Below are 70,138 nucleotides of genomic sequence, written 5' to 3' on the forward strand. Positions count from 1 at the left end.
CTTGCCTCTCTGGTTCATTCTTGCAGCAATACACTCACCAGATGTGATGGCAAACCTTAAAAATCTAAAAAAAAAAAAAAAAAATTGCTGAATCTCTCTGCTGGAGGCCACACTCTTTAGAATTACGTGTGCTTATATTAGCAGACCTTTTCCACTAAAGGTGGATGTCCTCTGAAATCGGAGATGTAGATGTCACAAACCAGTTCCCATGTACCTACTGGTGTAAAGCAGGAGAAGCCCCTGCTCCCCGCAGCACACTCAGCTGGAGCTGAAACTGAGGACCTGAACGAAGGTCTTTCTGAGAATGAGAAAGGAAATGCATTTGTATTGGGGGGGGCAGGGGGAATTTCTTTGAAAAATGGGAAATTTTTCTGGGAGAAGTCTGTCCTAACCTGCCCCCTGTCTTTTCCTCCTTGGACAGTCCACCTGTGCCCAGTGGGAGTGAATGCCCAACAGCAGCTCCCTCAACGAGTTCCTCCTCCTCGCATTTGCGGACACACGGGAGCTGCAGCTCTTGCACTTCTCGCTCTTCCTGGGCATCTACCTGGCTGCCCTCCTGGGCAACGGCCTCATCATCACAGCTGTAGCCTGTGACCACCGCCTCCACACCCCCATGTACTTCTTCCTCCTCAACCTCTCCCTCCTTGACTTTGCCTTCATCTCCACCACTGTTCCCAAATCCATGGCCAATTCTCTGAGGGACACCAGGGCCATTTCCTACTCGGGTTGTGCTGCACAGGTCTTCCTGGTTGTCTTCTTGTTAGGAGGAGAATATTCTCTTCTGACAGTCATGGCCTATGACCGCTATGTTGCCATCTGCAGACCCCTTCACTACGGAACGCTCATGGGCAGCAGAGCTTGTGTCATAATGGCAGCAGCTGCCTGGGCCAGTGGTTTTCTCAATGGTCTTGTGCACACTGCTAACACCTTTTCAATACCAGTCTGCCAAGGCAACACAGTGGACCAGTTCTTCTGTGAAATTCCACAGATCCTCAAGCTCTCCTGCGCAGACTCCTACCTCAGGGAAGTTGGTCTTCTTGTGGTTAGTGCCTCTTTAGCCTTCGGGTGTTTTGTTTTCATTGTGCTGTCCTACGTGCAGATCTTCACTGCTGTGCTGAGGATCCCCTCTGAGCAGGGCAGGCACAAAGCCTTTTCCATGTGCCTGCCTCACTTGGCTGTGGTCTTCCTGTTTCTCAGCACCTCATTTTTTGCCTACCTGAAGCCCCCCTCCCTCTCTTCGCCAGCTCTGGATCTGGTGGTGGCTGTTCTGTACACAGTGGTGCCTCCAACAGTGAATCCCCTCATCTACAGCATGAGGAACAAGGAGCTCAAAGACTCCCTGAGGAAAGTGATTTCGTGGACGTTTTTCAGCAGTGGTAACATTGCCTTTGCTCTGCACAAATGACTCCCCCTCTATCCCGTACCAGGACTGAGCTTTTTTTGTTCACTTTATTTTTATTATGAGTATTATTACTATTATTATTATTATTTGTTATCATGTTGTTACACAAATGCTTGGATTCATTCCGCCTTTCCTGGGGCTGCTCTGTCTCACCTGGTACCCAAATAAAATTGTGTCCAACACTGGGTCAGAGCTTGTCGGAGTTGGAGGAACGGGCCCAGAGTAACGATGAGTCTCAATATGAGTATGGTCGTTCTCCCTTTATTAGAGCTTACACAAAGTATATATATCGACAAGCAATACGCATGCGCTAGCAATAGTTACATGATTGGTTACAGTTTCTGTCCATACGTATAAAGCGGATACATGATTGGTGCAAGGTTGCTATCCACGTTCCGTCGACATTTATGGAACCTAGTTCCGTCCAGACTTGTTTACCAGTTTTGTGAATACCCTCTTTTGTAGTGCTCAAGGCCGCTATACGGCCACTTTCAGCAGGCTTCAGCAGGCTCTCTTGCCTTGGCCTAGATAAGGCCGCTTTCAACAGGCTCGCTTGCCTTGGCCTACATTCCTTCCCTTACCCTGAGAAGGGGATTGCTCATCCCAGTCAGATCATGCCCTCTCTCGCTTAGCCATTCCTCCACAAGAGCTGACTCCCTCACAGTATCTCTGTAATAGAGTAGGTTCTTCTGGTGCAGTGCCTGAAGGCTGAGCTTCCTCCAAAGCTGCTGTCAAGAATAGGCCCAGGGATTTTCAATCCAGGAGGGCCTGTTGCACAGGGTTGTCCATTGGTTCAGGAGCTAAAAGCTCATAACCATTTTATGATCCTTTAGAGACCAAGGGCTGGATTTAGGACTCACCCATCAGTCTCCAGTGACAGTGGAGGGGATGAATGGTCACAGATTTACACGCCCACAGCTGTCCAACATGTTAAGGCCCCGTGTCAGATGTCTGTCCTCATGTCTGTCCTCCTGGAGGGGAATCTGGAGATGCCAGGAGAGCACAGGGGATCTCCTGGGACAGTGTGTGCCAGGCATGGGCAGTGAGTGGAACCTCACAAAGTGAGAAATGCTCCAAGGTGGAGGCACTTAAACTTAAAGCACTTAACCTAGGGATCTGCAGGCAAAAGAGGACTCTGGAATCCCAGGAGAGGCACTGGGGACACAGCTAACATGGGGAAGGGGGACTGGAGAGTGATTCATGTCATTGTCAATGAAATACCATGTGCTGGACCGAGAGATGCCCCTGGACACAACTAGTACCCTTGGAAATGCTCCATAGTCCCTCCAAGTACCTGCCACATCCGCAGTCCCTGGAGGGATTAGAGGCCGTGATCCCCATTTGGTTGGATCTGCTTCCCACCCTGACCAGCATGGCCAGTGCAGAGTGACCCTGTGGCCCTGTGGCCCCACAGCCCGCTCACTCTGCAGAGCAGCTCCATCAGCTCAGGGCCCTGCGGCAGAAGAGGGGAAGGGGTGTGGGAATGGCCAATGAGATCAGAGGAGGGATTGGGAGAGATGAGAAGGAAGTGGAACTGGGCTTGAAATTGCCAACCTTTAATGCAAGGCAATGTTCCGAGTGTGGGCACACTGAAGTGAGCTCCCAGTGCAGAGCCAGAAGTCCTTGCTCTGCTGGCTCTCCACATGGCCTGGGAAGTGCCTGAAGAAGGATCAATGCTCCCCACCCTCCCAGCTCCTTGTGCCATCATCCATCCTGATGGGTGGCACCAAAAAGAAGGCTGGGAGCCCTTGTGGGAGCTTGTGTTAAAGGAAGCAGCACCCCGGAGCCATATCAGTTTGCTGCTGTCCCTCAGGGCCTGTCCCCAGCACATCTCCTTCAGACAATCTGTGTGTCTTCAGACAGCCTGTGTGCTGGTCCCTACCCCAAATGTCTCCCCCAGACAAGGCTTTGTGCCCAGCTGGAGGACTGGGCATCCAGCTGTGAGCCCTGGGAGGATGAGCCCTCTCCTGGTTCCTCTGCAGGGCTGGCAGGGAGCATGCAGAGGAGGTCCTGAGGTCATCTGCTGGGACTGTAGACCATCCTCTTCCCATGGGAGGCCTCATACAGGGTCTGTCAGAACAAAGATGCAGCCCAGCTTGTTGTTGCATGAGCAGAGAGGAGAAACTGCCCCAGGAAACTCCTCCCAGACCCAGCCCCTCACACCAGCCATTTCCAGCACTGGCCATTCCCCATGGTGCTGGTGAGGGGTGATCTTGGAATGTGACCAGGTCCGTCTGCCTGTTGGGCTCAGCACCTCTATGGGGGGAAAATCCAGCCCTGCCTGGCCTCTTTCCCTGGGCCCAGGCCCCAGCAGGCCCCAGAGCATGGCCTTCTGCTAACCTCAGGGGGACAGGACCAGGGCTGGGCAGGGGCTGGGGACTGGTGGGAGGCTGCTGGGCAGGAGCGCCTTGTGAGACAGGGCACTGAGGTCTGTCATGGGGACCATGCTGGGGGGATGTTTCCCCACCGCAGAACAAACCCTGTCCTGTGCAGTGTCTGTACAGTGGGGCAGTGGGGCCGTGGGGCCACATGCAGGGCAGCAGGGCTGGGCCAGTGCAGAGATGGGGCACAGATGGGAGTCATGACACTCCAGGAAGCTCCCAGCTGTCGTGGAGGGGCCTCACTGTTCCTAGCAGGGTCGGGGGTCTCTCAGGGGCTGCAGCCATTGGCACTGCTTGCCAGAACTGCACACCCAGGACAGTTGGTTAGTGCCCAGCATTACAGCTCATGGTGCCACCTCTCCTGTGTTACCATCATCTCTCAGGAGCACTGCTGGGTGCATCACTCCCTGCCTGGGTGTGGAAAGGAGCAGCTGGAGGTCTTCTCTTCTCACACCTGCTAATGCTTACTCTGCCCTGGCATTGGCCCACAGGCTCTGCCCTGGGTCATGCTGTGTCTCCATACGCTCTCCTCTGACACCATGTAGGGACCTGCAGCATGTATGTCTGCTTAGAGCTGGCCACCATGGCCCACCTGCATGGTCCCAGGAGATCCCAGCAAGGCTGTGCTTGGCGGTGAGGCTGTGATTGTCCTTGGTCAAAGTAGATGGGATGGTGTGGCTGGGGGCCAAGGGGAGGAAAGGACAAGAGACAACAAGGAGAAGTGGCAGTAAGGGAAAATTCAAATGAGTTTAAGAAAAAAAAATAGTAACCATGATAGTTGAGCAGCACTGGGTCTGGGGCCAGGAGATTTTTAAAAACTCTCCTGGAGAAGGCACTTACCAACCTGATCTGACTGTAAAGTTAGCCCAGCTCAGAGCAGATCATCATCCTGGAGATCTCTGGTGGTCCCTCCCAACCCAAATCCTCTAGGAGGACGGGGCTGGAAAGTGGAGTCCTGGGCAGGGGAAACTGTTGTGGGGTTGAGGCCTTGCTGGCATTTGTACTGCTTGGTCAACCCCGTCAACCCTGTCCTCCAGAGTTACACAGTGAGTGAGTTCATCCTCAAAAGCAGTCTCTGCTCCATGGGCAACAGGAGTCAAAACAGTGCAGGGAGACTGCAGAAAAGTTCTCAGGAACACGCCAGGCATTCAGGCCCTTCGGCTGCTGAGGTGTCCCCAGACAGGTGCTTTGCCTCCTGGGTCTTACGGGCTGAGAAATCTTTGGAGCCAGAGCAGACTGGAGTCCCATCTCCTGGGCTCATGTGTTACAGGGCATCAGCAGGGCTGTACTGGCTGCAGGGAGGGAATCAGTGCCCGGGGCATGAGCAGATCCCCCTCCGCCCTCCCCTCTCTCTTCACAGCCCAGAACAGAGATCGTGTTCCCTGTGTTGGCCCTCCCTGCTGGGCTCTATTCCCAGCCAGAGGGGACACAGGCTTCACCCTGGGGAAATGCAGGAGAGCCCAGTCTCATCTAGAGGAGCAGGGTCCCACCACACCTGCTGGGTGGCCAGGGCTGCAGGCTGCAGACCCCACTCTCTTCCCCACAGACCTCCTGCGTGGGGCTGCAGGGTGCCCAGCAACAAGGCAGGGATGCCTGGGGGTCTGGTGCCATTGGGGTGGTGGCCTTTGGACCAGCCTCTGTGTGTAACAGACTCAGGAGCTTCTCCACCTCCATGTTAGTGGCAAAGTTAGTGTCCCAGGTTCTTCTCTCTGGACAGCTGAGGATTTAATTCTCTGGAGAAGGGGAAAAAGGAAAGCCTTTCGTCCATGGGACTTATACCACCCTGTGAACCCTCTGCTGTCTTCTCCTGCTCTGTCACCCCAGAAATCCTTTGGCAGGGGCATTTTTTGGTTTCTGACCCTACTCTGAGCAACAGGTTGCTCTACAGGCCTCCTGTGGTCCCTTCAACCTGAATTTTCCCCAAAGCCTATGACCTCAGGCCCCATTTCAAGCACAGAGCAAATGTCCCTGGGACAGGAGTCATTTGTGCTTTATGTAACCATCTAAAAGAAGGCAGCTGAACACTTCCTACTCTTTTCTAGTTGACTGTAAGAGCAACCTGGGAAGCACTGCCTCAGGCATAGCTACATTACCCTGAAAATTCTTTGCATCCACCTTTAACCACATTCAAGTCCATTGCCTGGATCCCCTCAGTGGTGGGGGGAGAAATGCAGGCTTTTCTGCAGGGTGAGTTCTCTACCTCTGTAGTTTGCGCCTCTCAGCAGATGGTGGCATCCTGCCCTTTCTTTCTTGCCTGAAGCTCAGCCTGGATGGGGATGTGAATGTGGAGGTTGGCTGTCACTGCAGTGACCTTGAGACAGTGGAGAGGTAGGAAGAATAACAGAATCAATGCCCTGGACTGCAGCAGAGAGGATTTCATCTTGTTCAGGATCTGCTTGTCAGGACCCCACAGGTGACTGCTGTGGAAGGCACAGGAGCCATGGAGCCCTCTTGGATCATCAGGGACAATGTCCTTAAAGCACAGGAACAGTCTAGTCTGCAGGAAAGTCCATCAGGGCCTGGCCTGAGGCTGGCAGAGATGAGCAGGGACTTTGTGAATTAGGACTTGAAAAGGCAGAAGGAAGTGCACAGAGGGCTGGAAGGGGAATGGGCTACCCAGGAAGAAGACACAGCCATTGTGTGTGGTGGAAGGGATGGAGTTAGGCAAGCCAAAGCTTAGCTGGAGCTGGAGCTGGGCCTTCAACTGGGAAGGGATGGGGAGGGCAATCAGAAGGGCTTCTGTAAGTACATGGGCAGGACAAGGAAGGCAGCCAAGGACAATGTGGTCTCCCTGCTCAGTGGAGCAGGGGACGTAGTGACAAGGACCGGGGAAAGGCTGAGGAGCTCATTGCCTCTTTTACCTTGTCTTTTACTGGTATTGTCTACTGCCAGGCCTCCCTGGCCCACAAGTCTATTTGCAGTATCTGTGTTAGCAAAGCCTCACCCATGGTAGAGGAAGATGCAGCTGGAGAGGACTTTTGCCCAGTGGGCACACACAAGTCCATGGGACCAGACATGAAGTACCCCAGGGTGCAGGGAGAGGTGGCTGAAGTCATTGCAGTGCTGCTGTTGATTGTCTTTTAAAGGTCAGGGTAATCAGGGAAGTTCCTGAAGACTGGGAAAAGGTAGACACCGCACCCATTTTCCAGAAGGGCAAGAGGGAGGATCTGGGCAAACACAGGCTGGTCCTCTTCATCTCAGTCCCTGGGAAGGTGATGCAGCAAATCCTCCTGGAAACCATCTCCAAGCCTATGAAGGACAAGGCCTGGAAGAGGCAGCATGCGTTGACCAAGGGGAAATGGAAACCATGCCTGACCAACCCGATTGCCTTCTGCCATCAGATGAATGTCTTTGTGCACAAGGGGAAAGCAGGGGATTTTGTGAACATTCACTTTAGCAAGGCCTTTGGCACAGTACCCCAGAGTCTCCTTAGAGGCAAATTGTTGAGATCTGCCCGGGATCAATGGACCGTAAGGGAAGTGGAAGATTGGCTGGACCATCAGGCTGAAACACTGTGATCAGTGGTACAAGTTCCAAGTGGCAGTCAGTTCCTAGTGGCATCCCTCAGTGATCACCATGTGGGGCAGGACTGTTTAACATCTTGATGAATGGCCTGCACAGTGGATGGAGCGCACTCTCAGCACCTTTGTAGCCAGTGCATAACTGGGGGTGCCCCGGGGCAACCTCATCTAGTTGCCTCTGCATTGACCAGGGAGGCTGGGACTAGATGACGTCCAGAGGTCTCCACCACCCTAAGTGCTGTGATTCAGTGAACCATTTCCTGGAGAGCTCTGTAAAGAGAGAAGAGGCCGAGGAAGCAGAAAGGAGAGAGAGGCAGAAGAAGAGATCTGAAACATGTCCATTTAAATGAAGTAGAGCCTCAGAACAAAATTTCTCCATGCAGAGGATTGCCAGCAAATATATTCTGATGAGTAATGTATCTATATATATTTGTATGCTCGCATAGACAGACTAATTCCTGTAGTGCATGAACACGGTGCTGCCAATGAATGAGAAAAAAAATATATTTGGCAATGGTAAAAACTGTGTGAAGTTTTGGAAATGAGGATGTTTTTGTCATTATTGCACTGAAGATGTTTTAGAGACTCCTTTAAAACATTGCTTAAACACAAGTATGTTGAGATTTGTGCAAATTAGGCCACACAAAAGTAGAGCATTTCCTTAAAGCTGGTCACCCTGCTTTCCTCACCAGTCAATAGAGCCCAACAGCTCAGAGTGCGATGTGCTCTGTGCAAAGAGTGAGGAGTGGCACGGACAGCCATGGGCAGGGAGTGGTCTTCTGAGCACTGGGGTCTATGTGAGACACAACAATATCCTGTTTAGTGGTGCAGGCCTGATTATAATAGAAAAGTTTAGAAAATGGCATTAAAAATGAAACAAGAAAGAAATTAAGACAAAGAGGGAAAGCAAAGAAATGTTTTCTACTAATTTTTTTTATACTTTCCAGGTTTTCATTTTTTTGTTTTCTTATTGTCTTTCTTGATTTGTTCTGTTTTAGTACACTAGTCTTCTGGGGAGATTATGCATTATCTTTCTGTCTGAAAAGGAAAGAGATTTTCAGAACTGGGGTGGGATGCAGTCACAGGGTCATGGGTGGCTGGTGCCATTGCAGGTGCCCTGGTCCCCTCTGCCCAGCCTCCCTCTGCAGCTCCAAGGGGCTCTGGTCTCCCGCAGGTCCCCTGTGCGAGCTGCCAGGCCCAGGCAGGTGCCTCAGAGACACCGGGGCCTCTCCAAGTGCCACTGGGTGCTTGTGGTCAGACACGTGAGCTCTGCCTGGAAAGGTGAAGAACTGTTTTCAACATTAAAAAAAAAGAAATATATGAGCCCACTTTCATCAGCTGAAATGACTGAATAATGTTAATAAAATGTCAGTGGTTTTGCATGATGACGTAATGGTAATTTTGAGGAAGAGCATGAATCTCAGGAGAAGAAATGTTGATCTGCCCCTTAACTTGCGTTAGCAGTGCTCTGTCTGTTATGCTGTGGATTTAACCTCACTAATCTTTCTCATGGTTCACATGTCCTGATTAAATTCATCATTTCTAAAGTGAATTTTGCATCAGACAATCTGGACATACACACTTTCCATAGTTTTCCAGTCCTCCTCCTCCCCCTTACCCTTTACAATTTAGATATTTCTCAAAACTCTAGTTGCTGCTTTGAGCTTCAGGGAGTCTGAAGCTTGCCTTGTCTTTCAGGAGTCTAATTGTCTCTTCAAACAACTCTTTCATTGTGTGTGTATCCAGCCTTTCCTATCTATTTGTGAAGAACATTTCAAGGAAGGTTATTCCTTGTAGACCGTGGACCTCACTGGAGGCAACTTGGACTTGACATACAGTTGAGGAGTGTCTTTTATTTCTTAGGACACTGGACCATGTCTATTTGTGTTTGATTGCAATTAAGACAAATCCTTGTGTGCCTGTTTGCAGCTAGTTGTCTAAGGAAAGCAGGTGGGAATTGGTGCACATGAGCTGTAACATTCAGCTGCAGCCTTGAGTGGCAAAAGGTCAGATTTGAACAAGAGTGATCGAAGTCCCCAGTGGCTGATGAGAGAAGTGGCAGGGTTGGGGAGGTGGGGAGGAATATTTTCCATGGATGTCTGACCTCCAGGATGGTGCTTTTCCTACATGTCCAGACTTCATTAGGAGACACTCTGGCTCAATCTCATTTGGAGAAGGTGGCTATCACTCTAGGTTGTAAGCTGAAAAATAAGGAAACCTTTGAAAGCAGATACTGAAGCAACCTCTCAAGAAGTTTACGTCAGAAGCAAATCCCCAAGTTTCTTGGAGCGTTAATGGGTCCCACTGAGGGCCATTATGAACAAAAGGTCCCTGGTGGCTGATTAGAGGAGAAAGTTGGAGGCCCTGATTGCAGGTAGGCAAAGGCAATGTGAGGGTGGCTGTGATGCCAAGTCAACCTTGATATGTGTTATCAAGCAGAATGGTCAAGACCCACAGCCAGCCCCTGGGTAGGGTGATCCTTTCCCTCACATATTACTCAGGGCTCTTCCTGGGGGTAGTGTCAGGTTGGGGGGGGAGTGCAATGCCAAGTGCAGGACAACAATACGGCACCTCCTGGTCTCCCTGAAGGTGAGGAGGCAGCAAGGCCACAGTGCTGTAAGGAAACCTCATCTTCTCGTAGGCCTCTGTGGCAGAGACACTAGCCATATCAAAGGGGACAAAGACCTCAGTTCTGTTGGAGGCTTTCAGCCTTGGCATTGCCCTTGGTCATCTCCACCACAAGCTGTCCTGTGCTGTCCCAAAGCTGCACCTGTTTCCCTGCAGCCTGCAGACACCCAACGTGCTTCCCACCTTGCTCTCACTGCAGGATCTCCCCACCTTTACTGACATCCCTCTGTCCTTGCTGGCTGCTCCTTGAAACACAAAGCCAGGGGCTGATCACGGAGTCCCTCTGGGTGTCCTCTTGCACCACAGCACTACCCTACGAGTGACATTCTTGTTACATGAAGTCCACTCTGAACCTCTCAAGATGCACTTTGTGGCTCTTTACCCTTCTCATGTGGGTTTCCATTACCAAGAAAAGCTCCATCATCTCTGAACCCACCATGTCACAGGCAGTCACAGGTGACTACTGTATTGGCCTTAGCCTCCACTTCAGCAGGCCAAAGCAGCCCCAGAGAGGCAGTGGTGATCCAGGAGGCCCAGGGAAGGGGCACTGGAGAGTGATTCCTGCACCCTCAGTGAAACACCACAGGCTGGAGCTAATCCCCACTGTCATGCTACAACACCCACCCAAACACATCTCCTGCCATTGCAAATGCCCTTGGGTCACTCTGAGAACTGTCCATGAGCACAGACATGTGCCAGCAGTATTAGTGGTGGTGATCCCTGTCTGGCTTGGCCTGCTTCCCTTCCTGACCAGCATGGCCAGAGTTGAGTCAGGAATGACCCCATGGCCTCATGATCCCACAGCCACTTACTTTGCAGAGCAGCACCGCCAGCCCAGGGTCCTGTGGGGAGCAGAGGGCAGGGGTGCAGGAATGGCCAGGCCAGCACGGACACACTGACCTGCACCCTTTCCTTGCCAACCTGCTCCACCACTTCCTCGCTTGACTGTTGGTCATCCTCTCCCTCCTCTCGTTCCCAGTGTAACGCTCCCCTTACCAGGTCTGCCGGGCTGTCAGCAAAGATGCTCTTGCCCTGCTTGGTCAGCCTGACCCAATGTCTTCCAAGCAAAGAGGGCCCCATGGTCATAAAACCAAAACCCTTTTGCTGACACCAGCTGTGCAACTAGTTGTTCACCCACAGGATCTGTCCTGATCTCCTCAAGCCCTTCACCCTCACCAGCAAGGTTGAAGAGAAAACCACTGGGCTGCAGATCCACCAGTCATCGTCCACAGAGCCAGGTAGTTGTGCTTGATGCTTTGCAGGTCTCCCCAGGCAGTGCCTTTGGTGCCCACATGGATGAGCAGCACGGGATGATAGTGTGAGGAGCAGACAAGCCTCGGCCATCTTCACCGATGGGCCTTCCCACTGCAACAAAAGCATCCTCACGATCATGATCTCAGACAAGTCTCCTTGACCTCCTCTCCCTCTTTTGTCCATCCAGGCCCTCACTGCTCCAAGCTGGGCTTTGTCATTTCCTGCAGGTCCTAACAAACCCACACACCTGCCTGCCTCCTCCCCATGGACTTCAGTGACAACACTAAACTCCCTGGCACCTTCATGCCCTTGGTGTCCCCCAGGAAACCCTGCAAGCCCAAGGACACCTCAACACCACCCCATAGCTGTGATCTTCCCTCAGTAATGCCCTGACACCCAAATGCTGTGAGCTTCCCCCAGCAGTGCCCTGACCCTGCCGTGCATTAAGCACAGGGAGACACTTCTCGGTCAGACTTGTAGAAGAGCAGAGACAGAGACATCTGCCAGACTTTCTGCCTCTCCCCACCATGGGAGACCAGACCACAGAGCGGGGCAAAAACACAGTCCCCGCAGGTCAGCCAGGACCTGATCCCCACACTCGTGGGGACACAGTTCTGACAGCAGGGCCACCACATCAGCTTCCCAGGAGGCGTTTCCCAGCTGGAAGCAAAGCTCCCATCACCAATCTCCCACACTCCTTTCAGGTCTTCAGCAGACACCAGTTCCCCAACTGGTGGAAACCTGAGCTCATGCAAGTGGAGCTCTTCAAGTACACGAGGACACGAGGACATGCTGCAGAGCTCTCAGCCCCTGCCCCGAGAAGGAGTTGGAGGTGGGAGCAGGGCAGAGTCCTGGGAGCGCTGCAGGACGAGCAAGTGGACTTGACCAGAAAGGAAGAGGGGCAGGAGGATGCTGACCAAGACCTTTTACAATGGGAGGAGTTGGAGAAAGACACCTCCACCCACACGAGCTGGGTCAGACCAGCCTCCTGAACACTGCCCCAGACACATACACGGCACCAGAAGGAGCCCTGCTCGCCCAGCAAAACCAGTAGCTTCTCCCTTGGCCAGGGGCCTTCCAAACTGGGTGAGCAAGGAGTGCGGGGTGGGACTGACCATCAAAGGGAGCTGGATGCGTGAGCTCTGTCTGGGGTGAGCATGGTGGGTGTGGACAGCTTTTCTCCACAGGGTTTCACTGGGTCAGGTCTATCTCAAGAGAAAGACTAGTGCGGGCAATGCCAGTGAAGCCAGAGAGAGCTGCAAAGAAACCTGTTCAACCATTCCCAGAGTCACAGAGCTGCTGGGGTGGCAAGGGGCTTCTGGAGGTCTCTGCTCCAGCCCCTGCTGCAAGTTGAGCTGACAGAGCTGTTTTCCCTGGGCCTGGTGCCGTCAAGGTGTGACTGTCTCCAAGGATGGATGCCCACACGACTCTGGGCCCCTGGTCCAGTGTCCTGTCAAGGTCCCTCTGAAGAACAGCCCTGGATACCTGCCACTGTTGTGACCATCTCTGAGAGTGCCCTGCCCCCCCTGCCTGCTTTGAGCTTCCCCCAAAAGTGTCCTACCCCCACCCACTGCTGGGAGCTTCCTCTGACAGTGCCCTGTACCCACATGGGGTTTCTACCCAGGCTGGTTAGCTGCCCAGGCACCTCCAGAGCAACAGCGACATGAGTCTCAACTCATCTGCTGTGGCATTATGTGCAGCAACACCTCCCTGGCCTCTGTGGAGGGCCAAAGCAAGAGCTGTGCATGGACATCCTGGCCATGGACGGTCTCACTGGCCATCCCAGGGATTGACACAGCTGTGCTGCAACTCAAATGCTCTTCTGCCCCCAGCAGCTGCCACCATGGACTCCCCACACCTGGGCACACCTTTGCATCTTAGGGCTCTCCCAGGCCATGCGCGAGGACCTCTGCTGAGGTGCCCTGCAAGACCGGACCCTCCCATGGTGAGCCTGGGCCAGCACATCTGTGAGGACCTTCCCAGGGGCTGTGAGTGCTGGGGGAGCCAAGGAGCCAAGGAGAGCAGTGGTCTCAGCAAGGCACAGGGGAGCCCAGAGCTGGGGAGAGGAAGGTTCTTCCTTTTCGCCAGAAACCAGCTCTGAGCTGGGCTCGGGAACTGGACCCAGAGAGGCAAAGACACGGAGATGGGGATCTGCATGGGGGTAGCAAGTCACTATGATGGGGGGTCCCCATGGGGGATTATCAGGACATGGTCTTGGGAGTCTCCTTGGTGACCACCAGGGCTTTGTGATGGAGGTGACATCATGCACTCAAGCCCATTGTGATGGTTGGTGTCCCCATGGTGACCGTGTCCCTGTCCTGGCCAGGGCCCCCAGGTGCCCACTCTGAGGAGAGCGGCTCAGGCAGAAGGAAGCAGCTCCCCTCAGGTCCAGAACGGCAAGTGTCCAGCAGAGGATCATGGAGATGGCCATGGAATGGGGGGCAAATGCCCGCTCCCAGCCTGCGGACGGGCTCCCGGTGAGCTCAGCACTGAGAAGCAGAGAGCAGCTCCAGGCTGAGCTCAGGCCAGCCATGACCAGCCATGTTCTCGCCTTAGAAACAGAGCCAGGGTTTCCTGCCCTTCAGGGGCCACACGTGCAAACACAACTGCCTGCATCCTGCCCCTCTTTCTCCCCACAGCTGGGCCACAGGGAGATGCTGGCAGCGATGCAGCGCAGCCAGGTCGGGGCTTCATCCCACCAGGATGGGCTGCCTTCACTCCCCAGCCCCAGGAGCTCACAGGCCCCTGGGAAGAGGAGACAAAAGGTCCATGGCTGAACAGAGACAGTGGTAAAGCTTCCTCCAGCCTCCTCGAACCTGCTGATAACCAGACAGGAGGTGCCTGGAGAGGCCAGGAGGTCCCCTGCCCCCTTGCAGGCTGGCTGCCTGCTCTGCATCGGGCATTCGCACTTCAAACCTGTGGCTCGCCTGAAAATCATTTGCCCCCTCTTCAAATGCACAAGGGACCAGAGCTGCAACCCTCAGAGCCCAGGTTTGGTCTCCCATCCCTCAGCAGGCAACGAGGTGGCACAGCTCCCAGGGGCTGGGAGCACCTGCAGCTCCCACAGCCATCAGGACAGTCCTGGGGCTCCTGGGACTCTGGCCTCCGGCTTGGCAATACAGGGGCCATTCCCCAGGCTCTGCTGCCAGTGTGATCTGGCCTTGAAGAGCACAGTAATCCCATAGCTGCTTCTTTCCTGGCTTCTCCAAGGATCCGAAGATGCTTGTCATTTCTCCAAAATCCTAGCTGGCATCAGGGGTTCAGGCCGTTTGCCAGCTGGGGTGGATGGAGTGAAGGGAGGGGAGGACCAGGCCCACTGGCCTCTCTTGCATCAGAGTCCAGCACTCTCTGACCAGGTTCTAGATATTCCACACACGGAGAGTGCAACGTTAAATAGAAAAAGTTCACTTTGAAGATACCTGATGTTACCCAGGATTCTTGATTTAGCAGAGTGATACAGCAGTGTACTGGAATCACAATACAAGTGCAAAATATAGCAAAATACAGCAGTTGCAATATACAGTTCAATCCCAATACCAATGTGATCCCCATTCCTGGTCTCTATACTACTATACACATCACAATGCTGGGCATCCCCAGTCACCAGGCAGGAATACATAGTTGAAGGCAGCTCAAGGCCGTTGCTCTCTTTGAAAGTCCTTTGGTGGTTGTTCAGGTTTTACACTCTGTGTTGGGCTGGGCCCCGTACACACTTCCCCCACACTGGCCTGGCTCTCTCAGGGAGACATTCACACTCTTGAAGAACTCAGGAAGAAGTGTTTGCACCAGCTGACCCCCTCAGCAGATGCAGCTGCTCATCTAACACACAGGCCACCCTCTGGTGCCTTCATGTTGAGACACAGTCAGCTCTGGGTGCCCCAGCTGTGGTGAATGAGCCACCTCCCACCTTCTCCCCTGAGCTCCATTGGCACCTCACATGTCCATGCATGACATTAAGGCCCTTTCAGATGCCCTGAGGTTTGCCTACAGCATCCACTTGCAATACCAGGCCCAGCAAGTCCCTTCACTATTTCCCCTCACTATCTGCCAGGAATCCTCAGATGTCTGGGAGATTCAAGGCCGTCACAAATGACAGGGGACACCAGCATGTGTTTGAGCAACTCTACGAGGATGTGCATTTCCACTGGACAGAAGAGTAATGAGGGCTGTGGGTGGAGGCACCGCCCTCTACCCTGGAAATGTTCACAGCAGATGGAGATTGCTGCCATCTGAGGAACTGGCAGTCAGGAAAGTACTGCTGGTCCCAGTCTCCCTCCCTGTTCTCTCAGATTTCACCCCACATGAATTCCCTCTCACTACGGAAAAAGAAAATGACAACATTGCAACATTTCCCATCAATCAACACTGATTTATTGTCTGGAAAGGAAGCACTAAGAAAGGAATATTATTCCCATTCTCTTCTCAACCATACATTTAATTGCTGAGGGAAATCTATACTCCTTTCCCTTCTGTTTTCCACCAGTATTCCCAGAGCCATGTTCTTCAGAAGGGATAACTACTATGCAGCACATTATTACCCATGCTGACTTTACTGCTTTGCAGAACCAGCAGTGTTTTGTACACAGGAGTGTACAACTGCTATGAGCTCTGGGTGCAAGCCAGAGCTTTCCTGAGTGCTTTCCTCAGGGCTTCCCTGACCTCCCTGTTCCGCAGGCTGTAGATGAGGGGATTGACCAGGGGAGTGAGGACAGTGTAGAAAAAGGAGAACACTTTGTTGAGCTGCCTCAGCTGGGGAGTTTTGGGCATCAGGTAGACAATGACGATGGTGCCATAGAAAACAGAGACTACGGTGAGGTGAGAGGAGCAGGTGGAGAAGGCCTTCTGCCTGCCCACGCTGGACGGGATCCTCAGGATGGCAGCTATGATGCACACATAGGAGGCCAGGGTGAACAGGAAGGGGAAAACTGTATCCAGGACAGATACTATGAAAGCTAGTATTGTGACAACACTGGTGTCACTGCATGCAAGCTCCAGCAATGGGGTAAAATCACAGAAGAAGTGATCAATTACCTTGAGGCCACAGAACCTTAAATGGGATAAGAAAGAAGTGACTACCGTAGCGATAAGGAATCCTGCTAGCCAAGACGCTGCTGCCAGCTGTAGAGAGACCTTCCAGGTCATGAGGCTGGCATAGAGCAGGGGCTGGCAGATGGCCAAGTACCGATCGTAGGACATCATGGCCAGCAGGTAGCACTCACTAACTGCAAGAAGGCCAAAGAAATAGAACTGAGCCATACAGCCATGAACAGAGATGGTGCTGTCCCCAGTCAGGAAGCTGGCCAGCAGCCGGGGCAGGATGGTGGAGCTGTAGCAGATCTCTAGGGAGGACAGATTGCCCAGGAAGAAGTACATGGGGGTGTGCAGATGCCTGTCTGCCACCACCAGCACAACAATGAGGCTGTTCCCAACAATCATTACCAAGTAGATGATGAGCGAGAGGAGGAAGAGTGGTGTCTGGAGCGAGGGGACATTCCCCATTCCCAGAAGGAGGAACTCCATTGGCAATGTGCGATTGTCCCATTCCCCTTTCTCCATGTAACGCTACAGGTCCCTCATTCCTTTTACCAACAAGGCAACCTACAAGAAAAAAACATCTGTTTCTTTCCTTCTTTCTTGTGTAGAAGAATCATGAAGGAAATTTCTGTCGGAGAAAACATAGACTCTGGCACTTTTCTGACTACATTTGTGTTCCCTTTAGGGCCTGCATGACTACCGAAAGGAGAAAATTAGGTTTTTCCAGAGAGTTAAACTGCATCTGTGAGCTGCCCCTCGAAGGCGCTCATTTCCTACTTGGAGTAGAGGTAGAGGAGAGAAAGCATTCACTCAGATTGTGACAGTGTCTTTCTTAAAACCAAAGTTCTTCTGGATAGCAACCACAGTTCCTAAAAGGCAAGGAAATCCCTTGTGATGTGAGCACATCATGCCAGATGCCCTTTTCCTCAGGGTAGGAGGATGGACACTGCACCAAATGGCTGATCTCATATCTCTGAAGCAGGTTTTTTTTTTGGAAGGGACAGGCTGTATGCTTCCTTCAGCAGTGCATGGGTCAGGAGTTGACATCTATGGTACCGTGCAGCAGGACTGCCTGAGAGGACTCCCAGAGAGCCTCCACATGAGCATCAGAGAGGAAAGTGAGAAAGACCTGAGAGAAGATGGACACCTGAGCTAATCAGCCAATATGAGGAAGAGAGATTTTGAGCAGGGTAGGAGGGAAGAGGACAGGGAATATCATTCACTTTGTGTAGTTCCCTCCCCAGCAATGGTTTCTGAAGGCTTTGGGGCTGCCTCGTGGCACAGCCCAGAATCTGGACCTCAGCTCTGCCAGCTGTGCTCACGAGGCTCTGGGCTGGCTCAGAGGCAGCAAAAGCACAAATAACTACCCCGACTGGCAAGCTCCCCAGGACTCTGCTGAGCTAACAAGGGAGTCGGAAGAAATGTGTGGAGGGAAGAGGGAGCTGGAGTAGAAGACACCCAGGAAGGGATATGCTCATCACCTTTTTCAATCATAGATGCCACCATGCAAAACCTCAGCAGCTAAAAAGGAACAGACATGACTCAGAAGACACAGCACAAACCTGTAGTCTTCAGGATGAGGTGATGACCTCTGTGCTGATCGTGCCTGGTAACGATGATCAAGGTCAGGGTGTCACCCTCTGCCTCTTCCCCACCACGTCCTTCTCTTTCCTGAGCTCTCTGCAAACCACCACCCAGGGCTCAGGCATTGCTCTGCCCTTGCTGTCTTCTTCCAGCAGCACCTGTGGTGCGTCCCCAGCAGCAGCTGAATGCCCCCTGTTCTCCAGAGTGTCCTGAGGTTTAAAGCACTAACGAGTCTCTGAAGGCTCCTGCTGCAGCTGGGCTCTCCCCAGGGACTGCAGAGAGTGAGCAGTGCAGAATTGGCTCTCAAAGGAGACTGAAACTTCTGAGCTGCTGGAAACTTTGTGAACACTTCCTGGCATACAGCTTTCCCCATAACTCTGGTCACTCAAACTCTGGGATATGCTGCTTTGAAAAGGAAACTGAGGCAGAGAAATCATCAGGCCTCCTCCAAAGTCATGATGCAAAGTCAGGAGAGATCCCACAAATGGTATTCCCCTCACCTCCCTGCATGTGACTCTCTGTTCCCTGATTCTCTCAGGTTTAGAGAATCCTGCTTGCCTGAGCTGGTCCCTCCAGCCTCCTGCGATGGTCAGGGGGGAGGAAGAGGTCAAGCACCCGGCATTTCCTCCCAGCCATGGAGACTTGCCCTGGGGATGGGGTGAGTCCCCCTCAGGTGCCAGGCTCTGTACCTTGAGGGGAGAGGGCCCCCCAATGTCTCCCAGAAGCACAGGGGCCTCACGTGTCAGGGGCTGAAGGGAGCAGAGCTACGGATATTTCCTCCTGGTTCCTGTCCACCTCTTGGCTTGGAGGTTCCCAGGGACCTCCTTTGCTCCTGTTGCTGCAGCAATGGCTGCCACTGGACATGATTCCTCTCAGCCCTATTGGACTTGCCTGTTGTGAGATGCAGTCTTCTCGCTGTCTGCCCTGACTGGAAGGGCAGGAGTGGCTGTGCCCATGGACACAGAAGTTTGTGCGACAGCTGCCTGAGCATCCGGAAGGCCTTCTACTGAATTGGCTCCAGTTGGTCACTGTCTTGCCTTTATTTGGGACCCAGCACTGGATGTGGCACTCTAGATGTGGTCTAGCAAGCACTGAGTGATGGCAGGTGATCACTTCCCTCAATCTCCTGGCTATGCCCTGGAAGCTGCTGCCTTCCTCGCTGCCAGGCCACACTGCCGGCTGATGTTCACTTGGCCGTGCACCAGGACCCCCAGGACCTTCTCCGCAGAGCTCCTCCTGGCCAGGCTGTTGTCAGGCCTTCATGGCCCTCACCAGCCTCACCACGAGCCTCCACACACATGTTGAAGAAACCCCATCTAAGCTCAGGCCTGGGCCTTCAGTCCCGTCTGGAGCTACATTGCAGGTGGGCTTGTCTGCAGCTGTATTGCAGGTATGCCTGTCCCTGGCCATGCACCCTGTTGATCCGGACTCTGAATCAGAGCCTAACTTTCTAGCTCTACCTTAGACCTACTTCATCACTATGGACCTGCCTTGCAATTACAGGGCTTTGTATGACCCTAGTTACTGTCATTGGACCTGATCCTGATTTGCCAAGATGTGATCCCGGCTTGACCTCGGAGCTGTCTTGACACCAAGAACTTTCCTGATGATCTGGAGTCTTGGCTGAACCTGGCTACCATCTCCAGGTCTGCCCTGCTTGCCTCACTGAGCTTTCTTGCAGCCTGACCCTGGCTGGTGAGACCCTTGCCTTTTTGGCCTTGTCATCATGTTTGGCTCCCGGCTCCCTGTCCCTTTGGGAGCAGCCGGCCCTTGCTGCTGCCTGAAATCTGCCCACAGCCTGTATTGTTGCTTCTTACTTCCCGGGGGCAAGATTTGGCATTGATCTTTGCTGAATGTCATATGATTGCATGCTGCCTATTCCTCCAGACCTTCAAGGTCCCTCTGGATGGCTGCCCCATGCTTGGGCACATTGACTGGTCCCACTCTACTTTGGTGTCCTCTGCAGATCTCCTCCAGGTGAGCGTGTCACGGGGGGGGGGGGGTTGTTATTATTATTATTATTATTATTATTATCAGCATCATCATCATCTCTGGGTTTATTGCAAAGAGATTTATTGAAGATGGCCATACAGTGTACTCACAGCGAGCGAATCTTCCTGCACATTTGTTAGTGCCCGAGTCTCGGTTTCTTGCCACTCCAACGGTTTCCTGACAGAGGTTCTCTTAACTCCCGGAGAGCAACCTCGAGAGGCGTCCCAACTCAAGGGGAGATTCACCGCCGTGCAGCCCACTGCCATGCAGGAGAGCTCAACGGACTCTAGGCTGCAGCGCTATTTATGGGCACGGAGTTTGACTCATGGTCATACAATATCTGGTGTGGAGACGTACCTTTTTTTGTTGACCTCATGCCGTGTTGGGGAAAATATACTCCTTTTTTGCTGATCTCATGCCCATTTCTGGCCTCACCAGTTGCAACCAGTATCGCCTAGCTCCTCCTGGTTAGCCCTAGGTGCTGTCAGTTATTTGCGGTCAGCTGGGGCCTGACATAAGGGCAGGGAGGGAGTAGTTGTGCTCCACTGCATTTTGGGCCTGAGATGGGAGGAGGATAGTTGCACTCCACCACAGGTCCTTGTACACAGCCTTGGCTGTTGTAAGAGTGAGGGGTGGGAGAGGAGAGAGTAAAGAAAAGTTTGTCAGGGAGGGAGGTTTATATCAATACATGGAAGAAGTAAGCGTGAAGATGAAACTCGGTACTGGAGAACCAATAAAGTATGTTGTTATTGCTGACCAAATTGAAGGACTCAGCCTCCTCTTCCTCCACCAAAAAGATCCACAAAAGATTAATGTGCACTGATTCAGTCCATGCTATTCCTTAAGTGACTCAGGACCAAGGAAATGTGTTGTCTATCCTTTTAGGTAAAAGATCTGCATGGATTTGTGTAGCCCTCTTTGCCTTTCAGGCTTCCAGGATTGTTAAAACAGTAGTGAGTTATGTAGTGGGAACAAAAGTGAGAAAGGGTTTGTTAAAGCAGCATAAGAGAAAACTTGAACCAATGTCTGCATTTGTTTCTCTGTAGGCCACAAAGCTTATGTTAATCTTTTGATATTTCAGTGTGGACGTCATTCAAACCCACAGCTGAAAAGTGAGGTTACGTTGTCCCAGTTATTTTTCTCCATTGCTCTTACTGTGCTGGCCAGGAAATCTTCTGACCTACTGAACTCAGTTATGTCTCCAGGACCTTTGGCTTGAGCCAGCAAAGGTGCTGCAGTGCCGTGGGGGCAAAAAGAAACGCTGCCCACAACTGTGTTTCATAACACGACAGCGAGATCACTGGAGAGTTTATTTGCAGTCTGGGTTAGAAGGCAGCACACAAGGAAAGATGAAACCATTGGAATGAGTGAAATAACAAAAAGAAATATCGTATACATACTTGTGATAATGCTGGAACTTTGCCTATCCAATTTGCAGTTATTTATATGCAGCTCCTGTGTTTCGATGCCCATGTTAAGTTTTTGCCTAAAAATGCTGTTCTGCTCCTTCCTCCCCTCCCACCTTCTTTGCTAACTCTTGACCAGTTTCAGCTGAGCATGACAAATGTAGAGATCTCCATGTTTCTGAACTCTAGGCATCGTGAAAATGAGGGTTGGGGTAATGAAGGGATCTGGACAGGTGGGTGCTGAGGGAGAAAGTTGTAATTCTCCCCCATATTGTCTACCTGACCCCTTGCCCTGCCTGCATTTGGCTGGCCAATGCCCATGTGATGTGCTGTGAGAACCATCACTTGCCCAGCCAGCATGGTGGAGACCAGCGGCCATGGTGGGGATTGGCAGGATTGCTTAGGGGAGATACGATACAATTCAGCAAGAATCAGGCTTTGGTAGTTGTCCTGATCATGGAACAGCTTAGTACTTGCTGGAGGATGGAGAGTAATAACCAAAAAAAAAAAAAAAAAAAGAAAAAAAGAAAAGGGGGAGAGGGGGTAATGAGGAAAGAAAAGATAAAATCATTAATATCTTTGTCTCCCTTGATAACTTTATTTTTAAACATCTTGTTTTGTGATTATTGTTCTAGAAATGCTGATTGTCACCCAGCATGGTACAGGCCAGGGCTCTAACCAGCTGGAGAGCCAGGCTACAGGCAAAGGTCTCCCCTGGAGCCTGCAGGAATAGGTGCTCTGGAGAAGTTGGCAGCTCCTACCCTGGGCCTGTCCGCTCTGTTTGCTAGCACCACCTCCCCTGAAGAAAGATGCACACCGGCACCTTTTCACTTCTTTAATCGCATAGGATTCATTGACTCAAGTGAGGTAGGTGGAGGGGGACCAGAACTGCCTGAGTGTTGCTCATCTGATCAAACACACAGAGAAATGCATCCTGGGAAAGGACGCTTGGAACTCCTGGTAAGGAGGTGGCCTGGTTTTAATGTGCTTCCTGTTCTTTCTGCCTGAAAATCCACATTTCTTTTAGACTGAAGGACATCATATCATGATGTTGTGCATGGCCATAGCTTCCATTCTGAATTACACAGTCAGGATGTTGCTGTCAGCTCAGGGAGCTGGAAGATGCTGCTCCTAATCCTCTCTCCATGGCAAGAGCTCCTGCTGGTCTCATTCAGACAGTGGTTTTCGTCTTCTCGTAAGACTCTGTAGCTCCCAGGAGGTGGTTCTGCATCAGCCTGACTGCAGCTCATGCCCTTCTCCTAGCCTCCTTTTTTGTAACAGTATTTTTATTTTATTTTATTTTTTTTTTGCGGGGTGTGGGGGGAAAAAATGTTTTTCCTTTCTTTCATTGTACTTAAGAGGAACAGTTATTGTGCACTTGTTGATTAGTGTAAACATTTCCTTTAGTTGCGTACAGTTACCAAATATAAACAATGCCACAGCCTGAAATGCCCCATTGGAGGCATTAAAAGTGTTTCAACACTTCTATTTGTACATCTGTGCCTTTTTCTTAAGGAGAAAGTTATATAGCATAAATAGACTTGGTGCTGTTCTGTTCCTTTTTACTTTTAGGCAGGAAATCTGTCCTGTTGTTTGGCATCCCTCTATTACAGCATCTGGACCTTTAGTGGAGGCACTTGAGAGCCATTAAAGCATGGACAGACATGGTACATGGTTGGAGGCTCATCTGCCACATAAGAGGATTATCTGCCTTTGGGTTATGTGATGGCTGCCTCTGTGGTCATCTACCAGCAATGTCTAGTCAGTGCCCACACCTACTGCTAGCACTTTCCTCCTGGGGACCAGAACTGCCTGAGTGTTGCTCATCTGATCAGACACCCAGAGAAATGCATCCTGGGAAAGGATGCTTGCTGCTTTGGTCATGGGGTAGAGGGTTGTCTGCTTGTGTGCTTGAGGTACCACCTGCAGGCAATGGCCTTTGATCTTCCTGAGCAAGGAACCTGGTCAGAAGGAGCCTCTGGAAATGAGACAGCAGGCTGTGAGCTGGGGAGCTCTTCAGACAGGCGGAAGGTTGTCACCTCTTATAAAATGAACTTGGAAATTATGACTCATAACCAGGCTCCTTTGACAGTGCCTGCCCTCAGCTTTCCTGCCTGTGCTGTGCTGCTTGTGTTCAATGCTGACTTGGACACCAGCATCCGGGAAGCCCAAAGGACAGCACCAACTATCATTTATATTCCACATGTCCATGTACAGTGGGAGGCTCTCGGACTCTCACTGAAAGCTACATTTACTACACTGTTACAGAACAGTCCAGCATAGGCACCAGTTTGGTAGCTTGCAACACCAGCTGGATGCCATGCAAATCTCCCCAAAGAGCTATTCCTATCAGTAGCTTTCCTTTTCAGTTTCCTACTCAGTTATGTATCCTTGAAGCACCTCAATGCTGTGCTTTCCCAAGCAAATGGATACCGTCATCATGAGGGCACCCTACCTGAATCTTCTAGAATTTTCTGTGGCAGCAAACAGCACTAAAACGTTTGTCCAGAGTGTTTTCTGAGTCCAGAGATTCACTCAGACCCAGCCTTCCCCCCACTCCCCCCCCCCCCAGGCTTCTTAGACAGATGTTTAATTTTGCCTGGGAGAATAATTCTGGTGCTTTCAAGACAGTTATTTATATCCTGAACCAAATGTATGAAATGTTTGCAAAGTGCAAGCCAATCAAGATCTGTTTGCCAACAGCATGCCTCCTGACAGTCTGCCATTGCAAAAGATAGGTGTCACAGTGTTCATAGTAGAAATGGATTTAGCATTTCAATGCCTTAACTACAATATCAGTTCTTTCTTCATAAGGGCCAAATCTCTACAAATTAGGAAGCTAAATTCCATCTTGTGTTTTGGTGACTTTGGGAAGACAACTGCACCGATTTCCATCAGCGGACTTCAGAAGGAGTACATCCTCCACTTTCTAGACTTCTGGGAGTTGGCATTAACAGGTTACACTTCTGGTGATGATGTTGTCCTCAATACAGAAACACAGATCTTAACTGGATGTGTTTATCCCACATGATCCTTTTCTGCAGAGCTGCTGCCCGTCTGGGCACTGCCCAGCCTGTATCACTGCAGGGTGTTGGTCTGCCCCAGGGGCAGGACCTGGCATTTGATTTTTGAATTTAATAAAGTTCATGGCAACCCATTCCTCCCACCTGCTGAGGTCCATCTGGATGGCAGCCCTTGAGCTTATGATAGTTCTCTTGGTGAGGTGCCATCTGCAAATATGATGAGAGTTGTGTTCTCCAGGTCACTGATGAACGTGTTAGGACAGGTCCCAGTGTAGACCCCTGCGTACTCCACCTGTCACTGGCCTCAAGGTAAAGCACAACTCAGTCACAAAAACACTCTGAGCTTGATCATCCAACCAGCTTTTAACCCATCCGGTTGTCTGCCCAGCCTATCATAATGCCCTATTTGTATACAAGAATATTCTTGGAGACAGTGTCAAACTCCTTGCTAAAATCATCGTAAATGACACCCACTGCTCTCCTCTCCTCACCAAGTGCAGATCTTTTATCACAGAAGGCAATCAGGTTGGTCAGGAATCATTTCTCTGCACTAAATCCACGCTGATGGTTCCCAGGCACCTTCTTCTCCTTCAGGTGCCCAGAAATGTGATGCAAGACTATTCACTCCATGAAACACTCCTCACCAAAGTGAGGCTGAACAGCCTGCAGCTCCCTGGGTTGTCCTTGTGGCCTTTTCTGATGATGGGCACAACATACCCCTTCTTCTGGTCGTTGGGGCCTCTCCTGATCTCCACAACCTTTCAAAGAGGATAGAGACTAGCCTTGTTGTGAGAGTGGCCAGCCCTCTCAATGTCCTCAGGTGCAGCCCATCCAGTCCCTTAGACTTGTATGGGTTGAGTTCTTGCAAGTCATCCCTTGCTCAGTCATCACCCAACATTGGTTGCTTTTCTTTTTCCCCCTCTGGACTCCTGACCAGGCACAACAGCCTAGGAGACCTTGTTGGTGAAGACTGAAGCCAAGAAGGCCTTGAGCTCCTCTCGCCTGTTTGCATCTGCTGTTAATAGATTCCTTGCCTGATCCAGCAGTGAGCCAACATTTTCCTTTTTACTCTTTTATTGTAACTGAAGCTGTAGCAGCTCTTCTTCAAGCTCTTCAGGTTCCCTGCAATGGGCAATCCTAGGGGAGCTTTGGCTTCCCTAACACCATCCCTTCTCACTGGACAATATTTCTAAATACCATCTTGCAGCCGCTCCTTCCTTCTGCTTCCTTATTGCCCTGGAGCTCAGTCCTGAGTTCCCAGTGTAGCCACACCAATCTCCCAAGATGTCTGCTAGTTTTACTGAGTACCACGATGGACTATTTTTGCGCTTGCTGGGTGCTGTCCTTACAGACCTGCTGGCTTTCCTGAGCTGCTGGTTCATTCAGAACTGCCTCCCATGGGATCCCCCACCAGTCCCCTCAACAAGCCCAAGTCTGCGCCTCTGAAGTCCGGGGTCTGTGCTCCTCTACTATCCTTCCTCACTCCACTCAGGATCTGGAACTCGACTTTTTCTTCGTCACTGGAGGCAAGGCAGACACTGACTGTACCATCCCTGATCAGTTCCTCCCTGTTTGAAATTTTCAGAGACAAACAGGCATCATAAATCATGCATTTGTGCTAAGAAGCTGTCCCTGATGCCCTCCAGGAACCTCCTGGCCTGCTTGCACTCTGCTGTTTGTCCTTCCAGTTCATGTCAGGGGGATTAAAGTCCCCCTGATAATAACCAGGGTCTGTGATCCACAGACTTACTCACACTGCTTAAAGGAGACTGTGTCCACCTCCTCACCCTGATTGGGTGGTCTGTACCTCCCATTGCGATGTCACCCTTGTCACCCACAAGCTCTCACCCAAAGCCTTGCCTCTCCCATGGAAGAGCTCCACATGTCTGAGCTGTCCCTTCACACAAGGGACATCCCCTTTCCTCATCTTCCCCGTTGGTCTCTCCTGAAGAGTTTGTACCCTACCATGAGAGCTCTCCTATCGTGCAAGTGATCCCACCACATCTCAGTACTCTAGCAATGTTTCAGTCAGATTGGTCATGGTGCAACCTGTTACCAGGAGCCAAGGACACTGTGCGTGTGATGGCCCCACTTCAGAGCAGAGCCATGCTGATATACAAAGCAGGTGGCAATGTCATGGTGAACGGAGGTTCCCACTAAGAGAGCAAAGCCTGCAGTGCCCAAGGCCAGGCAGAAAGAGAGCTGTTTATGTCATCTGGGGGCAAAAAGAGTGTCAGGGAGAAGAGAACTAGAAGGTTTCAAGAGTGCAGGGACATGAGTGGAGACCTTGGTGTGATGTGTCTCTCATTTACGCAGCACGCTTGGATGTGGGCAGTACAGACTGTGCCCGAAGGCAGAGGTAGGATTCATTTGTTTGGGCACAGGTAGGAAAGGCAAGATGCCCTGGGGCACTTGCCCAGCACCACTCCAAAAGGACATGGCTTTCCTCTAGGGGCCATACTGTATCTGCTTGAGACGTGGTTGTACTGGACACCACAGACATCTGACATGGCCCTGCCAGCCCTTTTTTATGTCATTACATGCAGTGTCTGCACTGGATTACGTCAGGATTTTGCACTGTAGGGATCTGCCTGTGTCACAGCTTCCTAGTGAGTGGTGCTCTAGCAGTATTAGGCATCTGGGGTCATTTGAGATGGCCAAGGAAATTCCCCACCTGGCCCCCACCTCATGCTCCAGAAGGATGTTGGTCTCATAGTTGCTCCATCAGAGCAAGTAGACACTGGCACATGCCTTGGACCACCTCTGTCTCTTCAACTGTCCCCAGGTCTTTGTGTGGGAGCAACTGACTCCCACCCTCCATCTCCAGGGATTACAATGGGAGCTTAGACAAGGAGCTCGCATGCAGACACCTGTTTTGTGTACACTTTGGCTTGGACAAGGAGAATCCCGCCTCCAGCTTTTTTTTTTTTTTTTTTTTTTTTTTTTTTTTTTTTGTGGAGTTGATGGGAGTGAGCTGAATCCCACCCTTCCCAGGGGCTTCTAAATGGGCATGTGATGCCCAGATTGACTCATCTGAATCAAAACCTGAATCATGAGTAAATGACCTCCCTTCTTGTCCTCAAGTCTGTCCTGCCTAGTTAGGAGTGAGACATTTCCACCTCTTGCAGATAACCATCCTGTGATGAGACAAATTATAATGCTGGAATCAGTTCCCCTTCAGTGTTGAGAAAGAGAACAATGGTGATGATTTTAGTCTACTTCAGGGAACATTTCCCAGGAGGAGGGAGCACAAGGGACAGAGGAAGTCAGGACTTCAGCTGGGCCCCTGCTCCTGGGCAGGGCCAGGCTTCTGGGATGGAAGGAGCTCATGGCAACCTGACAGCATTGCTGAGAGACAGCTGTGTGCAGGAGCAGCTCCTCTGCAAAGAGCAGCAGGGCTGCAGGCACTGCCTGCTGCTGCTGACATGAGATGAGAGAAGGCAGAGAGAAGTGAGAGGCAGTGTGGAGTGGGAGGAGAGAGGAGAGCTCCTTGTGGGAGGAATCTTCACAGCTCCTGACACAGTAAGTCTCTGGCTGCAGGGCAAAGCTCCTGAGGTTCCTGGAGGGATCTTCTAAACCCATCCCATCCTATGACTGATAGATTCAGGCATGAATTCAGTGACCTCTGGTCATTGAGAATCTTCATCAACCCCCTTTAACCCCACCCCAGCCTACAGACAGCACCAGCAGCACCTTCACTGCTTTGTAAGAGTTTTTCTGACCTGCTCCTTAGGACCTGTGAGAACAGAGATACCTGTGCCCAGTGCCCTGTCCTGGGTGGTTTCTGTAGGGCAGAATGGAGCCCACAGAGGGTGGGATGGGGTCTGTGAGCAGCAGCAAGGAAAAGATGTTGGGACAGAGTAAGAGCTGGCAGCAGGGACAGTGCCAGGCAGCAGAGATGGGCAGGGAATGAGAGGGAACTGCAAACAGAATCGTAATGGGAGAATGGATTTGAGCAAGTCTTGGTCAGTCCCTCCAATGCGGACAGCTTCTTCTGAGCAAGCCCCCCATGTCTCTTCTCTGACCCAGCAGAGCCTCTGCCCTGACAGCCATGGAGTCCAGGGTCTGAGAGTGACTGCCCTGCGTTGTCACCATCTGTGAGGCAGCATGCCCAGCTGGGTAAGGTGAGGGCTTTCCTGAGTGCCCATCTGCCCCTCTCTCCTTGCCTCCCTTGGCAGCAGGATCATGGGGTTGCTCCTTGTTTCCCCTCCTCTCCATGATGCTCCTGTTCTTCTCTTGGGCTCCCTGGGGTTCAGGGTTTTCAGCTGCAGTTCAGACACCTGCCCTGCGAGTTGTGCAAGAGAGGGGTCTGCTTGGGAGTGAGGTGTCTGCAGCCCCCCTCTAACCTGTGTGGCTCCAGGAAATGCAGTCTGTGGGGTTGGGAACTGAGCTGACTCTCCCTTAAGCAGAGCCCATCTTCAGTCCTAACGGTCCTTTGACTGTTTCCCTATGGTGTCCTGCCAGGCTGCGAGCTGCCCTCTAGAAAGGCACTGCTGCCTCATAGCATCTCTGTGATATCTGAGGGACCCATGAGGAAGGTACAGAGAGGCCGAGAGTATGGAAATGGTGTTGGGAAACTGTATATGGGCATCTGAAAAGAGCCCTGTGTGCCCTTGGCTAGAAGGGGAGTGTGGAGACTTCCCTCTGGTGCCCTGAGAAAGGGAGAGAAGGTTGGAGAGCTGCACTTTGAAACCGGACACATCTGCTCTCAGCAGGGGCTGGTTTCTCTTTAAGGCTACATATGAGTGTGATCGTCCTCCAGCTCCAAGAGTTGCAAGCACAGGACAGCTGGGAACAAGAATAATAGACAAAGTAGCTGTCCTCACTCTGCAGCAAGGGACAGGGAATCCATTTTCCTGCCAAGGATTTCTACTCTCAAGGAATACTCCTCAGGGGTGACAAGGACATCTACAAGAAAATAAACAATATTAAAAAATCCCTAAAGCTCTGTTCCTCAACCCTCAGTCTTTACAAATCAGAGTGAAGATGCTGAAAAGCCTTTCTACATGACGGTGGATTTCACCTGACAGAAATTGTGAATGTCAGAGCTAGTGACCCCCGTTGCCCCATTCCCACTACTGTACAGCAGAACAGACTCCTCTGGAGCCCATGGGTAGAGATCCCTGCCCCCCACAGCACACTCAGTGAGCACAAACTGGTGCTCAAGCAAGGGAGCTGCACACAGATCCTGTCAATAAAGAAAGAGGCAGTGTGTGTGTGGGGGGGGAGTTGCATGAGAACTGCAACATTTGGGGGTTTCTTTTGCTTGAAAAATCTCTCCTAACTTCCCAATGTCTTTTCTTCTTTGGACAGTCCCCCACGCCTGGAGATAGCAAAATGTCCAACAGCAGCTCCCTCAACGAGTTCCTCCTCCTGGCATTTGCAGACACACGGGAGCTGCAGCTCTTGCACTTTGTGCTCTTCCTGGGCATCTACCTGGCTGCCCTCCTGGGCAACGGCCTCATCATTGCAGTCGTAGCCTGCGACCACCGCCTCCACACCCCCATGTACTTCTTCCTCCTCAACCTCTCCCTCTTCGACCTTGCCACCATCACCATGACTGTCCCCAAATCCATGGCCAATTCCCTGTGGGACACCAGGTCCATTTCCTATTTAGGATGTACTGCACAAGTCTTCCTGGCTTTCTTTTTGTTTGGAGGAGATTTTTCTCTCCTCACTGTCATGGCCTATGACCGCTATATTGCCATCTGCAGACCCCTGCACTATGGGACCATCATGGGAAGCAGAGCCTGTGTCAAAATGGCAGCAGCTGCCTGGGGCAGTGGTCTTCTCAATGGTCTCGTGCACACTGCTAACACAATTTCAATACCACTCTGTCAAGGCAATGTGGTGGACCAGTTCTTCTGTGAAGTTCCCCAGATGCTCAAGCTCTCCTGCGCAGACTCCTACCTCAGGGAAGTGGGGCTTATTGTGGTTACTGTCTGTTTAATGTTTGGGTGTTTCATTTTCATTGTGCTGTCCTACATGCAGATCTTCACAGTCGTGCTGAGGATCCCCTCTGAGCAGGGCAGGCACAAAGCCTTTTCCATGTGCCTGCCTCACCTGGCCGTGGTCTTCCTGTTCATCAGCACCGCATTTTTTGCTTACCTGAAGCCCCCCTCCCTCTCCTCCCCAGCTATGGATCTGGTGGTGACTGTTCTGTACGCAGTGGTGCCTCCAGCAGTGAACCCCCTCATCTACAGCATGAGGAACAAGGAGCTCAAAGATGCCTTGAGGAAAGTGATTTCATGGACATTTTTCAGCAGTGGTAGCATTGCCATTTCTCTCCACAAATGACTCCCCCTGTGTCCCATACCAGGACTGAGCTTTCATTGTTCACTTTATTTTTATTATGACTATTATTACTATTAGTAGTAATATTTGTTATCATGTTGCAGCACAAATGGTTCGATTCATTGCACTTTTACTGGGGCTGCTCTGTCTCACTTGGTACCCACATCAAATTGTTTCCAACACTGGGTCAGAGCTGCCTCCCTCACAGAATCTCTGTAATAAATTCGGTTCTTCCTGGTGCTGTGCCTGAAGGCTGAGCTTCCTCCAAAGCTGGTGTCAAGAATAGCCCCAAGGATTTGCAATCCAGCAAGGGCCTGTTGCACAGGGTTGTTCATGGGTTTTGGAGCAAAAAGCTCATAACCATGTTATGATCCTTTAGAGACCAAGGGCTGGATTTAGGACTCACCCATCAGTGTCCAGTGACAGTGGAGGGGATGAATGGTCACGGATTTACATACCCACAGCTGTCCAACATGTTAAGGCCCAGTGCCAGATGTCCATCCTTCTGGAGCAGAATCTGGAGGTGCCAGGAGAGCACAGGGCATCTCCTGGGGCAGTGTGTGCCTAGAGTGGGCAGTGAGTGGAACCACACAAAGTGAGAAATGCTCCAAGGCGGAGGCACTTAAACTTAAAGCACTTAACCCAGGTATGTGCAGGCAAAAGAGGGCTCTGCAATCACAGGAGAGGCACTGGGGACACAGCTGGCATGGGGAAGGGAGACTGGGGAATGATTCATGTCATCATCAATGAAATACCAGGGGCAGGATCTAGAGACGCACCTGGACACAACTGGTACTTTTGGAAATGCTCCATAGTCCCTCCAAGCACCTGCCACATCTGCAGTCCCCTGGAGGGATGAGAGGCCGTGATCCCCATTTGGTTGGGTCTGCTTCCCAGCCTGACCAGCATGACCAGTGCAGAGTGACCCTGTGGCCCTGTGGCCCCACAGCCCGCTCACTCTGCAGAGCAGCACCATCAGCTCTGAAGGGAACAGGGGAGGGGGTGTGGGAATGGCCAATGAGATCAGAGGAGGGATTGGGAGAGATGAGAAGGAAGTGGAACTGGGCTTGCAAGTGTCTTGGAGAGAAAAATGCCAACTTTTAACCCAAGACAATGTTCAGAGTGTGGGTACACTAAAGCGAGCTCGCGGTGCAGAGCCGGAAGTCCTTGCTGTCCTAGCTCTCCACATGGCCTGGAAAGTGGCTGAAAAAGGATTAATGCTCCCCACCCTCCCAGCTCATAGTGTCATTGTCCTTCCTGAAGGGAGGCATCAAAAGGAAGGCTGGGAGCCCTTGTGGGATCCTGAATTGAAGGAAGCAGAACCTGGGAGTCATATGAGTTTGCTGCTGTCCCTCAGGCCACATCTCCTTCAGACAATCTCCCCCACCCTGTGTGTTGGTCCTCACCCCAAAAGTCACCCCCAGACAAGGCTCCATGCCCAGCTGGAGGACTGGGCATCCAGCTGTGAGCCCTGGGACGGCGAGCCCTCTCCTGGATCCTCTGCAGGGCTGCCAGGGAGCATGCAGAGGAGGTCCTGGGGCCATCTACTGATCCTGTCAACCATCCTCCTCCCATGGGGGCCCTCAAGCAGGGTGCCTCAGTACAAAAATCCAGCCCAGCTTGTTGCATGAACAGAGAGGAGAAACTGTCCCAGGAAACTCCTCCCAGACCCAGCCCCTCGTACCAGCCATTTCCAGCACTGGCCATTCCCCATGGTGCTGGTGAGAGGTGATCTTGGAATGTGACCAGCTCTCTCTGCCTGCTGGGCTCAGCACCTGTATGGGGGGAATGTCCAGCCCTGCCTGGCCTCTCTCCCTAGGCCCAGACACCAGCAGACCCCAGCACATGGCCTTCCGCTCACCCCGCGGGGACAGAATCAGGGCTGAGCAGGGGCTGGGGAGTCGTGGGAAGATGCCAGGCTGGAGGGCCAAGGGGGACGGGGCACCAAGGGCTGTCGTGGGGACCATGCTGGGGGGGGATGTTTCCCCACCCCTGAACCCACACTGTGCTGTGCCGTGCCTGCACAGTGGGGCCGTGGGGCCGCATGCAGGGCAGCAGAACTGGGCCAGTGCAAGGATGAGGCGCAGATGGGAGCCACAACACTCTGGGAAGCTCCCGACAGTCGTGGAGGGGACTCACTGCTGCTAGCAGAGTTGGAGGTCTCTTAGGGGCTGCAGTCACCAGCACCACTGGCCAGGACTCGCAGACCCAGCACAGATGGTTGGTGCCAAGCACTGCAGCTCACAGTGCCCCTGCTCTTGTCTCACCATCTTCTCTCGGGAGCACCACCGAGTGTGTCACTCCCTGCCCAGGTATGGAGAGGGGCTGCCAGAGGTCTTCTCTTCTCACAGTTGCGGGTCCCAGCTCTGCCCTGGTGTCAGCCCACAGGCTCTGCCCTGGGTCATGTTATGTCTCCATGTTATGTCTCCTCTGAGACCACGTAGGGACCTGCAGCACATAGTTCTGCTTGGAGCCGGCCACCACGGCCTGCCTGCATGGTCCCAGGAGATCCCAGCTAGGCTGTGCTTGAAGGCAAGGTTGTGATTGCGCCTGGTCAATGTAGATGGGATGGTCTGGTTTGGGGCCAAGGGGAGGAAAGGGCAAGAGACAACAAAGAGAAGATGCAGCAAAGCAAATTTCGAAGGAGTTTAAGGAAAAAAATAAATAACCATGATATTTAAGCAGCACTGGGGCAGGGGCCAGGAGACCTTTAAAATCACTCCTGGAGAAAGCACCTACCAACCTGATCTAACTGTAAAGTTAGCCCAGCTCAGAGCACATTGTGGTCCTGCAGATCACTGTTGTGGGGCTGAGGCCTTGCTGGCATTTGTACTGCCTGGTCAACCCTGTCCTCAGAGTCACACAGTGAGTGAGTTCATCCTCCAAAGGAGTCTCTGCTCCATGGGCAACAGGAGTCAAAGCAGTGCAGGGAGACTGCAGAAAAGTTCTCAGGAACACGCCAGGCATTCAGGCCCTTCGACTGCTGAGGTGTCCCCAGACAGGTGCTTTGCCTCCTGGGTCTGAAGGGCTGAGAAATCTTTAGAGCCAGAGGAGGTTGGAGTCCCACCTCCTGGGCTCACAGGTTACAGGGCATCAGCAGGGCTGTTCTGGCTGCAGGGAGGGAATCAGTGCCCAGGGCATGAGCAGATCCCCCTCTGCCCTCCCCTCTCTCTTCAACCCTGGAACAGAGATCATGTTTCCCATGTTGGCCCTCCCTGCTGGGCTGTATTCCCAGCCAGAGGGGATGCAGGCTTCACCCTGGGGAAATGCAGGAGAGTCCAGTCTCATGTAGGGGAGCAGGGTCCCACCACACCTGCTGGGTGGCCAGGCCTGCAGGCTGCATACCCCACTCTGTTCCCCGCACACCTCCAGCCTGCGGTTCCCAGCAACAAGACAGGCATGCCTGGGGGTCTGGTGCCATTGGGGTGGTGTTCTTTGGACCAGCCTCTGTCTGTAACAGACTCAGAAGCTTCTCCGCCTCTATGTTAGTGGCAAAGTTAGTGTTCCAGGTTCTTCCCTCTTGAGAGCTGAGGCTTTAATTCTCTGGAGAAGGGGAAAAAGGAAAGCCTTTCTCCCATGGGACTTATACCACCCTGTCAAACCTCTGCTGTCTTCTCCTGCTCTGTTACCCCAGAAATCCTTTGGCAGGGACATTTTGGGGTTTCTGACCCTGCTTTGAGCAGCAGGTTGGGCTACAGGCCTCCTGTGCTCCCTTCAAGCTGAATTGTCCTAAAAGCCTATGGCCTCAGGCCCCATTTCAAGCACAGAGCAAATGTCTCTGGGACAGGAGTCCTTTGTGCTTTATGTGACCATTCAGAAGAAGGTGGTGAACACCTCCACCTTCTTCCTTGTTGACTATAAGGGCAGCCTGGGAGGCACTGCCTCAGGCATAGCTACATTATCCTTGAAGTTCTTTGCATCCACCTTTAACCACATACAAGTCCATTGCCTGGATCCTCTCAGTGGTGAGGGGAGAAATGCAGGCTTTTCTGCAGGGTGAGTTCTCTACCTCTGTAGTTTGCCCCTCTCAGCAGATGGTGGCATCCTGCCCTTTCTTTCTTGCCTGAAGCTCAGGCTGGATGGGGATGTGAATGTGGAGGTTGGCTGTCACTGCAGTGACCTTGAGATGGTGGAGAGGTAGGAAGAATAACAGAATCACTGCCCGGGGCTGCAGCAGAGAGGATTTCATCTTGTTCAGGATGTGCTTGTCAGGATCCCACAGGTTACTGTCCTGGAGGGCAGAGGAGGCATGGAGCTCTCTTGGATCGTCAGGGCCACTGTCCTTGAAGCACAGGAACACAGGAAAATCTGCAGGGAAGTCCATCGGGGCCTGGCCTGAGGCTGATAGAGATGAGCAGGGACTTTGTGATTTAAGACCTGAAAAGGCAGAAGGAAGTGCACAGAGGGTTGGAAGGGGAATGGACTGCCCAGGAAGAGGACACAGCCATTGCGTGTGGTGGAAGGGATGGAGTTAGGCAAGCCAAAGCTCAGCGGGAGCTGGCGCTGGAGCTAGCAAGAGATGGAGATGGCAACCAGAAGGGCTTCTGTAAGGACGTTGGCAGCACAAGGCAGGCAGACAAGGAAAACGTGATCTCCCTGCTCAGTGGGGCAGGGGATGTAGTGAAAAAGACAGGGGAAAGGCTGAGGAGCTCATTGCCTCTTTTACCTTGTCTTTTACTAGTAGTGTCCACTGCCAGACCTCCCTGGCCCCCAAGTCCTTTGGCAGCTTCTGTTTTAGCAAAGCCTCACCCATGGCAGAGGAAGATGCAGCTGGGGAGGAACTTTGCCCAGTGGGCACACACAAGTCCATGGGACCAAACGGGAAGCACTCCAGGGTGCAGGGAGAGGTGGCCAGAGTTGTTTTAACGCTGCAGTTGGTCATCTTTTAAAGGTCAGGGTGATTAGGGAGGTTCCTGATGACTGGGAAAAGGCAGACATTGCACCCATTTTCCAGAAGGGCAAGAGGGAGGATCTGGGCAACGACAGGCTGGTCCTCTTCCTCTCAGTCCCTGGGAAGGTGATGGAGCAAATCCTCCTGGAAACCATCTCCAAGCCTATGAAGGGCAAGGACTGGAAGAGGCAGCATGGGTTGACCACAGGGAAATAGAAACCATGCCTGACCAACCCAATTGCCTTCTGCCGTCAGATGAATGGCTTTGTGCACAAGGGGAAAGCAGGGGATTTTTGTGAACCTTCCCTTTAGCAAGGCCTTTCACACAGTCTCAAGTGCTGTGATTCAGTGAAGAGGCAGAGGAAGAAGAAAGGACAGAGAAGCAGAAGAAGAGATCTGAAACATGTCCATTTCGATAAATTAGTTTCTCAGAACAAAGTTTCTCCATGCAGGGGATTGCCAGCAAATGTATTCTGATGAATAATGTATCTCTCTCTATATGTGTTTACACTCACATAGACAGACTAATTCCTGTAGTGCATGAACATGGAGCTGCCAATGAATAAGGAAAAAAAATATTTGGCAATGGTAAAAGCTGTGTGAAGTTTTGGAAATGAGGATTTTTTTTGTCAATTATTGCACTGAAGATGTTATAGAGACTCCTTTAAAATATTGCTTAAACAAAGGTATGTTGAGATTTCCTTGAAGCTGGTCACCCTGCTTTCCTCACCAGTCAAGACAGCCCGACACCTCAGAGTCAGACGTGCTCTGTGCAAAGAGTGAGGGGTAGCACGGACAACCCTGGGCAGGGGGTGGTCTTCTGAGCACTGGGCTCTGTGTGAGACAGAGCAATATGCTGTTTAGTGGTGTAGGCCTGATTATAACAGAAAAGTTTAGAAAAGGACATTAAAAATGAAACAAGAAAGAAATTAAGAAAAAAAGATTTAAAGCAAGGAAATGCTTTGTTATACTTTCCAGCTTTTAAATCTTTTGTGTTCTTATTGTTATTCTTGGCTTTTTTTGTTTTAGAATCCTAGTCTTTTGGGGAGATTCTGCATTATCTTTTTGTCTGAAAAGGACAATGATTTTCAGAACTGTGGTGGGATGCAGTCACAGGTTCATGGGTGGCTGGTGCCATTGCAGGTGCCCTGGTCCCCTCTGCCCAATCTCCATCTGTGGCTCCGAGGGGCTCTCGTCTCCCGCAGGTCCCCTGTGCAAGCTGCCAGGCCCAGACACGTCCCTCAGAGACACCGGGGCCTCTCCAAGTGCCACTGAATGTTTATGGTCAGACACGTGAGCTCTGCCTGGAAAGGTGAAGAACTGTTCTCAACATTAAAAAAAATAAATAAATGAGAACATTTTCATCAGCTGAAATGACTGAATAATTTTAAAAAAATGTCAGTGCTTTCCCATAATGACATAATGGAAATTTTGAGGAAGGGCATGAATCTCAGGAGAAGAAATGTTGATCTGCCCCTTAACTTTTGTTACCACTGCTCTGTCTGTTATGCTGTGGATGTAGTCTCAGTGATCTCTCACATATTTCCACATCCCTGATTAAACTGATCATTTCTAAAGTCAACTGTTTGTCAGACAATCTGGGCATATGCACTTTCCATAGTTTCCCAGTCTTCCTCCTCCCCTTACTCTTTATTGTTCGGATACCTCCCAACTCTCCAGTTGCTGCTTTAAGTTTGAGGGAGTCTGAAGCTTGCCTTGTCTTTCAGGAGTCTAATTGTCTCTTCAATCAACTCCTGCACTGTGTGTCTATCCAGCGTTTCCTATCTATTTGTGAAGAACATTTCAAGGAAGGTTTTTCCTTGTAGACTGTGGACCTCACTGGAGGCAACTTGGACTTGACATACAGTTGAGGAGTATATTTTACTTCTTAGGACACCAGATCAAGTTTATTTGTGTTTGATCACAATGAAGACAAATCCTTCTGTGTCTCTTTGCAGCTAGTTTTCTAAGGAAAGCAGGTAGGAATTGGTGCACATGAGCTGTAACATTCAGCTGCATCCTTGAGTGGCAAAAGGTTCGATTTGAACAAGAGTGATCTAAGTCCCCAGTGGCTGATGGGAGAAGTGTCAGGGCTGGGGAGGTAGGGAGCAATATTTCCCATGGATGTCTGACCTCGAGGATGGTGCTTTTCCTACATGTCCAGACCTCATTAGGAGATACTGTCGGCCAGTATGAATTGGAGAATGTGGGTATAACTTATTCTGAAAACCGAAGAATAAAGAAAGCTTAAGAAGCACACATCTTTCTTTTTCAGGTGCTCATTGAAATCTGCCTAATTTCAAAACACTCCTGAAACCCCTCCAATTAGCCACAGCACAAGAATTGAAGAGCTGAAGAAAATTATGGGGAGAGGCATGGCTCCTTAGGGGGTTTTGCATCTTAATGACCCCTTGGGTGTATTTGGTGCTGAGCCCATGAACCTCCAATGCTGAGAGGAGACTGAAGCAACCTCTCAAGAAGTTTACGTCAGAAGCAAATCCCCAAGTTTCTTGGAGCATTAATGGGTCCCACTGAGGGTCATTATCAACAAAGTCTCCCCAGGGGCTGATTAGAGCCAAAAGTTAGAGGCCCTGATTGCAGGTAGGCAAAGGCAATGTGAGGGTGGCTGTGATGCCAAGTCAATCTCGATGTGTGTTATCAAGCAGAATGACCAAGCCCCACAGCCAGCCCCTGGGTAGGGTGATCCTCTCCTCGCACTTTGCTCAGGGCTCTTCCTGGGGGCAGTGTAAGGTTGGGGGCCGCGCAATGCCTAGTGCAGGACAACAATACAGCACCTCCTGGGCTCCATGAAGGTGAGGAGGCAGCAAGGCCACAGTGCTGTAAGGAAACATCACCTTCTCGTAGTTCTCGGTGGCAGAGACACTAGCCATAGAAAATGGGACAAAGACCTCAGATCTGTTGGAGGCTTTCAGCCTTGGCATTGCCCTCGGTCATCTCCACCACAGGGTGTCCTGTGCTGTCCCAAAGCTGCGCCTGTTTCCCTGCAGCCTGTAGACACCCAACCTGCTTCCCCACCTTGCTCTCACTGCAGGATCTCCCCACCTTTACTGACATCCCTCTGTCTTTGCTGACTGCTCCTTAAAACACAAAGCCAGGGACTGATCATGGAGTCCCTCTGGGTGTCCTGTTGCACCACAGCACTACCCTATGAGTGACATTCTTGTTACCTGAAGTGCAGTCTGAACCTCTCAACATGCACTTTGTGGCTCTTTCCCCTTCTCATGTGGCTTCCCACTAACCAAAAAATGCTCCATCATCTCTGAAACCACCCTGTCACAGGCAGTCACAGGTGACTACTGTATTGGCCTTAGCCTCCACTTCAGCAGGCTAAAGCAGCCCAGGTCCCTCAGCCTCTCCATAGGGGCCATGTGCTTCAGGCCCCCAATGCCATCTTGGCAGACCTCCTCTGGACCCTCTCCAATTGCTCCCCATTCCTTTAGCACTGGGCGTACCACACTGGGACACACTGTTCCAGACATGTGGCCACAGCAGTGCTGAGTGGAGGGGGATAAGAACTGCCCTTGCCTGGGTGGCCACGCTCTTCCTAATGCAGTCTTGTATGCAGCTGGCCTCATTTGTGGTGAGCACCCACCACTGGCTCATATGCCACCCCTCGTAATGTCCAGGCCTTCTCCTCGGGGTCACTCCTCTGCTGGTGAGGTCTCTGCCTGTCCTGATGCATGTGTTGTTCTGCCCCACTGATGAGGTTTTCAGAGAGGACAGGATGTGGGGTAGACCCCTGCATACCCCACCTTTCCCTGGCTTCCTGGTCAAGCATGACCCATTCATGGAAACCTTCTGAGCTCCATCATCCAACCAGCTTTCTGCCCATCTGCATGTCTACTGGACATCCACTACTCTCTTCTCCTCCACAAGTGCAGGCCTTTTACCACAGAAGACAATCAGGTGGGTCAGGAATGATTTACCTAACTGTATTTTTGTCCTGCACTAGGCATTGTGCTCCTCTGTAATGGTGAGAGGAGGTTCCCACTAAGAGAGCAAAGCCTGCAGTGCCCAAGGCCAGGAGAAACAGAGTTGGGCTGTGCAGGAATGGCAGGAGAAGGGTTGCTGCCCGAGCTGACTCTGCGGCACCGTTGAGCCCGTGACAGAGTTCTTGAACCAATCCCCAGAAAGAACAAGATGCCAGTGAAGAAGTCCCTGGGCCTGGGCAGCCTGTGATCCAGCCACCCTGAGGTCATCATTAGGCCAGTCCCTGTTCATATTCGGGAGTGAGAAGAGGTTCAGGGGGAGGAGAGGTAGAAGGGTTTGAGAATGCAGAGACTAGAGCAGAGACATTGCTGTGATGTGCCTCCCATTTATGCAGCACACGTGGATGTAGACGGGATGGACTTTCCCTAAAGGCAGTTTGTCATTTGTCTGGGCACATGCAGGAAAGCCAAGATGCCCTGGGGCACTTGCCCAGCAATCACTCCAAAGGAGCATGGTTTTCCTGTAGGTCCCATGCTGTATCTGCTAGAGACATGTGGTTGTGCTGGACACCCCAGGTATTTGAAATGGCCCTGCAGGCCAATTTGATGTCATTAAATCAAGTGTCTGCGCTGAATTCCTATAGCTGTTTGTAACATTGGGATCTTCATCTGTCTCAGCTTCCTAGTGAGTGGGGCTCTAGTTGTAGTAGGCATCTAGTGCCACTTCAGATGGCCAAGGAAATTCCCCACCTGCCCCCTGCCTATTGCTCTAGGAGGATGTAGGTCTCACAGTCACTCCTTCAGAGCAAGCAGACACTGGCACATGCCTGGGACCACCTTTGTCTCTTCAACTGTCCCCAGGTGTTTTTGTTTGAGCAACTAAGTCTCATCGTCCATCTCCAGTGATTACAATGGGAGCTTAGACAAGGAACTCCCATGCAGACCTCTGTGTTGTGCCCACTTCAGTTTTGGCAAGGGGAATCCCACCTCCTGTGTGTTTGTGGAGTTCACAGGAGGGATCTGAATCCCACTCAATCCCAGGGGCTTCTAAATGGGCATGAGATGTCCAGATTCACTCATCTGAATCAACACCTGAACCATGTGTCAATGAGCTCCCTTCTTGTCCCCATCCAGCTGTCCTGCCTAGTTAGGAGATGCAAATTGGGGCTTCCAGAGTGGGACATTTCCACCTTTCATCGATAGTCATGCTCTGATGAAATAAATCGCAATGCTGGAATCAGTCTGTCTTCACTCTTTAGAAAAGGACAATAGGTGATTATTTTAGTCTACTTCAGTGAACTTTTCCCAGGAGGAGGCAGCACAAGGGACAGAGAAATTCACGTCTTCAGCTGGGCCCCTGCTCCTGAGTGGGGCCAGGCTTCAGGGACAGAAGGAGCTGATGGCAACCTGGCAGCGCTGTCCAGAGACAGCCGCGTCCAGCAGCAGTTCCTCTGCAAAGAGCAGCAGGGCTCTGGGCACTGCCTGCTCTTGCTGACATGAGATGAGAGAAGACAGAAGTGAAAGGCAGTGTGGAGGGGAAGGCCAGAGGAGAGCTCATTGTGGGAGAAATCTTCACAGCCTTGCACACAGTAAGTTTCTGGCTGCAGGGCAATGCTAGTGTGGTACCTGGAGGGGGTCTTCTGAACCCATCCTGCCCCATGGCAGTTTTTTAAGGATCGTTCTCCCAGCTTCTCCTTTGCAGAAGAGGAGGAGGAGATGCTTCAGAGCAGGGATTCCCTGCCACACCATCACAGGGACAGGGCATCCTGCTCCTTTCTTCCAGGGAGGGCTGCAGGGGTGTGAACCCTGGGTGTGCACACAGGTCTGCACGGACTGTAATTCAGAGCAGTTTCGCTGTGCCCCAGGGTGCTGTGTACCCGGGGCAGTGACTCTGCTGCCTGCAAGAGTCAGCACTCAGCCTGCCTGCCCCGAGAGCTCCCCACGACGCTGCAGGGAGAAGGTCTTGGTGGGAGGAGACATCCCCAGCAGTGCAGGTACTTTCTCCTATTGAGAGGGTGCTGTGTGGGTCAGGACTGGGGAACATATCTGGAGGTGACTTTTCAACAGGAATGCCAAGGCAGGGGATACCTGGAAGAGAAGGAGCTTTCATGAGCCTGTGCTTTCAGTCTTATTCTCTTTGGGTGGAGTGAAATGGGATTGGATCTGTCAGGTTTAGACAGGGGATGGAGGCTCAAAAACAGTGAAATTGAGAGAGGAGCAATTCTGGGAAGGACTCAACAAATGCCTTCATGCACCCCTCAGCCTAAGGACAGAGCCAGCATCACCTTTCCAGCCTCAGTAAGCTTTGTTTCACCTGCTCCTTAGCACCTGCAGACATGGAGGTGCCCCTGGGCAGAGCCCTTTGCCCAGGAGGTTTCTGTAGGGCAGAGCTGAGCACCCAGCGGGTGGGATGGGATCTGTGAGCACTGGCAGGGCAGAGATGTGGGGACAGAGAAACAGCTCCCTGCAGCGACGGCTCCAGGCAGCAGAGTCATGGTCAAAGTGTGAGAGGAAACCAACTCCAATGCCTCCTCTCCTCTCCCAGCCAGCACAGTCCTCTGATCTCAAGGCTGTGGGGTGCAGGGCAGGAGTCGTTTCCTCAGCAGCCGGACATCCAGGAGAGGAGACAGTCCTGAGTGCCCCTCTGTCCTTCCCTGGCCCTGCCTCCCTGGGCAAAAATATCATGTATAGCTCCATGTTTCCCACCTGCCCATGCTGCCCTTGTGCTTCCCCTTGGACTCTCTGGGCAGGGGGGTTTCTGATGCAGTTCAGACACTGATCCTGCAGGTCCTGCCATGCAGACATGTCCTTGCCAGTGAGGTGCCCAAGTGCCCCTCTAACCTGTTGGGCTTTGGGCAATGCAGTGTGGGGGTGTGGGAATGAGCCAACTCTCTCGTCAGGACTCCCCATCCTTAGGACATTCCGCCATTTCCCTGGGGTGTCTGGCTGGGTTGGAAGCTGCCCTCCACAAGGACACAGCTCTCCCATTGCAGCTGTGTGTTATCTAGGTGCCCCAAGGAGAAGCCACCTAGATCCTGAGGCCACACTGAGACATGCTGCTGGGTGGCTGGATGTGGGCAGCTGGAAGGAGCCTGATGTGTTGCTGGCTAGAAGGGGAGGGCTGAGACCTGCCTCCCATCCCCTCAGAAAGAGTGCTGATGGGCACTTTGCAAGTGCATTCCTCTGCTCTCTGTGGTGGTGTTTCTTTTTCGGGCAACACGAGTGCAACTGTCCTCCACCTCCGAGGTGCGAGCACAGGGCAGCTGGAACAAGGCAGATGGACAGACCAGCTCTGCTCCCTCTGCACTAAAGCCAGAGTGAATCCTTCTGCCTCTGCAGAATCACAGCTGCTCACTCTGAGTGCAGCAGCAATGCTGAGGATTTCTACCTCCAAGAATTCCTCCTCAGGTATGACAGGGTCAGCTAAAGAAAAGCAAAGAAATCTTAAAACTATTACTGACCCCACATTATTTAGAAGTGGGAGTGAAGGTGCTGAAACTCCCTTCAACATGATGAGTGGATAAAATCTGACTGGAACTGGGAATATAACAGTTTAGTCACCCCTGTTCCCATTTACTCAGTGCTGTAGGTCAGGGCTGACTCCTTTGGAGCCCACGGGCAGAGGCCCCTGATCCTCACAGCAAACTCAGCCAGCACAAAACAGAGCTCAAGTGATGGAGCTCAATGATGGTGCTGCTGAGATGGGGAGAAGTAACGTGTGTGTGTTTGGGGGAGGTTATGAAACAATTTTGCTCAGAGAAGTCTGTCCTAATTTGTCACTGTTTCTTCTTCCTCAGACAGTTCGCCTTTTCCCGAAAGGATCAAATGTCCAACAGCAGCTCCTTCAACGAGTTCCTCCTCCTGGCATTTGCAGACACACGGGAGCTGCAGCTATTGCACTTTGCACTCTTCCTGGGCATCTACCTGGCTGCCCTCCTGGGCAATGGCCTCATCATCACAGCTGTAGCCTGTGACCACCGCCTCCACACCCCCATGTACTTCTTCCTCCTCAACCTCTCCCTCCTAGATCTTGGCACCATCTCCGTCGTTGTCTCCAAATCTATGGCCAATTCCCTGTGGGATACCAGGGCCATTTCCTATTTCGGATGCGTTTTCCAGCTCTTTTTCTTTGTCCTTTTCATTTTGGCTGAGTATTCTCTTCTCACTGTCATGGCCTATGACCGCTATGTTGCCATTTGCAAGCCCCTGCACTACGGGACCATCATGGGCAGCAGAGCTTGTGTCAAAATGGCAGCAGCTGCCTGGGGCAGTGGTTTTCTCAGTGCTGTGCTGAACACTGCTAACACATTTTCTATACCACTCTGCAAAGGCAATATCGTGGAGCAGTTCTTCTGTGAAGTTCCCCAGATCCTCAGGCTGTCCTGCTCAGACTCCTGCCTCAGGGAAGTTGGGGTTATTGTGGTTAGTCTTTGTTTAATCTTTGGGTGTTTCATTTTCATTGTGCTGTCCTACGTGCAGATCTTCACTGCTGTGCTGAGGATCTCCTCTGAGCAGGGCCGGCACAAAGCCTTTTCCATGTGCCTGCCTCACCTGGCTGTGGTCTCCCTGTTCATCAGCACAGCGATGTTTGCCTCCCTGAAGCCCCCTTCCCTCTCCTCCCCAGCTCTGGATCTGATGGTGGCTGTTCTGTACTCAGTGGTACCTCCAGCAGTGAACCCCCTCATCTACAGCATGAGGAACAAGGAGCTCAAAGACGCACTGAGGAAACTGGTTCAGTAGGTACAATGTCAGCACCAATAACTCTCCCATGTGCATCTGCTCCTCATTCCCAGGGTATTTGGCAACATAGCTAGGTGTTGCTCATGTCTTTCTTTCTTACTTACTTTTCTCTGTTACATTCTCCTAAAAGAAATAAATATTTTGCTTCGTGCCACTTGTCCTCAGGAATCTCTCATTTGAATCTGATCGAGAGACCGTGTTGAAGCAGGAAGCTAGGTTTCCCCCTTCATCAGCAGAGATGGGGGAACCTGAGCTTCTTGGATGCCTTCAGTGCAATGAATGAGGAGAGTTTCCCTTTGCAGTGTGTCTTTTGGTGCTGACACCAAGGGAGCTCAGGGGCACAGAGTCAGGCTCCGACGAATACAGTCATTTGCAGACCATGGGTCCCGTGTCCCTTAAGAGAGCTCAGTTCCTGTGGCCACAGTCAGGGTATGATGTCACACCCCTCTCCTGTGAGGGTGGCAGCCGGCTGTCACCATGGGCTGGTCCCTTCCCTCCACAGTGTTCCAAAACTCCAAGCAGAGCGAAAGTGGAAAGGAGGAGAGTCTGGATGAAGTCTGTGGGGACAGACCCTCTGTTCCTCAGGACTGTTCCCCCACTGCCACAGCAGGCATTTCCTCGCTGCAGCCTTCACTCGGGGGCTGCAGCTTTCTTGGAGACACGTCCACCAACAGCAACAGGACTTTCTCTTCTCAGGGCTTTTCTCCTCATTTCCACACTGCCCTGCCTTGCTCTGATGCGTGTGTATGGCCTCAGTGCTCTTCTAACGTGCTGGTGGTGGGTTTGTGCTTCCCTGTGCATTCCTGTGAGCTCAGGCAGGACTAGGCATTGGGTGCATTTAGGCCAGACCTGGCCTGCACAAGAACACTGCTATAATAAAAGGGGATCCCCTCCATTACGTGACTGAAGAATGGCCTTTCTTCAGAAGCTGGAGTCAAAAATACACCCAAAGAAATTACACCATAGAAGGGCCTGCTGCTCTGCTTGTGACCTCCATGGGATGCAGGGGACAAGTTCAGAGACTACATGTGATCTCTTAGGGACTGAGGGCTGGATGCAGGGTTCATCTGTCGGTGACCAGTGCCAGTGGAGATGGGGAATGGTCTCTGAATTTCCTGCCTGAGGCTGTCCCACAGGTGACAGTGCTGATGAGAGATGCCCATCCTTCTGGAGGGGAATCGGAGCCCCCAGGAGAGCTCAGGGGATCTCCAGGGACAGCGTGTGCCTGGAGTGGGCAGCGAGTGGAGCCTCACAAGGTGAGGGACGGTCCATGGTGGAGTGACCAGAAGGTAGAGCACTAAATGCAGGTATGTATGGTGAAACGAGGGCTCTGCAATCCCCAGAAAGGCAGTGGGGATGCAGGAGGCTCAGGGAAGGGGCACTGGAGAGTGATTCCTTCACCCTCAGGGAAGAATCACAGGCTGGAGCCTTGCCTGAGTTATGCTGTGGACATGCCTGTGCCTGGCCCTGCACCTCCCACATCCGCACCTGTCCCTGTCCCCATCCTGCTGACCTGACTCCCATCTCTACCTTGGACCTGCCTGTACACTACAGCCAAGAAAGCCTTAGAAAGGGATGCTGGGACCCAAGCAGCACCCAGAGAGGGTTTTAGGTGCAGAAGATGACCATATATCCACAGCAACACTTGCCTGACAGCCAATGTAAAGGTGTAAGGAGAGCTTCAGATTTGGACCCCTACTCAGCTAATGCTGCACGCAGAGTCTTAGCTGGATGAAAAAGTGAGGGCAGCCACTTGTGTCAGATTTTATGATGCACAGTTAGGAGAGGCAGCTCCAGCTCCCTCGAGGACTGCGCTGGAGCCTTTCAGGAGCAGGCTGAGGTGGGGCTGGCACTGCCAGGGTTGGTGGGGAGAGGGCAGCTCCCCTCTGCCATGTTGGGGCTGGGGCAGAGACTGGGCCTGGGCACAGCTTTTCCCTGGGGAGCTCCCTGAGGAGCTGTTCCAGGTGATTCTCCACCTCTGCCCTGGCAGCAGCACCAGCACTCAGGGTGTCAGGCAGGAAGTGCATAAGGGTGGAAGGGGGACGGGCTGCCCAGGGGGAGCACTGAGACCTTGTTTGTGCATGCAGGGATGGAGTGAGGAAAGCCAGAGCTCAGCTGGAGCTGGAACCAGAGACCTTGGACATGGAAAGGGCTGGGGCATTAAATGGTTTTTATGCCTCAGCTTTCCAGGGGAAGCTCTGCCTGAGGCCTCCCAGTTATGGAGCTGTTAGCAGACAGCCGTGCTCGGGGATGTGCTGGGGTGTGGTGCAGAAGAGAAGCCGTGCAAGGCTGGCCTTTTCTCTTGTGTCTGGATACGGAAACCTGGAGGAGGACGGAGCTGGCCATACACCACCCCACAGCTGGGGTGAGCAGCCAGCGCTGGAAAGGGGTGATGTGAGGGGCTGGTCTGGGACAATGGCCCTGGCGCAGCTTCCCCAGTGTGTCCATGCAACACAGGGAACAACCTGGGCTCTTCTCTCCTGCACCCTCCATGTCCTGGTGCCTTTCCCAGGAGACCTGCATTTGCCCTGCAAGCACACGGCCATGTGCTCCCACACTGCCATTCACACACAGGAGCTGCCTGCTGGCATTTTTCCTCTCCTGGGTCCTTTCCAGCCCAGCCCAGACCCTCCCCATTTCTCCCCACCTCCCTGCCCTCTCCCCAGACCACCCAGCAGAGCAGCCCACGCTGGGGGTGGCCCCACAGCAGTGCCCACCGCAGGGGGCTGCAGAGCTCTGGGCACTCACCCCACAACCGCAGCCCCTCTGAAGGGCACAGCAGGTCGTGGGGGGCAGAGAGGGGTGTCAGCCTCCCCATCAGCCCCCTGGGGGGCTGGGGGCCAGCAATGGCACAAGGAAATGCAGGCCACTCACTCCATGTCTCCACTGCTCTCATCACCAGAACATCCTTAACCCTGGCTGCCTGCAGCCCCTCTGGGCAGCCCCTCCCCAGCACAGCACAAGAGTCCTGGCCCCGGGGATCCTCAGGCAGCTCCAGTGACAGAGCAGCCTGCCCTGAGCTGACACACATAGAAGTTGCTATATACAGTTCAATCCCAATACCAATGTGATCCCCATTCCCGGTCTCTATACTACGCTCACGTCACAACGCTGGGTGTCCCCAGTCGCCAGGCAGGAATACATGGGTTGAAGGCAGCTCAGGCCCGTTGCTCTGTTCTCAATTCCTTTGGTGGTTGTTCAGGTTTTACACTCTGTGTTGGGCTGGGCCCCATACACATTTCCCCCACGGTGCCCTGGTTCTCTCAGGGAGACATTCACACTCTTGAAGACCTCAGGAAGAAGTGTTTGCACCAGCTGATGCCCTCAGCAGATGCAGCTGCTCATCTAACACACAAGCCACCCTCTGGTGCCTTTGTGTTGAGACACAGTCAGCTCTGGGTGCCCTAGCTGTGGTGAATGAGCCACCTCCCACCTTCTCCCCTGAGCTCCATGGGCACCTCGCCCTGCCCGATCCCCCCTGAGCCTTCTCCCATTGGAGTGGTCATTTGTTGGAGTGGTCATTTGTTGGGGACACACGGCCGGGACTGGGTGACAGCCGGGATGTACCACATCCAGGGATGGGGGTGACAGCAGGGATGTACCATGGCAGGGATGGGGGGGGATGACAGCTGGGCAATGCCATTGGTGTGTCTGCACATCCCTCAGGTCACATCCTGTCCTTCCCAGACACCAACTGGCTCACTGCCTCCACTTGTTAGCTGATTGGCCAGCCGGCGCAGGCAGGGCAGGGCCTCCTTGCAGGGCTGTGGGGTCACTGAGGGCTGCCTGGAGAGCTGCCTCTGGGGGGATATTCATAGCGTGGGGTCACAGCCTTTTCCCTGTGAAAAGGCATGGAAAAGTGGGACAAGAGGCAGGAGATGCACAGCAAACTGCATGAGAAACAAGCAGAAATGGCTGGGGAACAATGACAGGAGACATGCGTGAAACCTGATCTTGGCTACCTCCCAAGCCCGTTTTTCTGTTAAAGGGCATCAGCAACGTTTTGAAGGGGTTGACACTATCTGATCGACTTTCACAGATCTCCTCTATGGGAATTCACAGGGAAGAAGAGGGTTGGGATTCCTGTTCGCCAGTTCAGACGTGTCCAGGGAAGGGGCTCGATTCATTGCCCACTCATTGATCTCTGTATGGACTTGTTGGGGGTATCCAAGACACACCGATGAAACCCATTCTTCGGTTTAGGGAAGTTGGCCAAAAGACCACCACCTTTAGAGCGAGTTTTTCCCTCTCATGGGATGGGTGCACCCAGAGGGAAGGTGAATCACCTCCAGGAGTGCTGCGCCTTGCAGGCAAGACGGTAACTGTCGAGTCAGGTGTCTCATTTGGGGTCCTCTGCCCTTGGGTGAAATGAATCCTGCAACACCTCCCCAAAAGCATGTGTGTCTCCCCTGTTAATGCCTCCATCTCGGTGTCCCCTTCACTCCCATTATGGCTGGTGGATAGAAAGAGGAGTTTGGGGATCACAGTTCATCTTGGTCCAAAAAGCCCTCCTAGAAAGGGGGAAAGCAATTGCCCTCTGGAAGAGTCATCCCCTTGCAGTGTGTGTAAAGATGGACAAGCTACCCATCTCCCATCACAGAGTAGATGTCACATGTGCTACCCTGTGATCTGAGACCAACAATCCATTCTTGTTTCCATCTTTCACCTTTTCCAGCTAAGCTGCTTTCCCAGTCCATGTCCTTTGCTGCCTGCCATTGACCAGCTAGAGGAAGCAAAACCTCTCCATAATGCTAGGCACATTCCTCTTTGCTTTTTTGTTGCAATCCGGGTCTAAAAATCTCCAAACCTGAATAAAATCCCAACACATGGGAATGTTTAACTGTACCTGAGATTAGGACTGAATGTCAGGGCGCAAAGTGTCTGCAGTGATCTTCCTCTTGTTTTAGTGGTACCTCTGACCCCTTTAATAAAGTTCAGGTTATGATGTCACTGGAGGGTAGATGAGAGGTGCAGTACACATGGGCCCTGAGATGGGAATGTCCCATTTTGGCCTGTCAGGGTAGAGAGTGGGCACCAATGCAGGGAAAGTGATGGACAACCTGGAGAGGTGGACTACGTGCCTACAAAGTACTTTCAGGATTTTCTTGGGTCAAAAGCTGACTCTGCTGGCCTGATTGCAGTGGGATAGAAAGGCATTTTCTGCTGATGAGCTCCCAGGGACAGGTGTTATCACCATGGACACCTACACAACTCCTCTGAGGTCCACCCCAGGTACTGAAAGAGGAGTTTAAAATAGTGCTTTACACATTAGCAGGCGTGGATATTTTTGGCTACCCTTTCATCTCACCAAAGGCTTTCTGTTGACCCAGGAGCCTTCTCCACCAGAGATGACCCCCAGAGTCCCTGGAGAGACCACAGACAAAAAAGAGGTGCTCTGAAGGGACACTGCATGTGCCCATTGCACTCAACATGGGCTGCATCACAGAGAGGCGGGCACTGAAGTCCCTGCCTGCAAGAGTGAGTGCTGTTGCCCATGCTTGATGCCCATGCTTGTCGCCATGCTTTCAGATGCCCTGAGGTCTCCCTACAGTATCCACTTGCAGCACCAGTCCTAGCAGGTCTCTTCAACACGTTCCCTCGCTATCTGCCAGGAACCCACAGATGTCTGGGAGACTTGAGGTCATCTCAAATGACAGGAGACGTGTTTGGGCAACTCTGCCAGTATGTGCATTTCCGTTGGATAGAAGAGTAACGAGGACTAAGGGCTGAGACTCCAACCTCTGCCCTGGAACTGGCAGTCAGGGAAGTACTGCCCATCCCAATCTCCTTCCCTGTTCCTCTCACATTTCACCTCAGATGAATTTCTCATCACCACAGGACTAGAAAATGACAACATTGCAATATTTCCCATGTACAGCAACACCACTTTATTAGCTGTAAAGGAAGCACCAAGAATGGTTCATTGTTTCCATTCTCCTCTAAATCATACATTTAATTGCTGAAGGAAATCTATACTCTTTTCCCTTTTGTTTTCCACCCATATTCTCAGTGCTGTCTTCTTCTCAAGGGGTATGTACTGTGCACCACATATTTCCCATGTAGACTTGTATAAACCAACAGTGTTTTGTATGCAATAGAGCACAAAGCTATGAGCTCTGGGTGCAAGCCAGAGCTTTCCTGAACACCTTTCCCAGGGCCTCCCTGACCTCCCGGTTCCGCAGGCTGTAGATGAGGGGATTAACCAGGGGTGTGAGGACGGTGTACAAAAAGGAGAACACTTTGTTGAGCTGCCTAAGTTTGGGGGTTCTGGGTAGTGTATAGACAATGATGAGGGTGCCATAGAAAACGCAGACAACTGTAAGGTGAGAGGAGCAGGTGGAGAAGGCCTTCTGCCTGCCCACATTGGACGAGATCCTCAGGATGGCAGCTATGATGCACATGTAGGAGGCCAGAGTGAACAGGAAGGGGATGACTACATCCAGGACAGATATGATGAAAGTTAGCAGTGTGACCACCCTGGTGTCATTGCAGGAGAGCTCCAGCAGTGGGGTAAGATCACATAAGAAGTGGTCCATTGCCTGGAGACCGCAGAATTTCAGCTGGGGTAAGAAAGAAGAGAATGTTGTAGCGATAAGGAATCCCACTAGCCAAGACGCTGCTGCCAGCTGTAGAGAGACCTTCCAGGTCATGAGGCTGGCATAGAGCAGGGGCTGGCAGATGGCCAAGTACCGATCGTAGGACATGACTGCCAGCAGGTAACACTCGGTAACTACAAAAGAGGCAAAAAAATAGAATTGTACAATACAGCCCTGAGCAGAGATGGTGCTGTCCCCAGTCAGGAAGCTGGCCAGCAGCCGGGGCAGGATGGTGGAGCTGTAGCAGGTCTCCAAGGAGGAGAGATTGCTGAGGAAGAAGTACATGGGGGTGTGCAGGTGCCGGTCTGCCACCACCCCCACAATGATGAGGAAGTTCCCAACCATGGTTACCAAGTAGATCATAAGCAATAGGAGGAAGAGTGGTGTCTGGAGCGAGGGGACATTCCCCATTCCCAGCAGGAGAAATTCCGTAGGCGATGTGCAATTGTCCCATTCCCCTTTCTCCATGTTGCACCTCGGATCCCTCATTTTTCTTTTGCCAGCAAGACAACCTACAAGAAAGAACATTTGTTTTATTCTTTCTTTCTTGTATAAAAGAATTGTGCAGGAAGCTTCTGTCAGAGAAAACATGGACTCTGGCACTTCTCTGACAGCATCTGTGTTCCCTTTAGGGCCTCCATGACTAGTGAAAGAGTAGTATATGGCTTTTCCAGAGAGTTAAACAGTACATCTTAAAGCAAAGGGCCTCCTAGGAGAACCACAGAGGTGAGCTACCCCACAGAGGTGCTCATTTCCTTCTTGGAGTGGAGGTATAGTAGAGAAAGCATTCACTCAGACTGTGACAGTGTCTCTCTTACACCTGAAGTTATTCCAAATAGCAACCACAATCCCGACCAGGCAAGAAAATCCCTTTACGTGAGCGCATCATGCCAGATGCCCTTTCTCCTCAAAGGAGGAGAATGGGCCCTGCACCAAACGGCTGATCTCAGCTGTTTGAAACGCTTCTTTTGGAAGGGCGAGGCCGTGTGCTTCCTTTGACAGTGCGTGGGTCAGGAGTTGACATCCATGGCACTGTGCAGCAGGACTGCCTGAGAGGACTCCCAGAGAGCCTCCACACAAGCTTCAGAGAGGAAAGTGAGAAAGACCTGAGAGAAGATGGACACCTGAGCTAATCAGCCAATATGAGGAAGAGAGATTTTGAGCAGGGTAGGAGGGAAGAGGACAGGGAATATCATTCACTTTGTGTAGTTCCCTCCCCAGCAATGGTTTCTGAAGGCTTTGGGGCTGCCTCGTGGCACAGCCCAGAATCTGGACCTCAGCTCTGCCAGCTGTGCTCACGAGGCTCTGGGCTGGCTCAGAGGCAGCAAAAGCACAAATAACTACCCCGACTGGCAAGCTCCCCAGGACTCTGCTGAGCTAACAAGGGAGTCGGAAGAAATGTGTGGAGGGAAGAGGGAGCTGGAGTAGAAGACACCCAGGAAGGGATATGCTCATCACCTTTTTCAATCATAGATGCCACCATGCAAAACCTCAGCAGCTAAAAAGGAACAGACATGACTCAGAAGACACAGCACAAACCTGTAGTCTTCAGGATGAGGTGATGACCTCTGTGCTGATCGTGCCTGGTAACGATGATCAAGGTCAGGGTGTCACCCTCTGCCTCTTCCCCACCACGTCCTTCTCTTTCCTGAGCTCTCTGCAAACCACCACCCAGGGCTCAGGCATTGCTCTGCCCTTGCTGTCTTCTTCCAGCAGCACCTGTGGTGCGTCCCCAGCAGCAGCTGAATGCCCCCTGTTCTCCAGAGTGTCCTGAGGTTTAAAGCACTAACGAGTCTCTGAAGGCTCCTGCTGCAGCTGGGCTCTCCCCAGGGACTGCAGAGAGTGAGCAGTGCAGAATTGGCTCTCAAAGGAGACTGAAACTTCTGAGCTGCTGGAAACTTTGTGAACACTTCCTGGCATACAGCTTTCCCCATAACTCTGGTCACTCAAACTCTGGGATATGCTGCTTTGAAAAGGAAACTGAGGCAGAGAAATCATCAGGCCTCCTCCAAAGTCATGATGCAAAGTCAGGAGAGATCCCACAAATGGTATTCCCCTCACCTCCCTGCATGTGACTCTCTGTTCCCTGATTCTCTCAGGTTTAGAGAATCCTGCTTGCCTGAGCTGGTCCCTCCAGCCTCCTGCGATGGTCAGGGGGGAGGAAGAGGTCAAGCACCCGGCATTTCCTCCCAGCCATGGAGACTTGCCCTGGGGATGGGGTGAGTCCCCCTCAGGTGCCAGGCTCTGTACCTTGAGGGGAGAGGGCCCCCCAATGTCTCCCAGAAGCACAGGGGCCTCACGTGTCAGGGGCTGAAGGGAGCAGAGCTACGGATATTTCCTCCTGGTTCCTGTCCACCTCTTGGCTTGGAGGTTCCCAGGGACCTCCTTTGCTCCTGTTGCTGCAGCAATGGCTGCCACTGGACATGATTCCTCTCAGCCCTATTGGACTTGCCTGTTGTGAGATGCAGTCTTCTCGCTGTCTGCCCTGACTGGAAGGGCAGGAGTGGCTGTGCCCATGGACACAGAAGTTTGTGCGACAGCTGCCTGAGCATCCGGAAGGCCTTCTACTGAATTGGCTCCAGTTGGTCACTGTCTTGCCTTTATTTGGGACCCAGCACTGGATGTGGCACTCTAGATGTGGTCTAGCAAGCACTGAGTGATGGCAGGTGATCACTTCCCTCAATCTCCTGGCTATGCCCTGGAAGCTGCTGCCTTCCTCGCTGCCAGGCCACACTGCCGGCTGATGTTCACTTGGCCGTGCACCAGGACCCCCAGGACCTTCTCCGCAGAGCTCCTCCTGGCCAGGCTGTTGTCAGGCCTTCATGGCCCTCACCAGCCTCACCACGAGCCTCCACACACATGTTGAAGAAACCCCATCTAAGCTCAGGCCTGGGCCTTCAGTCCCGTCTGGAGCTACATTGCAGGTGGGCTTGTCTGCAGCTGTATTGCAGGTATGCCTGTCCCTGGCCATGCACCCTGTTGATCCGGACTCTGAATCAGAGCCTAACTTTCTAGCTCTACCTTAGACCTACTTCATCACTATGGACCTGCCTTGCAATTACAGGGCTTTGTATGACCCTAGTTACTGTCATTGGACCTGATCCTGATTTGCCAAGATGTGATCCCGGCTTGACCTCGGAGCTGTCTTGACACCAAGAACTTTCCTGATGATCTGGAGTCTTGGCTGAACCTGGCTACCATCTCCAGGTCTGCCCTGCTTGCCTCACTGAGCTTTCTTGCAGCCTGACCCTGGCTGGTGAGACCCTTGCCTTTTTGGCCTTGTCATCATGTTTGGCTCCCGGCTCCCTGTCCCTTTGGGAGCAGCCGGCCCTTGCTGCTGCCTGAAATCTGCCCACAGCCTGTATTGTTGCTTCTTACTTCCCGGGGGCAAGATTTGGCATTGATCTTTGCTGAATGTCATATGATTGCATGCTGCCTATTCCTCCAGACCTTCAAGGTCCCTCTGGATGGCTGCCCCATGCTTGGGCACATTGACTGGTCCCACTCTACTTTGGTGTCCTCTGCAGATCTCCTCCAGGTGAGCGTGTCACGGGGGGGGGGGGGTTGTTATTATTATTATTATTATTATTATTATCAGCATCATCATCATCTCTGGGTTTATTGCAAAGAGATTTATTGAAGATGGCCATACAGTGTACTCACAGCGAGCGAATCTTCCTGCACATTTGTTAGTGCCCGAGTCTCGGTTTCTTGCCACTCCAACGGTTTCCTGACAGAGGTTCTCTTAACTCCCGGAGAGCAACCTCGAGAGGCGTCCCAACTCAAGGGGAGATTCACCGCCGTGCAGCCCACTGCCATGCAGGAGAGCTCAACGGACTCTAGGCTGCAGCGCTATTTATGGGCACGGAGTTTGACTCATGGTCATACAATATCTGGTGTGGAGACGTACCTTTTTTTGTTGACCTCATGCCGTGTTGGGGAAAATATACTCCTTTTTTGCTGATCTCATGCCCATTTCTGGCCTCACCAGTTGCAACCAGTATCGCCTAGCTCCTCCTGGTTAGCCCTAGGTGCTGTCAGTTATTTGCGGTCAGCTGGGGCCTGACATAAGGGCAGGGAGGGAGTAGTTGTGCTCCACTGCATTTTGGGCCTGAGATGGGAGGAGGATAGTTGCACTCCACCACAGGTCCTTGTACACAGCCTTGGCTGTTGTAAGAGTGAGGGGTGGGAGAGGAGAGAGTAAAGAAAAGTTTGTCAGGGAGGGAGGTTTATATCAATACATGGAAGAAGTAAGCGTGAAGATGAAACTCGGTACTGGAGAACCAATAAAGTATGTTGTTATTGCTGACCAAATTGAAGGACTCAGCCTCCTCTTCCTCCACCAAAAAGATCCACAAAAGATTAATGTGCACTGATTCAGTCCATGCTATTCCTTAAGTGACTCAGGACCAAGGAAATGTGTTGTCTATCCTTTTAGGTAAAAGATCTGCATGGATTTGTGTAGCCCTCTTTGCCTTTCAGGCTTCCAGGATTGTTAAAACAGTAGTGAGTTATGTAGTGGGAACAAAAGTGAGAAAGGGTTTGTTAAAGCAGCATAAGAGAAAACTTGAACCAATGTCTGCATTTGTTTCTCTGTAGGCCACAAAGCTTATGTTAATCTTTTGATATTTCAGTGTGGACGTCATTCAAACCCACAGCTGAAAAGTGAGGTTACGTTGTCCCAGTTATTTTTCTCCATTGCTCTTACTGTGCTGGCCAGGAAATCTTCTGACCTACTGAACTCAGTTATGTCTCCAGGACCTTTGGCTTGAGCCAGCAAAGGTGCTGCAGTGCCGTGGGGGCAAAAAGAAACGCTGCCCACAACTGTGTTTCATAACACGACAGCGAGATCACTGGAGAGTTTATTTGCAGTCTGGGTTAGAAGGCAGCACACAAGGAAAGATGAAACCATTGGAATGAGTGAAATAACAAAAAGAAATATCGTATACATACTTGTGATAATGCTGGAACTTTGCCTATCCAATTTGCAGTTATTTATATGCAGCTCCTGTGTTTCGATGCCCATGTTAAGTTTTTGCCTAAAAATGCTGTTCTGCTCCTTCCTCCCCTCCCACCTTCTTTGCTAACTCTTGACCAGTTTCAGCTGAGCATGACAAATGTAGAGATCTCCATGTTTCTGAACTCTAGGCATCGTGAAAATGAGGGTTGGGGTAATGAAGGGATCTGGACAGGTGGGTGCTGAGGGAGAAAGTTGTAATTCTCCCCCATATTGTCTACCTGACCCCTTGCCCTGCCTGCATTTGGCTGGCCAATGCCCATGTGATGTGCTGTGAGAACCATCACTTGCCCAGCCAGCATGGTGGAGACCAGCGGCCATGGTGGGGATTGGCAGGATTGCTTAGGGGAGATACGATACAATTCAGCAAGAATCAGGCTTTGGTAGTTGTCCTGATCATGGAACAGCTTAGTACTTGCTGGAGGATGGAGAGTAATAACCAAAAAAAAAAAAAAAAAAAGAAAAAAAGAAAAGGGGGAGAGGGGGTAATGAGGAAAGAAAAGATAAAATCATTAATATCTTTGTCTCCCTTGATAACTTTATTTTTAAACATCTTGTTTTGTGATTATTGTTCTAGAAATGCTGATTGTCACCCAGCATGGTACAGGCCAGGGCTCTAACCAGCTGGAGAGCCAGGCTACAGGCAAAGGTCTCCCCTGGAGCCTGCAGGAATAGGTGCTCTGGAGAAGTTGGCAGCTCCTACCCTGGGCCTGTCCGCTCTGTTTGCTAGCACCACCTCCCCTGAAGAAAGATGCACACCGGCACCTTTTCACTTCTTTAATCGCATAGGATTCATTGACTCAAGTGAGGTAGGTGGAGGGGGACCAGAACTGCCTGAGTGTTGCTCATCTGATCAAACACACAGAGAAATGCATCCTGGGAAAGGACGCTTGGAACTCCTGGTAAGGAGGTGGCCTGGTTTTAATGTGCTTCCTGTTCTTTCTGCCTGAAAATCCACATTTCTTTTAGACTGAAGGACATCATATCATGATGTTGTGCATGGCCATAGCTTCCATTCTGAATTACACAGTCAGGATGTTGCTGTCAGCTCAGGGAGCTGGAAGATGCTGCTCCTAATCCTCTCTCCATGGCAAGAGCTCCTGCTGGTCTCATTCAGACAGTGGTTTTCGTCTTCTCGTAAGACTCTGTAGCTCCCAGGAGGTGGTTCTGCATCAGCCTGACTGCAGCTCATGCCCTTCTCCTAGCCTCCTTTTTTGTAACAGTATTTTTATTTTATTTTATTTTTTTTTTGCGGGGTGTGGGGGGAAAAAATGTTTTTCCTTTCTTTCATTGTACTTAAGAGGAACAGTTATTGTACACTTGTTGATGCGTATAAACACTTCCTTTAGTTGGGTAGTTACCAAATATAAACAATGCCACAGCCTTTAATGCTGCAGTGCAGGTGCTAAAAGCATTTCAACACTTCTGTTTGTACATCTGTGCCTTTTTCTTAAGAAGAAAGTTAAAGCATGAATAGACTTGGTGCTGTTCTGTTCCTTTTTACTTTTAGGCAGGAAATCTGTTCTGTTGTTTGGCATCCCTGTATTACAGCATCATTATACCTTTAGGGGAAGCACTTGAGAGCCGTTAAAGTATGGACAGACATGTTACGTGGTTGGATGCTCATCTGCCACATAAGAGGATTATCTGCCTTTGGGTTATGTGATGGTTGCTTCTGTGGTCATCTACCAGCAATGTCTAGTCAGTGCCCACATCTACTGCTAGCACTTTCCCCCTGGGGACCAGAACTGCCTGAGCTTTGCTTATCTCATCAGACGTACAGAGAAATGCATCCTGGGAAAGGATGCTTGCTGCTTTGGTCATGGGGTAGAGGCTTGTCTGCTTATGTGCTTGAGGTACCACCTGCAGGCAATGGCCTTTGATCTTCCTGAGCAAGGAACCTGCTCCAAAGGAGCCTCTGGAAATGAGACAGCAGGTTGTGAGCTGAGGAGCTCTTCAGACAGGCGGAAGGTTGTCACCTCTTATAAAATGAACTTGGAAATTATGACTCATAACCAGGCTCCTTTGACAGTGCCTGCCCTCAGCTTTCCTGCCTGTGTCATGCTACTTGTGCTCCAGACTGACTTGGACACCAGCATCCAGGAAGCCTGAAGGACAGCACCAACTATCATTTATATTCCACATGTCCATGTACAGTGGGAGGCTCCTGGACTCTCATTGAAAGCTACATTTACTACACTGTTACAGAACAGTCCAGCATAGGCACCAGTTTGGTAGCTTGCAACACCAGCTGGATGCCATGCAAACCTCCCCAAAGGGCTATTCCTATCAGCAGCTTTCCTTCTTCAGTTATGTATTCCTGAAGCACCTGAATGCGGTGCTTTCCTAAGCAAATGGATACCGTTATCATGAGGGCACCCTACTGGAATCTTCTAGAATTTGCTGTGGCAGCAAAAAGCACTAAAACGTTTATCCAAAAGTGTTTTCTGCGTCAAGAGATTCACTCAGGCCCAGCCTTCCCCCCCATTCCGACACACACAAGCTTTTTAGACATATGTATAATTTTGCCTGGAAGAGTGAAATTTGGCAATTTCGAGACCGTTATTTGTATCCTGGACTGAATGTATGAAATGTTTGCAAAGTGCAAGCCAATCAAGATCTGTTGACCAATAGCATGCCTTCTGACAGTCTGCCATTGCAAAGATAGGTGTCACAGTGTTCGTAATAGAAATGGCTTTAGCATTTCAGTGCCTTTACTACAATATCAGTTCTTTCTTCATAAGGGCCAAATCTCTACAGATTAGGAAGCTAAATTCCATTCTGTGCTTTGGTAATTTTGGGAAGACAACTGCACTGACTTCCATCAGCAGACTTCAGTAGGAGTACATCCTCCACTTTCTAGACTTCTGGGGGTTGCCATTAACAGGTTACACTTCTGGTGATGATGTTTTCCTGAATACAGAAACACAAATCTTAACTGGATGTGTTTATCCCGCATCCTTTTCTGCAGAGCTGCTGCCCAGCTGGGCACTCCCCAGCCCGTATCACTGCAGGGTGTTGGTCTGTCCCAGGGGCAGGACCTGGTGTTTGTTCAGTTTTGAATTTCACAAAGGTACTGGCCACCCATTCCTCCCGCCTGCTGAGGTCCATCTGGATGGCAGCCCTCGAGCTTAGGACTGTTCTCCTGATTAAGTGCCATTTGTAAATATGATGAGAGTTGTGTTCTGCAGCTCACTGATGAATGTGTTAGACAGGACAGGTCCCAGTATAGACACCTGTGTGCTCCACCTGTCACTGGCTTCCAGGTAAAGCACCACTCATTCACAAAAGCCCTCTGAGCTCGATCATCCAACCAGCTTTTAACCCACCCGGTTGTCTGCCCAGCCTATCATAATGCCCTATTTGTATACAAGAATATTCTTGGAGACAGTGTCAAACTCCTTGCTAAAATCATCGTAAATGACACCCACTACTCTCCTCTCCTCTCCTCACCAAGCACAGATCTTTTATCGCAGAAGGCAATCAGGTTGGTCAGGAATCATTTCTCTGCACTAAATCCATGCTGACGGTCCCCAGGCACCACCTTCTCCGTCATGTGCCCAGAAATGTGATGCAAGATGATTCACTCCAAGAAACACTCCTCACCAAAGTGAGGCTGAACAGCCTGCAGCCCCCTGGGTTGTCCTTGTGGCCTTTTCTGATGATGGGCACAACATACTCCTTCTCCTGATCATTGGGGCCTCCCCTGATCTCCACAACCTTTCAAAGAGGATAGAGACTGGCCTTGTTGTGAGAGCGGCCAGCCCTCTCAATGTCCTCAGGTGCAGCCCATCCAGTCCCATAGACTTGTATGGGTTGAGTTCTTGCAAGTCATCCCTCCCTCAGTCATCACCCAACATTGGTTGCTTCTTTTTTCCCCCTCTGGACTCCTGACCAGGCACAACAGCCTAGGAGACCTTGTTGGTGAAGACTGAAGCCAAGAAGGCCTTGAGCTCCTCTCGCCTGTTTGCATCTGCTGTTAATAGATTCCTTGCCTGATCCAGCAGTGAGCCAACACTTTCCTTTTTACTCTTTTACCGTAACTGAAGTTGTAGCAGCTCTTCTTCATGCTCTTGATGTTCCCTGCAATGGGCAATCCTAGGGGAGCTTTGGCTTCCCTAACACCATCCCTTCTCACTGGACAATATTTCTAAATACCATCTTGCAGCCGCTCCTTCCTTCTGCTTCCTTATTGCCCTGGAGCTCAGGCCTGAGTTCCCAGTGTAGCCAAGCCGATCTCCCAAGATGTCTACTAGTTTTACTGAGTACCACGATGGACTATTTTTGTGCTTGCTGGGTGCTGTCCTTAAAGACCTGCTGGCTTTCCTGAGCTGCTGGGCCCTTCAGAACTGCCTCCCATGGGATCCCCCACCAGTCCCCTCAACAGGCCCAAGTCTGCCCCTCTGAAGTCCAGGGTCTGTGCTCCTCTACTATCCTTCCTCACTCCACTCAGGAGCTGGAACTCTACTTTTCCTTCATCACTGGAGGCAAGGCAGACACTGACTGTACCATCCCTGATCAGTTCCTCCCTGTTTGAAATTTTCAGAGACAAACAGGCATCACAAATCGTGCATTTGTGCTAAGAAGCTGTCCCTGATGCCCTCCAGAAACCTCCTGGCCTGCTTGCACTCTGCTGTTTGGCCTTTCAGTTCATGTCAGGGGGATTAAAGTCCCCCCAATAAGAACCAGGGTCTGTGATCCACAGACTTTCTCACATTGCTTAAAGGAGACTGCGTCCACCTCCTCACCCTGATTGGATGGTCTGTAACTCCCTTTTTGATGTCACCCTTGTCACCCACAAGCTCTCACCCAAAGCCTTGCCTTAATGTGTGAAGAGCTCCACATGTCTGAGCTGTCCCTTCACACAAAGGACATCCCCTTTCCTCATCTTCCCCGTTGGTCTCTCCTGAAGAGTTTGTAACCTACCATGAGAGTTCTCCTACCGTACAAGTGATTCCACCACATCTCAGTACTCTAGCAATGTTTCAGTCAGATTGGTCATGGTGAAAGCTGTTACCAGGGGCCAAGGACACTGTGTGTGCGATGGCCCCGCTTCAGAGCAGAGCAGAGCCATGCTGGTATACAAAGCAGGTGGCAATGTCATGGTGAATGGAGTTTCCCACTAAGAGAGCAAAGCCTGCAGTGCCCAAGGCCAGGCAGAAACAGAACTGGGCTGTGCAGGAATGGCAGGAAAGAGGTTTGCTGCCTGAGTTGACTCTGCAGCACCTTGGGGCCTGTGACAGAGGTGAACCAATGTCCAGGCACGATAAGGTGCCAGTGAAGAAGTCCCTGGCCTGGACAGCCTGTGATCCAGTGACCCTGTGGACCTCATTAGCACAGTCCCTGTTTATGTCATCTGGGGGTGAGAAGAGGGTCAGGGAGGAGAGAACTAGAAGGTTTTAAGAGTGCAGGGACATGAGTGGAGACCTTGGTGTGATGTGCCTCCCATCAATGCAGCATGCTTGGATGTGGGCAGTACAGACTGTGCCTGAAGGCAGAGGTAGGATTCATTTGTTTGGGCACAGGGAGGAAACACAAGATGTCCTGGGGCACTTGCCCAGCACCACTCCAAAAGGGCAGGGCTTTCCTCTAGGGGCCATACTGTATGTGCTAGAAACATGCAGTTGTGCTGGACACCCCAGACATCTGACATGGCCCTGCCAGCCTTTTTTTATGTCATTACATGTAGTGTCTGCACTGGATTACATCAGGATTTTGCACTGTAGCGATCTGCTTGTGTCACAGCTTCCTAGTGAGTGGTGCTCTAGCAGCATTAGGCATCTGGGGTCATTTGAGATGGCCAAGGAAATTCCCCACCTAGCCCCCACCTCATGCTCCAGAAGGATGTTGGTCTCATAGTTGCTCCATCAGAGCAAGCAGACACTGGCACATGACTTGGACCACCTCTGTCTCTTCCACTGTCCCCAGGTGTTTGTGTGTGAGCAACTGACTCCCACCCTCCATCTCAGGTGATTATAACGTGAGCTTAGACAGGGATCTCACATGCAGACATCTATTTTGTGTACACTTTCGTGGGAGAGAGCTGAATCCCACCCATCCCAGGGGCTTCTAAATAGGCATGAGATGCCCAGATTGACTCATCTGAATCAAACCTGAATCATGGGTAAATGACCTCCCTTCTTGTCCTCGAGTAGCTTCCTGCCTAGTTAGGAGTGAGACATTTCCACCTCTTGCAGATAACCATCCTGTGATGAGACAAATTGTAATGCTGGAATCCGTTTCCCTTCAGTGTTGAGAAAGAGACCAATGGTGATTATTTTAGTCCACTTCAGGGAACATTTTCCAGGAGGAGGGAGCACAAGGGACAGAGGAAGTCAGGACTTCAGCTGGGCCCCTGCTCCTGGGCAGGGCCAGGCTCCTGCAATGGAAGGAGCTGATGGCAACCTGGCAGCACTGCCCAGAGACAGCTGTGTCCAGAGGCAGCTCCTCTGCAAAGAGCAGCAGGGCTCCAGGCTCTGCCTGCTGCTGCTGACATGAGATGAGAGAAGGCAGTGAGAAGGGAAAGGCAGTGTGGAGTGGGAAGAGAGAGGAGAGCTCCTTGTGGGAGGAATCTTCACAGCTCCTGACACAGTAAGTCTCTGGCTGCAGGGCAGTGCTACTGAGGTTCCTGGAGGGATCTTCTAAACCCATCCCATCCTATGACTCATAGATTCAGTCATGAATTCAGTGACCTCTGGTCTTTGAGAATCTTCATCAAACCCCTTCAACCCTACCTCAGCCTACAGACAGCACTGGCAGCACCTTGACTGCTTTATAAGAGTTTTTCTGACCTGCTCCTTAGGACCTGTGAGAACAGAGATACCTGTGCCCAGTGCCCTGTCCTGGGAGGTTTCTGTAAGGCAGAATGGAGCCCACAGAGGGTGGGATGGGGTCTGTGAGCAGCGGCAAGGAAAAGATGTTGGGACAGAGTAAGAGCTGGCAGCAGGGACAGTGCCAGGCAGCAGAGATGGGCAGGGAATGAGAGGGAACTGCAAACAGAATCGTAATGGGAGAATGGATTTGAGCAAGTCTTGCTCAGTCTCCCCAATGCAGACAGCTTCTTCCGAACAAGCCCTCCATGTCTCTTTTCTGACCCAGCAGAGCGTCTGCCCTGACAGCCATGGAGTCCAGGGTCTGAGAGCGACTGCCCTGTGTTGTTACTGTCTGTGAGGCAGCATGCCCAGCTGGGTAAGGTGAGGGCTTTCCTGAGTGTCCATCTGTCTCTCTCTCCTTGCCTCCCTTGGCAGCAGGATCATGGGGTTGCTCCTTGTTTCCCCTCCTCTCCATGATGCTCCTGTTCTTCTCTTGGGCTCCCTGGGGTTCAGGGTTTTCAGCTGCAGTTCAGACACCTGCCCTGCGAGTTGTGCAAGAGAGGGGTCTGCTTGGGAGTGAGGTGTCTGCAGCCCCCTTCTAGCCTCGGTGGCTGCAGGAAATGCAGTCTGTGGGGTTGGGAAATGAGCTGACTCTCCCTTAAGGAGAGCCCATCTTCAGTCCTTAATGTCCTTTGACCATTTCCCTGTCATGTCCTGCCAGGCTGCAAGCTGCCCTCCATAAGGGCACCGCTGCCTCATAGCATCTCTGTGATGTCCAAGAGACCCATGAGGAACCTGCAGAGATGCTGAGAGTATGGAAATGGTGTTGGGAAACTGCATATTGCAGCTGAAAAATGCCCTGTGTGTTCTTGGCTAGAAGGGGTGTGTGGAGATCTCCCTCTGGTGCCCTGAGAAAGGGAGAGACGGTTGGAGATCTGTGGTTTTGAAACTGGACTCGTCTGCTCTCAGCAGGGGCTGGTTTCTTGTTAGGGCAACATATGAGAGTGATCATCCCCCAGCTCCAAGAGGTGCGAGCAAATGACAGCTGGGAACAAGGCTAATAGACAGACAAGCTGTCCTCACTCTGCACCAAGGGACAGGGAATCCATTTTTCTCAGGATTCAGAGGAGAAATGCTGAGAATTGCTGCCTTTGAGGGTCACTCCGCAGGGGTGACAGGGGCATCTCAAAGAAAATAAACAGTGTTAAAAAATCCCCCAAACTCTGTTCCTCAACCCTCATTCTTTAGAAGTGCTGGTGCAGATGCTGAAAAGCCCTTCCAAATGCCCAGTGGATTTCAGCTGACAGGAACTCTGACTGTCAGAGCTAGTCACCCCCATTCCCATGTATCCCACCACTATACAGCTGGACTGACTCCTGTGGAGCTCATGGGCAGAAGTCCCTGCTCCTCATAACGCACTCTGCCAGTGCAAAGTGGAGCTCAAGCAAGGGAGCTGCACACAGATACTCTCTGTAGAGAGACAGTGTGGGGGGGGTTGCATGAGAACTGCAACATTTGGGGGGTTTTGTTGCTTGAAAAGTCTCTCCTAACTTCTCAATGTCTTTTCTCCTTTGGACAGTCCCTCATGCCCAGAGATAGCAAAATGTCCAACAGCAGCTCCCTCAATGAGTTCCTCCTCCTGGCATTTGCAGACACACGGGAGCTGCAGCTCTTGCACTTCTCGCTCTTCCTGGGCATCTACCTGGCTGCCCTCCTGGGCAACGGCCTCATCATCACAGCCGTAGCCTGCGACCACCACCTCCACACCCCCATGTACTTCTTTCTCCTCAGCCTCTCTGTTCTGGACCTTGGCTCCATCTCCACCACTGTCCCCAAATCCATGGCCAATTCTCTCTGGAACACCAGGGCCATTTCCTACTCAGGATGTGCTGCACAGGTCTTCCTGGTTATCTTCTTCTTTGGAGGTGAGTATTCTCTTCTCACAGTCATGGCCTATGACCGCTTTGTTGCCATCTGCAAACCCCTGCACTACGGGACCATCATGGGCAGCAGAGCTTGTGTCAAAATGGCAGCAGCTGCCTGGGCCAGTGGTTTTCTGTATTCTTTGGTGCACACTGGGAACACATTTTCCATACCACTCTGCCGAGGCAATGTCGTGGACCAATTCTTCTGTGAAGTTCCCCAGATCCTCAAGCTCTCCTGCTCAGACTCTTACCTCAGGTACATTGGGTTTACTGTGGTTCTTGCCTGTATAGTGTTTGGGTGTTTCATTTTCATTGTGCTGTCCTACGTGCAGATCTTCACTGCTGTGCTGAGGATCCCCTCTGAGCAGGGCCTGCACAAAGCCTTTTCCATGTGCCTGCCTCACCTGGCCGTGGTCTCCCTGTTTGTCAGCACTGTCTTCTTTGCCTACTTGAAGCCCCCGTCCCTCTCCTCCCGAGCTCTGGATCTGGTGGTGACTGTTCTGTATGCAGTGGTGCCTCCAGCAGTGAACCCGCTCATCTACAGCATGAGGAACAAGGAACTCAAAGGTGCCCTGAGGAAAGTGATTTCATGGACATTTTTCAGCAGTGGTAACATTGCCTTTGCTCTCCACAGATGACTCCCCCTGTGTCCCGTACCAGGACTGAGCGTTTTTTCCTAACTTTATTTTTATTATGAGTATTATTACTATTATTATTAGTATTTGTTATCATGTTGCTACACAAATGCTTGGATTCATTCCACTTTTCCTGAGACTGTTCTCTCTCACCTGGTACCCACATTAAATTGTTTCAAAGACTGGGTCAGAGCTGACTCCCTCATAGTATCTCTGCGATAAAGTAGATTCTACCTGGTGCAGAGTCCGAGTGCTGGGCTTCCTCCAAATCTGTTGGCAAGAACAGGCCCAAGGAATTGCACCCCAGAAGCACCTGCTGCACAGGGTTCTCCATGCGTTCATGAGCAAAAAGCTCATAATAGTGCAATGATCTCTTAGAGACCAAGGGCTGGGTTAGGACTCACCCGTCCAGCATCCAGCTGTGAGCCCTGGGAGGATAAACCCTCTCCTGGGTCCTCTGCAGGGCTGGCAGGGAGCATGCAGAGGCGGTCCTGGGGCTATCTGCTGGACCAGTAGACCATCCTCCTCCCATTGGGGCCCCTCATACAGGGTCTGTCAGAACAAAGATGCAGCCCAGCTTCTTGTTGCATGAACAGAGAGGAGAAGCTGTCCCAGGAAACTCCTCCCACCCCCAGCCCCTCATACCAGCCATTTCCAGCACTGGCCTTTCCCCATGGTGCTGGTGAGGCGTGATCTTGGAATGTGACCAGGTCCGTCTGCCTGCTGGGCTCAGCACCTGTATGGGGGGCTGACCATCCTGCCTAGCCTCTTTGTGGGCTCAGACCCCAGCAGACCCCAGAGCATGGCCTTCTGCTAACCCCAAGGTGACAGGACTAGGCCTGGGCAGGGCTGGGGACTGGTGGGTGGCTGCCGGGCAGGAGGGCCTTGGGGGATGGGGCACTGAGGACTATCATGGTGACCATTCCAGGGGAGTGTTTCCCCATCCCAAAAGCACCCTGTCCTGTGTGGTGCCTGCACAGTGGGGCTGTGGGGCCACGTGCAAGCCAGTAGAGTTGGGTCAGCGCAGGGATGGGGCGCAGATGGGAGCCACAACACTCTGGGAAGCTCCTGATGGTCATGGAGGGGACTCACTACAGCTAGATGGGTCGAGGGTCTCTTGGGGCATGCAGCCACCAGCACTGCCTGCCAGGACCCCCAGATCCAGGATAGATGGTCGGTGCCCTGCACCGCAGCTCACGCTGCCCCCTGTCCTGTGTCACTGTCCTCTCTCAGGAGCACTGCCGGGTGCGTCACTCCCTGCCTGCGTGTGGAGAGCAGCTACTGGAGGTCTTCTCTTCTCATGGCTGCTGATCCCGACTCTGCCCTGGTGTTGGCCCACAGGCTCTGCCCTGGGTCATGTTATGTCTCCATACGCTCTCCCCTGAGACCATGTAGGGAACAGCAGCACATAGCTCTGCTTGGAGCTGGCCACCACAGCCTGCCTGCATGGTCCCAGGAGATCCCAGCAAGGCTGTGCTTGGAGGTGAGGCTGTGATTGTCCTCGGTCAACATAGATGGGATGGTCTTGCCGGGGGCCAAGGGGAGGAAAGCACAAGAGACAACAAGGAGAAGATGCAGGAAGGGAAATTTCAAATGAGTTTAAGAAAAAAAAAATAGTCACCATGATAGTGGAGCAGCAGTGGGACAGGGGCCAGGAGATTTTTAAAAACACTCCTGGAGAAGGCACTTACCAACCTGATCTAACTGTAAACTCAGCCCAGCCCAGAGCAGATCATGGTCTTGGAGATCTCCAGCAGTCCCTCCCAACCCAAATCCTCTAGGAGGAAGGGGCTGGAAAGTGGAGTCCCGGTCAGGGGACACTGTTGTGGGGTTGAGGCCTTGCTGCCATTTGTACTGCCTGGTCAACTCTGATCTCAGAGTTACACAGTGAGTGAGTTCATCCTCCAAAGGAGTCTCTGCTCCATGGACAACAGGAGTCAAAGCAGTGCCAGGAGACTGCAGAAAAGTTCTCAGGAAGACACCAGGCATTCAGGCCCTTCGACTGCTGAGGTGTCCCCAGACCGGTGCTGTGCATCCTAGGTCTGAAGGGCTGAGAAATTTTTAGAGCCAGAGCAGATGGGTGTCCCATCTCCTGGGCTCATGGGTTACAGGGCATCAGCAGGGCTGTACCGGCTGCAGGGAGGGAATCAGTGCCCGGGGCATGAGCAGATTCCCCCTCTACCCTCCCCTCTCTCTTCACACCCCGGAACAGAGATCATGTTTCCCATGTTGGCCCTCCCTGCCAGGTTGTATTCCCAAACAGAGGGGATGCAGGCTTCACCCTGGAGAAATGTAGGAGAGCCCAGTGTCAGCTAGGGGAGTGCGGTCCCACCACACCTGCTGAGCAGCCAGGGCTGCAGGCTTCAGACCCCACTCTGTTCCCCGCACACCTCCTGCCTGGCTCTGGAGGCCCCAACAAGGCAGCAAGAAGGCAGGCATGCCTGGGGGTCTGGCGCCACTGCGGTGGTAAGCCAAAGTTCAACTGGAGCTGGAGGTGGAGCTAGCAAGAGATGAGGAGGGCAACCAGAAGGGCTTCTGTAAGCACATGGGCAGCACAAGGCAGCCAGACAAGGAAAAAGTGGTCTCCCTGCTCAGTGGGACAGGGGACATAGTGACAAAGACAGGGGAAAGGCTGAGGAGCTCATTGCCTCTTTTACCTTGTCTTTTACTGGTATTGTCTACTGCCAGGCCTCCCTGGCCCCCGAGTCCTTTGGCCGCATCTGTGTTAGCAAAGCCTCACCCATGGCAGAGGAAGATGCGGCTGGGGAGGACTTTTGCCCATTGGCACACACAAGTCCATGGGATCAGACAGGAAGCACCCCAGGGTGCAGGGAGAGATGGCTGGAGTCATTGCAATGGTGCTGTTGATCATCTGTTAAAGGTCAGGGTAATCAGGGAGGTTCCTGATGACTGGGAAAAAGCAGACATCTCAGCCATTTTCCAGAAGGGCAAGAAGGAGCATCCGGGCAATGACAGGCTCGTTGTCTTCATCTCATTCCCTGGGAAGGTGATGGAGCAAATCCTCCTGGAAACCATCTCCAAGCATAGGAAGGACAAGGCCTGGAAGAGGCAGCATGGCTTGACCAAGGGGAAATGGAAACCATGGCCGACCAACCTAATTGCCTTCTACCATCAGATGAATGGCTTTGTGCACAAGCGGAAAGCAGGGCATTTTGTGAACCTTCACTTCAGCAAGGCCTTTGACACAATCCCCCAGAGTCTCTTAGAGGCAAATTGCTGAGATCTGCCCTGGATGAAAGGACCAGACGGAAGGTGGAAGACTGGCTGGAGCATCAGGCTGAAACGCTGTGATCAGTGGTGCAAGTTCCAAGTGGCAGCCGGTTACTAGCGGCATCCCTCAGTGATCACCATGTGGGGCAGGACTGTTTAACATCTTGATGAATGGCCTGCACAGTGGATGGAGCACACTCTCAGCACCTTTGTGGACAATGCATAACTGGGGGGAGCCCCTGGGCAACCTCATCTAGTTCCCTCTGCATTGACCAGGGGGGTTGGCACTAGATGACGTCCAGAGCTCTTGTCCACACTAAGTGCTGTGATTCAGTGAACTATTTCCAGGAGAGCTCTGTAAAGAGAGAAGAGGCAGAAGAAGAAGAAAGGAGAGAGAAGCAGAAGAAGAGATCTGAAACATGTCCATTTAATAAAGTAGTTCTTCAGAACACAGTTTCTCCATGCAGAAGATTGCCAGCAAATGTATTTTGATGAAGAATGTATCTATCTATATATGTTTACGCTCACATAGACAAACTAATTCCTGTAGTGCATGACCACGGTGCTGCCAATTAATAAGAAAGAAAAAATAATTGGCAATGGTAAAAACTGTGTGAAGTTTTGGAAATGAGGATTTTTTTGTCACTTATTGCACTGAAGATGTTTTAGGGACTCCTTTAAAACATTGCTTAAACACGGGTATGTTGAGATTTGTGCAAATTAGGCCACCCAAAAATAGAGCATTTCCTTGAAGCTGGTCACCCTGCTTTCCTCACCAGTCGAGAGAGCCCAACACCTCAGAGTGCGATGTTCTCTGTGCAAAGAGTGAGGTGGCATGGACAGCCCTGAGCAGGGGGTGGTCTTCTGAGCACCGGGCTCTGTGTGAGACACAGCAATATCCTGTTAAGTGGTGTAGGCCTGATTATAACAGAAAAGTTTAGAAAAGGACATTAGAAAATGAAACAAGAAAGAAGTTAAGACAAAGATAGAAAGCAAAGGAATGTTTTGTTATACTTTCCAGATTTTCATTTTTTTCTGTTCTTATTGTCTTTCTTGATTTGTTGTGTTTCAGTCTACTAGTCTTCTGGGGTCATTCCGCATTCTCTTTTTGTCTGAAAAGGACAGTGATTTTGAGAACTGGGGTGGGATGAAGTCACAGGGTCATGGGTGGCTGGTGCCATTGCAGGTGCCCTGGTCCCCTCTGCCCAGCCTCCCTCTGCAGCTCAAAGGGGCTCCGGTCTCCCGCAGGTCCCCTGTGAGAGCTGCCAGGCCCAGGCAGGTGCCTCAGAGACACCGAGGCCTCTCCAAGTGCCACTTCATTTTTGTGCTTAGACAGATGAGCTCTGCCTGGAAAGGTGAAGAACTGTTTTCAACATTAAATATATATATATATATATATGAGAACATTTTCATTAGCTGAAAGGACTGAATAATGTTAATGAAATGTCAGTGTTTCCCATGATGACATAATGGAAATTTTGAGGAAGGGCATGAATCTCAGGAGAAGAAATGTTGATCTGCCCATTAACATGCGTTACCACTGCTCTGTCTGTTATGCTGTGGATTTAGTCTCAGTGATCTTTCACATGGTTCCACATGCCTTGATTAAACTGATCATTTCTAAAGTCAACTTTGTGTCAGACAATCTGGGCCTATGCACCTTCCATAGTTTTCTAGTCTTCCTACTGCCCTTACTCTTTATCATTCAGATACTTCTCAACTTTCCAGTTGCTGCTTTGAGCTTCAGGAAGTCTAAAACTTGCCTCATCTTTCAGCAGCCTAATTGCCTCTTTAACCAACTCCTGCACTGTGTGTCTATCCC

At 51.6% G+C, this 70,138-nt stretch overlaps 4 protein-coding genes across 4 annotated transcripts; 2 read left to right on the plus strand and 2 right to left on the minus strand.

Moving 5' to 3' along the window:
- Nucleotides 1-445: 445 nt before the first annotated feature.
- On the plus strand, nt 446-1,351 carry LOC136996074 (olfactory receptor 14J1-like; the record flags this gene model as incomplete). Its single annotated transcript, XM_067317069.1, has 1 exon — nt 446-1,351. A coding segment is annotated over exon 1 (906 nt), but the record flags the coding sequence as incomplete, so codon positions are not given.
- A 14,434-nt stretch (nt 1,352-15,785) lies between these two features.
- On the minus strand, nt 15,786-16,742 carry LOC136995982 (olfactory receptor 10A2-like). The gene has a single exon (XM_067316976.1). It carries the CDS (start codon nt 16,740-16,742, stop codon nt 15,786-15,788), a length of 957 nt encoding a protein of 318 aa, XP_067173077.1.
- Nucleotides 16,743-29,562: 12,820 nt separating this feature from the next.
- On the plus strand, nt 29,563-30,471 carry LOC136996121 (olfactory receptor 14A16-like; the record flags this gene model as incomplete). Its single annotated transcript, XM_067317111.1, has 1 exon — nt 29,563-30,471. A coding segment is annotated over exon 1 (909 nt), but the record flags the coding sequence as incomplete, so codon positions are not given.
- A 19,736-nt stretch (nt 30,472-50,207) lies between these two features.
- LOC136995983 (olfactory receptor 5G9-like) lies at nt 50,208-51,164 on the minus strand. The gene is made up of 2 exons (XM_067316977.1): nt 50,936-51,164; nt 50,208-50,830 (listed from the first exon to the last, which is right to left on the minus strand). The coding sequence occupies exons 1-2, from the start codon at nt 51,162-51,164 to the stop codon at nt 50,208-50,210; spliced, it is 852 nt and encodes a 283-aa protein (XP_067173078.1).
- Nucleotides 51,165-70,138: the final 18,974 nt, after the last annotated feature.

This window comes from Apteryx mantelli, unplaced genomic scaffold (assembly GCF_036417845.1).
Source record: "Apteryx mantelli isolate bAptMan1 unplaced genomic scaffold, bAptMan1.hap1 HAP1_SCAFFOLD_20, whole genome shotgun sequence".
Taxonomy (NCBI): Eukaryota; Metazoa; Chordata; class Aves; order Apterygiformes; family Apterygidae; genus Apteryx; species Apteryx mantelli.

What these genes read in the sequence shown, in the direction of transcription:
- LOC136995982 (XM_067316976.1), bottom strand. Translation starts at nt 16,742, where the DNA reads ATGGAGAAAGGGGAATGGGACAATCGCACATTGCCAATGGAGTTCCTC.
- LOC136995983 (XM_067316977.1), bottom strand. Translation starts at nt 51,164, where the DNA reads ATGGAGAAAGGGGAATGGGACAATTGCACATCGCCTACGGAATTTCTC. An exon ending in CTCCTTGGAGACCTGCTACA is followed by an intron (nt 50,831 to 50,935) that starts GCTCCACCATCC and finishes CCTCTTTTGTAG; the next exon opens with TTACCGAGTGTTACCTGCTG.